Source organism: Perognathus longimembris, chromosome 8 (assembly GCF_023159225.1).
Source record: "Perognathus longimembris pacificus isolate PPM17 chromosome 8, ASM2315922v1, whole genome shotgun sequence".
NCBI classification, from domain to species: domain Eukaryota; kingdom Metazoa; phylum Chordata; class Mammalia; order Rodentia; family Heteromyidae; genus Perognathus; species Perognathus longimembris.
In genome coordinates, this window is record NC_063168.1 from 30,719,108 (window position 1) to 30,791,196 (window position 72,089).

Sequence of the window (72,089 nt, forward strand, 5' to 3'; positions counted from 1 at the left end):
TATGTATTTTGATGTTAACAAGAAGATATGTTGAAATTTGTTCAAATTCTTACAAAAAAGGAAACATTTGTAAAAAGCAGTTGCAAGTTACATTTTCTTACCAGAGAAGTCTCTAAAGCCTATGAAATTAAAAACCTTATTTAGCTTCTCATTTCTTCATGGCCAATAAATATATGTTGGGTGAATTGATATAATTGTATGCAAAAATTTCTAGGAATAATAACACATGAAAAAGTAATTTTCAAATAAATAACTATTCAAAATGAAGTAGTTTCTGAATACTTTGACTTCCTTTCAAATTCTGAAAAATCTCTTTGTATTCTATTCCTAAATTTGACCATAATTTGTGCCTGGGAATCAACTGTCCTTATACTGAAGCAAAGAATAGACAGAGACTATTTTAAGTATGCTGATGCTGCAGTCTCCTATAATAAGCTTGTGGTGATAGAACAATATGATGATCTCACAACACCGAAAGACACAGAATATTAATTTATTACTCCTAGGTTTATGTTCAAGTTTGAATGGAAAAGGCAATTATTTCTTTGTTGATTCAGTTATATATTTCAATCTTTATTCATCTAATTAGGTTTATGTTAGTCTTTTTAGTTCTGGATACTCGCAAAGTTTATCACAAAGACAAGCAATACAAATACCATGAAAATATAAGATTCAAAATTAATAATGATGTCTTCTGCATTGTTAATAGATTATTGATCAAGAATTAATAAAATGATAACTGTGAGTATATTAGTCTATTTGAGTGGAAACCATAGAGACTCAAGCCATTACTTGGGTAATAGTGCCATATTCTCTTGTCTTCCTAAAGAGAGAGCTCCATGTGACTATTAATGCATCATGTAATTCAGGTACTCAGGAGCTATTTTTCCCAGTATCTAAATGTGCATCTTTAATGAAGCTAAAATGAACTTGAGTTTCCCAGATGTCAGGAAAGACTCATTTGTTTTCCTGACAATGTGCCTCCCAACACACCAAACAGATGCATTCACATGCATTCTGTTCTAGTCCAGTTCAGCACTGTGGATCATGAATAAATCAATAAAATTGAAGAAGAAATCTGCATATTAATATTTTCAGAAATAAACATAATAATGATTCTTTTTGCATATAAGAGTCATATGAAAGATTATGAATACTTTGAATAGCATTTGGAAAATTTAGTAAAAAAAAATTCACGTAAGGAATTTCTTTGATGGGTAATGGTTGCTTACTCTTGTAATCCTAGCTACTCAGGAAGATCTGATGTCTTTCATTCAATGCCAGTCCAGGCAGATAAAATCCAAGAGAGTTCTATATCAAAGTAACCAGCAAAAATCTGGAAATGCTGTAGTTCAAGTGTAGAGAGACAACTTTTAGTGATACAACTGAGCAAGATTGTGAGACCCCCCTGACCTCATAGCCATTGAACTAAAGACACTCTACTGGCATAAAAAACAAATAGAAATTCTTTATGTTATTTAAAAAAAATTAAGGTCATCTAACAAGCATTAATTAATAATAAAACTAAGTCCATTAGCAAACTCAAAGCTTTAACATTTGATATGACTCACAAGTTGGTATTTAGAAATATTATTTACCACAAAATTCCATAGGATGAAACATTTCTCTAATATTTCCCTCAATGTGACACAAAATACTTATAGGAAACTAACCACTTACAAACAACCAGTGGTAAAGTAGAGATCCCTGTTATTGCTACAGTGCCAGCTTCCTTGCCATAATCTGTCTCAAGGCATGTAAGATGAAAACCAGGAAAAATCCTGATAATATTTTTTCAGTTGCTCTAAGTTTTTAGATTGTCTGCCTACTGGGTTTTCCAACTTAAAAGTGGCAAGATGAGTCTCATATCATCTGAAGGGATGAGTAGAGTGAACGCAATCCCTAGCCATAAGAGGAAAACCTACAGTGAGATGAATAATGTTCTACATAAAATACATTTTTAACTCTAGTTCTACTGTTTTCATAGTTGTTTAAAAACTGGATGTCCTAAGAGGGTAAATTTGGAACCACTTCATGTAAGACCCTTTTGGTTTTTAAGGAAATTTTATAGTCCTGTACTGGCCTTCATTGTCAGCCTCTAGAATACTCAAATCTCTCCCATGTTTGTTTCATCTGAGCTAAGCAAATATGATCTTGAGTATCATTCATTTTATACTAAATGCAAGATTGAGCTATCTCATTGAAAAGATACTTCATGTGGGTAAAACTATACTAAGTCAAGGTAGGCAACCTCTGTCTCTCTCTGTCTTTCTCTGTCTTTCTGTCTCTGTCTCTGTCTCACACACTCTCTCTCTCTCTCTCTCTCTCTCTCTCTCTCTCTCTCTCTCTGTTTGTGTGTGTGTGTGTGTGTGTGTAGGATCAATAAATATTTTAGGTTTCTCTGGGTTGGTATTTTCTTTTTTTAATTTTTATTATCAAACTGATGTACAGAGAGGTTACAGTTTCATAGTTAGGTATTGGATACATTTCTTGTACTGTTTATTACCTCATCCCTCATTCCCCCCTCCCCTCTCCCCCCTTCCCTTTCTCCCCCATGAGTTGTTCAGTTCATTTACATGGGTTGGTATTTTCTGTCAAAACTACTATTATCTGCCATTGTGCTATAGAAACAACTACGGGCAATAAATAAATGACAGGGTATGGTTATGTTACAATAAAAAATGTATTTACCAGAGCAAAATGGGGATGGATTTGGCCTTCAGGGAGTAGTTTTCTGAGAGTTAAATTGAGACTTCAGAGGTCTGTTGGTATTTTCTTGATCAGCTAATGGGATTTCAGGAAATCTTACCACTCAATCACAGGATGAATTCCTCTCCATTTTTTTCCTCCCTGGATTTCAGAGCATGAGCCCTGAGCCTGTAAAGTTTTCAGAATCTGTTTTGTACTAAGGTTCCAGAGCTGTCAGTTTTATATCTTCATTTGCTACTAGATCAGTCTATGTAAGTAAAGCAGAAGCAGAAGGTAACGTAAGGAGATTTCTTGTAGTTGAGGAACTGCACAACCTATCTGACATGTCTGAGTTAAAAATCCACACAATGTGATAATTGAGACAGATGGTTCTAGAAACACAATAAATGGTGAATTACTTGAGATGTTACTATGTCTGCAGCCACAAGGCTTCCATTTCCCTGATATTGCAATTTGATATCTAAAGGTGTCAGAATGATTCACAGACCACACCTTGGAAACTCTCACCTTAACATGAAATACTCATTCAAAACTAACTTTGCCAGAAACTACATCATATCCTTTGGAACTATATAAATATTTGGGACCATATGAATATTATCTTTATTAAGGATTCATATTTTCAAAGGTTATATCACTTAAAGGCCCTTGCCAGCCCTTTATGACTGTGTGTATCATGCTCATAAGAGCTCAAATTCTACTACAACAACATGCATACTTACTCACCAATACACCCAGAAATTAGGCTTTTTAATATTTTCAGTCAATAATAATTTCTTGATGATCAAGACTGAATAAAGGGAAAAGGCTCTCTAAGGGCCATATGACATACTTTTTTTTTGTTGCCAGTCCTGGGGTGTGGACTCAGGGCCTAAGCACTGTCCCTGGGCTTCTTTTTTTTTTTTTTTTTTTGGCCAGTCCTGGGCCTTGGACTCAGGGCATGAGCACTGTCCCTGGCTTCTTCCCGCTCAAGGCTAGCACTCTGCCACTTGAGCCACAGCGCCGCTTCTAGCCGTTTTCTGTATATGTGGTGCTGGGGAATCGAACCTAGGGCCTTGTGTATCCGAGGCAGGCACTCTTGCCACTAGGCTATAACCCCAGCCCCCTGGGCTTCTTTTTGCTCAAGGCTAGCACTCTACCTCTTGAGCCACAGCACCACTTCTGGCTTTTTCTATATATGTGGTGTGGAGGAATCGAACCCAAGGCTTCACTTAAGCAAGGCAAAGACTCTACCTCTAGGCCATATTCCCAGCCCCATATGACATACTTTTTTTTTCAATCATAAAGAAGTTTACTCAAGAGAGAAATTCAGCACAGATTATTGTAGAATATGAATCTTGCCATATTACAATGATATATACAGAAGACCTAAAATCAGAGCTACACAAGTAAGACAAGACAGCATATTGAATGTTGTTATATGTGTGCAAATGCTATATGTAAATTGAAGATAGACCATTTTGGTGACAAGAGACTACCGTGGGCTCCAGGAAGGAGCACACTCTAACAGATAAACTAAAAATCATATTTCTTCTACTAATGATAAGAATACCAATATTCAGTGATAAGGACCAAATGAAAAAATATATTCAAGAAAATGTTTAGAAGAATTGTTTAAAACTAGAATTCACGGTGAGCAGTAATGGATGTGCCCATGTGCTGCCAGCAATTGAAGTTTCAATTTGCATTCGTCACATTCTTGAGTTACTTAAACATTTTAGGCTCTTCAAGAGCTCTACATCTGACCACCAAACAGCTCTGAGGGGCTCCTCTCCTGCACTTTCTATTCTAGTTTTCCTCTGTGCATTGCACCCCTCTGTTTGTGCTACCAGAGAATGTGACATTGAGGCTGGGGTGTCAGAAATAAGTCTATACTGTCTCTAAGTTAAAAAAAAATTGTAGAACCTGTTGTGGGTACTTGCTGCAGATGAGAAAGGAGGGCTAATAAATTACACCATGGCAATACTGTCCCCCTATCAGTTATAAGGAAGGCATCAAAGGCTCACTTGTGACATGTAGGACAGTCTTTATGTGAGTCAGAATAATCCAAGTCCTGGTAAAACGTCAGCAGAGTTGGACATGAAATTTCATAAATTACTAAGTTTAATATTAATTTAAAACAGTGTTTTTTTGTTTATACATACTGAACTCCTTATAGCATTTCTGAGTATACAAGACTATCCAATATTTGACCTAATTAATGGTTCTAGTAAATGTTGAGGCCATGGACCAAAAGTACAGGCCTACTAAAGCAATCTTCTCAAGATGTATACCATATTCTCCCTTACAAAACTGGCTTTTATCCTTTTTACAGGGACTTGTAAGGCAACAAGTCAGTGATTTTTTTCCCCGTCCTATTACTGTCTTTGGAAATAGTTTAAAATGTACAGTTTTGATATAACATCTTTCTAAACAAAATGAAAAACCCCAAATCATTTAGTGTTTAAGTAGCTACTTAGAGGATCTGAAGGACAAGAAAGGAAAGGAGGACATATTATTGGCTTCAAACTACCAGTCTTTGAAAAAATGAGAAAATTCTCTCACCTGTGCCCATATGAACCAAGACCTAAGGAGTTTGTCCATTTTCCTCTGGGCTTCTCCATCCACACTTCCTTTCATGCTTCTTAAAGAAGGTGACAGGCAGGACTCTCCCATAAAGATTGCTCCTTCTCCTTCCTTCCTTCCTTCCTTCCTTCCTTCCTTCCTTCCTTCCTTCCTTCCTTCCTTTCTTCCTTCCTTTCTTCCTTCCTTCCTTTCTTTCTTTCTTTCTTTCTTTCTTTCTTCCTTCCTTCCTTTCTTTCTTTCCTTCTTTCTCTCTCTCCTTCGTTCCTTCGTTCTTTCGTTCCTTCGTTCCTTCCTTCCTTTTTCGATCAGTCCTGGGGCTTGAACTCATGGCTTAAGCACTGTCCCTGAGCTTCTTTTGCTGAAGACTAGCACACCTCTCCTTTTCTGTGTACGTAGTACTGAGGAATCAAACCCAGTGCTTCATGCATGCTAGGCAAGCACTCTACCACTAAGTCACAACCCCAGCTGCTCCTGCTTTCTTCTTTCAGCTTTACAACACCATGACTTCTCCCACTTGCATTAACTTCTCTTGGTTGATCGTGTTGAGGTTAATGTGGTTCTGATCATACTGTTCAACCCCTTTGATCTCTAGGACCGAACTTGGCTTTAGCTTGGTGTAGATCCCTCCATCTGACTTTCATGTATCAGAAAGGACAGTCAACATTCTGGTCCAGTCCCAGGCCAAGTTTGGATAAATTCTGCAACACTTAGTTGAAAATAAATCAGGATTTTAATTCCTACCATCTTTAAGAGGTTTAAAATAAATATATTTAAAGTGTTATAAACTACCACTTTATTGATCCATTATGCATCAATATGAAAATAATTATTCATAAGTCATGCAAATTTTATAATTTTTCCTATTTGATTTTGGAATCAATAACGGTGAAGATAAGGGATTGAAAAATCCTGTTTACTTTTAGCATATCAACATCCATGAGGCAAATATGTTAATTTACTATGTTCATTTGTATTTATTATATAGCACCATGTAAACATTTTATCTTACTGTATTATGAATATTATGTATTCTGAACATCTAAAATTGTAAAGCTATATTAGTAATTAGCTGTTTGATTGAATATATTATTTAATATAACTGGAAGTAATTAGGCATTGGAAGTACATGCTGTACAAACATGAACAACTTGTATACATGTTTTCTAAGTATTAAATCTCTCTATTTCTATAATATGACATAGGTGAAATATTAGAGATGGAATTTTACAAGTCTCTAGCTTGCCAAAATTTTTATAAATAAAAAAAAGAACTGCTTTTTAAAAAATTATTTCTAGGGCTGGGGATATGGCCTAGTGGCAAGAGTGCCTGCCTCATATACATGAGGCCCTGGGTTCGATTCCCAGCACCACATATACAGAAAATGGCCAGAAGTGGCGCTGTGGCTCAAGTGGCAGAGTGCTAGCCTTGAGCAAAAAGAAGCCAGGGACAATACTCAGGCCCGGAGTCCAAGCCCCAGGACTGGCAAAAAAAAAAAAAAAATATTTCTATATTTTTTATTGTCAGGGTAAAGTACAGATTGGTTAGAGTTACATAAATTAAGAAGAGAGTACATTTCTTTTTTTAAATTTTGATTGGCAAACTGATGTACAGAGAGGTTACAGTTGCATACATTAGGCATTGGATACATTTCTTGTACTGTTTGTTACCTCTTCCCTCATTCTCCCCTCCTCTCTCCCCCCTCCCCCTTTCCCTTTCCCCACCATGAGTAGTTCAGTTCATTTACACCAACCACTTTTGCAAGTATTGCTTTTGTAGTCATTTGTCCTTTTTTACCGTGTCTCTCGATTTTGGTATTCCCTTTCAGTTTCCTAGTTCTAATACCAGTAAACACGGTTTCCAATGTACTCAGATAAGATACAGAGATAGTGCAGGTACACCACAGGAAGGGGATACAAGAACATCATCAATAATAGAAGCTAGAGCTACACATAGCACATTGAAAGTAGTTACAATAGTGATATAACAATCGTTTCCATAACATGGAGTTCATTTCACTTAGCATCATCTTATGTGTTTATAAGGGTATAGCCATTGGGCCCTTGTGATCCTCTTCTGTGACTAGCCTAAACCTGTGCTAATTATTCCCTATGAGGGAGACCATAGAGTCCATGTTTCTTTGGGTCTGGCTCACTTCACTTAGTATAATTTTTTTCCAAGTCCTTCCATTTCCTTACAAATGGGGCACTGTCATTCTTTCTAATAGAGGCATAAAATTCCATTGTATATATGTACCACATTTTCCTGATCCATTCATCTACTGAGGGGCATCTGGGTTGGTTCCATATTCTAGCTATGACAAATTGTGCTGCGATGAACATTGTTGTGATGGTGGCTTTAGTGTGCTCTTGTTTGTGGTCTTTTGGGTAGATGCCCAAAAGTGGGGCTGCTGGGTCATAGGGGAGCCCTATGTTTAGCCTTCTGAGGACTCTCTATACCACTTTCCAGAGTGGCTGAACCAGTTTACATTCCCACCAACAATGCAGAGCAAAGGACATAGCTCACAAGATAAACAGAAAGCCCACAGATTGGGAAAAGATCTTTACCGGCCATACAACAGATAAAGGCCTCATATCTAAAATATATGCAAAACTAAAAAAAATTACATTTCTCCAAAACAAAACCACAAAGAACCAATACCCTTCTCAACAAGTGGGCTAAACACTTAAAAAGAGACTAAGAGACTTCTCTGATGATGAAATGAGAATGTCCAAGAGACTTATGAAAAAGTGCTCTACATCACTGGCCATAAAAGAAATGCAAATCAAAACAGCATTGAGATTCCATCTCACCCCAGTAAGAATGTCCTTTATCAAGAAAACTAACAATAACAAGTGTTGGAGGGGATGTGGCCAAAAGAGAGTACATTTCTTATCCAACTTGATACCCCTTCCCTCATTTTTCTCCCACCTTCCCTCCTCTCCCCGCAGCTGTACAGTTAGTTTACAACATATGATCTTGTAATATTGTTGTTGCATTGCTTTGCTCTTTACCCTTTGTTTCACCATTTTAATGTTCCCCTTGCCTTCCCTAATTCAGACAGACATATATAAAATATCCAAGGTACCAGAATCATATACAGTGACAACAGGGGCTAAAGCATAGGCAAAATGAACAAAGAAAAAAATAATTTCACATAGTATGTTGAAAATAATAACCTCAGTGATAAACCACTTGCTTCCATATTTTAGAGGTCATTTCTCTTAGTGTCATCTCTTGTGGTCATGTGTACATAGCTATTGAGCTATTGTGATCACCTGGTAGGACTATCCTAGACATGTAGTAATTATTACCAGTAGGGGAGACCATAGAGCTTATTTTTCTTTGGGTCTGACTCACTTCATTTAGCATGATTTTTTTTCTAAGTCTTTCCATTTTCTTATGAATGGATGTGATTTAAAATGTCCATACCTTCCTTTGGGGTAAGAGTAGAAATGTGAATACAAGCTTAAGACCTTGGAGGTGAAATATAGTTAGTTAAGTCCTCTTTTCACATCAATAGATACTCTTTGATGCTGAGGAAACTATTTTTCTTTCGAATTTTTGTAATTCCATCTTACCAACTAATGCCACAGTATCCTAAAACATTCAGATAAAAAATAGAGCTCAAATACCCATTTTTTAACTTCAATAAGAACATTCAACATGAGATATAGCATTTTAACCATTTTAAAATAATTATGTTACTGCTAAATGTAACATTTTTAGATTTATAGAACTTAATCATCCTATGTAACTGTAAAGTTGTACCACTTGAATAACTATTTCTCACTTCTTCCAGAATGAAGTAACACTATTTTTGCTATTTATATGTTTTGTTATCTTACCTATATGTGGACTTTTATAGTGTTTTTCCTCCTGTGATTGCCTATATCAATTTTATAATGTCCTCCATATTCATCCATGTTGCTGCATATTGTACACTTTCCTTGTTGTTTACTTAAAGCTGTGTTAAAATAAAATGCAAATGAACTAAAAAGATGAACTGTTATCTGAGACCTTTGTCTTTGCCAGTCTAGGAATTCTTTATAAGCATTGGCTATCTTAAATGATGTTTCACAATTTTGATATACATTTTCTTCACTTATCTTTAAGCAAATAACTCAGGTAAGAGGCACCCTGCATAAAAAGCAACTGGATAGAGAGACCTATAAAAGTATAATAGCCATTGAACCAACATTAAAAAATATGCTAGATTCTAGGCCTTCAAACTAACCAATAAATTTACACTAAAGGATTCATCTCATATTTCTGATCGTCAGTATTTTCTTCTGTTCTAAAACAGGGATTTATAATAAATGAGGGTAAATATATTTATCCTCAATATAAGAGATATAAGTGAATCACAGTTTCAACAAATCATAATACAATAATGTGTTTTCATTTACTATTCTGATTCCTGAAACTTTTGTTAAAGCTAAAGGTTGATTGAAAAGACAATAATAACTTGCATTAAAATTTGATTCATCTTTACAATTGGAAATTCCTTCAATGAATTCTTTCACTCTATGGGTATAAATCTCGGGTTTAAATACTCTTCTCAATACCAGTCATATATGTACCCAATGTATATTAACATATATGTATGATGTATATGTGTATATGAATTATACATATACATGTACCTGATGAAATTAAAATTTATGTAATAAACTAATGGAGTCTCAGCTATAACTTTGCTTACAGATCACCAAATTGAGGAATAAAGTGATAAACAGTTTGTGGAAGGTCACAATGGAAACTGGCAGTATAAATGTGACTGATATTTTTACAAACATCTCATTATAAACACCTAGTTCCTTACTAGTAGTGTGAAAGAAAAAAAAAAGGTCAGAGCATATGACATATCCATGTGATCATTGCAAACCATCTTTCAACAAGTATGTTCATGCTTAACCATGTGTTTAAATAAAAATAAAAAAACTCCATGGCTTCATTACTATCTCTCATGTATTGAAAATAACAGAGTGAAAGCTAAAATTTACACTTTTAGAATTCCTTATGTAATGTGAGTCTTAGAAAGAATAATGTAAAATTATAAATTAAGTTTCTACCTTTGGAAACTAGAAAAAGGCGAGTAGTTTAACATACCTCTTACAGAAAAAGACAATAAAAAATTAAAACAGATTCATAAAATTGTACAAAGAAAAGCACTGAGGAGAATCAATTCAACCAAAGCTGGTCTTTGAAAAGCTCCATCAAGCTGATAATCTTCTAGCTAAAGAAGAGACTTCAGTATTGCATCAAACATAGTTGTGCTGGTAGCTCTAGTGTAGCTTTGTTTGCAACATATTGAACAAATACCAAGGAGTAGAATTCCTAGGTCACAGGGAACCTCTATCAGTCTTTTAAGGAACCTCCATACTGCTTTCCAGAGTGGCTGAACAAGTTTACATTCCCACAAACAGTGTAACAGCATGGTCACTGCAGCATTATTTACCCTAGCCAAGATATGGAATCACAGCAGATGCCCCTTGGTGGACAAATGGATCAAGAAAAAGTGGTCTATATATGCAATGGAATTCTATGCCTCCATTAGAATGAAAGATATTGTACCATTCCTAAGGAAATAGAAAAAATTTGGAAAAAAAGTTATATTGTGTTCTGACTTAATTTCATTTTTCAAGCTTTTAAAGTTCTCTTCAAAGAGGTCTGTCACTTCTTTGGTTAAGGTTATTCCTAGGTATTTTATGTTTTTGGGGGCTATTGCAAAAGGAGTTGCTTTCCTGATTTCAGCCTCGGTCTTCGGGTTGTTAGCATAGAGAAAGGCCGTTGATTTTTGAAGGTTTATTTTATATCCTGCAACTTTGCCAAAGTTTTGTATCAGCTCTAGTAGCTTGGGGGTAGAGTCTATGGGATTCTTTAGGTATAGGATCATGTCATCTGCGAAGAGAGAAAGTTTAACTTCATCTTTTCCTATTTGGATCCCCTTTATATTCTCTTCTTGCCTAATTGCTCTGGCTAGGAATTCTAGTACTATGTTGAAGAGCAGGGGAGAGAGTGGACATCCCTGCCTTGTTCCTGATTTTAAAGGGAATGGCTTTAGTTTTTCACCATTTAGAGTTATGCTTGCTGTTGGTTTGTCATAAACTGCCTTGATCATATTCAAGGAAACCAGGCCCAAAGAAACATAGTCCGTGTTTCCCTCATTTGTGGTAATTAGAATTTGCCTATGAATCTATGAGTAAACACAATGGATGGTAAAATACAAAAAAAAATACTTGGACATGATGAATTAAACAGTACTCAAAACGTTCACTTAGTGAGACCAAAGGAGGATCCTCAAAGGAGAATCACAAAGGCTCAATAGGTATGTGCATATGGTCATATAAATGATATTCATCAAAATGAACTCCAATGAAAGAAAACAAGAGATTTTTTGTTATTTTGCTTTTTTTTTATTTGCTTTTTTTCCCTCCTCTGTCACTGTTTTTGATTTCTGTACATTTTGTCTTATATGTAAGTTTATCTGTTTGGGGGAAGGATAGAGGAGAAAAGAAATTGTGGGGAAAAGAATGAAAAAATACAAACAAATAACTAAATAAATAAGAGACCTCAATACTTTTCCATGGCCATTAAAATAATTATGAAAGGGCATTATAATAGCTCTGTATCTGCAAAGCTGATTACTTAGTGGAAATGAACCCATTATTCGAAAGAAGCAAATCACCGAAATTCAAGCAAAGAGACATAGATAAATCAAATTGACCTATCTACATTAAAGAAAATGAATCAACATTTTCCTTCTAATAAATAAAGCACTGAACTTAATTTCATTGGTAAAATAAAATTCAGAATATAGATATATACAGAATATTTCCAACCTCAGCATATCTAAAAACAAATTAGTGGGTTACATAAGAGAAAGAAGAAATGTCAGATCAATATCCTTCAGAGAAACTGGTGCACACACCCTCAAGAAAATATTATCATACCAAATTCAACATTGTATGTACAAAAATTACTTTGCATTATCAAGTGGGAATTACTTCACCTATCAAATGTTCATTTCACAATGGAAAACCAGTTAATATCTTCGGCCATACCAGAAAGATGAAGAGGTAAAATTGTATGACCATAACAATTGACAGAAATAACCTTTATTCTTAAAATTCATCTTGAAACATGTAATGAAAAATGTTTCTCCACTTCATAACTTGAAATAAATGCAGATTCAATTTTAGAATTATCAGAGCCACATATTTAAAATAATATTAAACAGAGACTTGGCTCACAATTTGAGTAATGATTGGCCCTACTAAACCTTTTTATTAAGCTTGTCAAATAAATAATATAACATGTTGTGAATGTATTGAAATTAAAAATTATCATGTAAGTAAAAGTATGTGTTAAAGGTTTTCATCATTACATAAACTATTCTTTCTTGAACACAATACTAAACTATGAAAATTAAAGTTTGAATTATTACCATTGCATATAGTAAGAAGAGAATATCTAAAATTGACTTTGACCATGCCTAATACTTCATGTTTTGGAGGGGATCATCGAAGCAAAGTGTCTATTACCTATCTTCAAGGCAACTTTGAGAGATATTTCCTAGCATGTACTCTAATGGCAAGAGCTAAGTCTGAGTATATATTTCAAGAAGTTTAATTAAAATCCATATAAGGATTTGTATACTTTTATTCTGAAAATTCCAAAATCAAGTCTTCTTAATATGTTTTATATCCAATGGCAAGAAATACTTTGAACTCTGAAACAACTGAATCTCACGGTCGTGGCTTATGCTTGCGATCATAGCTATTCAGAAAGCTGAGATCAGAGTAATATGGTTTAAAGCCAGCCCAATCAGGGAAGCCCATGAATAACCTCCAGTTAACTACAAAAAAGCTGAAAGTAGAGCTGTGGCTCAAGTGATGGAGTACTAGCCTTTAGCAAAAATACTCAAGAGAGGAGCCCAGGTCCAGAATTCAAGCTCTAGGACCAGCACAAAACAAACAATCAAGCAAATAAATAATTCAATTGCAAAGAAAATAGAGGGAAAAAAAGGATAGATGAAAATCCAGGGGGAAAAAGCAGAAATATCAGGTACAATGAATGGGGCAGAGAAACAGGAGGATGACAATGGGAAAGGGATCTTAAGAGAATGGGTTATTTTCATGTAACAATTGTCTGTACTTGATTTTCTTCTACACATTGTATTCTCGTATTTAATGTTCACTGAGTTAATAAAAAGCTTTACTGAATACATTTCAGAAGCTTTCATACATGCATAGTCTCCTTTACTTTATCACATTACAAAAGTGAACACCAGCAAGAAAATTCATCAACTGAATTTCCCCTTTTGAGATTGTGTTGTTTCTCTTCTTCCTTTATAACTAATTTTGTTGAAGAAAATTTTGACTTCTTGTCTTCCATGAACATTGCATTGTAATTTTTTCCTGATCAAAGCCCTTCTATCTAAATAGTAGTGTGGGGCTTTTAATGACAATTTCATGAACACTCCCAGTGTGAGAGTTTTTCCATTTTGATACAGCAATTTAAAGTGTTTGACACTGTTGATTAATTTTCTAGGGAATCCAATACATTGTTCTCTCCTGGTTTGCCTTCTACCTATCTCACAACTTTCCATGTTGCCTTCATTAGCTTTTTTATTCTCTTAAGATTGATAGATGTTTTCTACAAGATATCCATCCATCACTCTCTTTTTTTGTTCTCATATAATTTTTGAATAACCATATAATTCTATTTTTACATTCTATATCACCTCACTAGTGTATCAGTTAAATTCATTTAAAAATTAATTAATTACTGCCTTAGTAAAAATTTCCATTGTATATAATTTGTGAGTCTCTTGCCCCCACCAGCCTTACTGTTTGGGGATTATTGCAGCTTATTCTAACAGTTTTGTCTCAGAAGAAATACCTGCCATTCCACTGTATGTATACTCAACAGGTGCACAATCATCTATGTATTTAACTAAATCCATAACAAGAAATCTGTTCCAGACTTCTCTGTCTTAATTGAGCTCCAAATCCAATTAATAGAAAATAGTTTGGTTTTATCCCCTGGTAGGTCTCTGATCTATTTGCGTCTAAGTGCACAGTCAGTATCACTTCAGGCTGAAAGACTACATGTTAGACTGCCCACCAGTCCAGCTTGCATAAGTCAATGGTATGAGTCATCCATATTGCAATTTCATCATATCACAACCAACAGGATTTAATAAAGTTTCTAATGCCTACTGAATCAATTTTCATCTTTAAATGTTAAAACGCAGCTAATAAATAGTTTTAACCTGATATATACCTCTTTTTCTAAGTCCTTTACAAATCACCTTTGCATTAACTGTTTTCTCTTCTACTACTGGCATTCATCAAATTGGATATATTAATAAAAACTTATATTTTGGGCCATCATGATTATTCTTTTTATGCTACTGTATTTCCTAAGCCACACATTTTTTCCAAACCCTACTAATTGTCAAGGCTTCATTTCCTTTGTTTTAATAAACCCTTGTGAATACTGATGTAATACTCATTTCACCTGATTAAGGGGTTCCTAGTGAAAAGTTGATAGGTCATAGTGCCTCTTTGTTCAAAGTAACTACCTCAGGGTCAGGTGCATGTAGTTTTGCAGTTATTATGAATAAATGTTGACTGAGGCTTCACTTGTTTTTCTTGATATATTTATTCTATTAATAAAGCAAAAGTGGATAATGTAAACATTAGAGATGCAAGTAAACAAATAAAGGAACACAAATTTCAATTAGACCATTCAGTCCTATTTGATGCTATCACATGGTGCCTAGTCAGTCATTCATTTATGCAACACCAACATGAGAAAAAAGGTTGCTTGGGAAGCATATGTAAAAACTGCTTAATTTAGTAATGATGATCACATCACTGTAAATTACAAACTAGCACTTCTTTGTTAAGAGCAAAAATAGATCTTGAGATGAATTAACAATCTCATGACACATCTGGCAAATAAAATATGAAAATAAAGGCCCACAATGAAATTATTTGATCTTTGGCATTTGTACTCAGTCTCTCTCTTCTACTTCTACATTTATCTATATTGCTGTTCATCGAACCCCATTACCTGAGAACTTATATTCTAACATTTGAGAGAACAATAGCAATTTAAATTTTCAAAAATAAATTCTCATCTCAGCCAGCCTAGTCTTCCCTGACAGCTTTCTTTTAATCCTTAGCCAATTTTCCCTCTTGCTGACTCTTTTATTTTGGAATACTCAGAAGAGAAGAATGCTTGTTTAGTAGGAGAAAAATACAAACAGTTACTGAATAAGAGGTGAAGGACATGCTCATGGCACTTGAGACATCCTTGGGCATCAGGTACAGTCTCTCCCAGAGAAACTGCCCTTCTATCACTCCAGGTCCCTGGCCAGAGTTTGGAAGTTCAAAGGCTTTTCCTCAGCAAACCATTCAAGCACATATCCCTTCTAATTGATATGTGACATCTTTGAAAAAGACATTGCATTTCCAGAGCCTTGTTTTCAATGTATTAAATGAAAACCTGACTCCTTTCTCAGAGCCTTGGGAGCTCTCAGTTATGTTGCAGTCCTTGAGCATTTCCTAATTCATAAAGAGACCACTGTTCTTTTTGCTGTCCAGAAGATCTCCCCCTCTTAGATGTAGTTCATCCAATGCCTTATTACAAATTTCTCTTCATAAAGTTGAAGGCATTTGTTCTTTTACTTAAGAACAGTTTTTGGCCTATCTTTAAAGTAACGTTTTTCATGACTTTAGTTCACTACTTTCTAACTGATAGTTTGTAAAAACGAGACAGTTACTACAGTAGTGGTGACAAGGACTTTTCCTTTTTCTTTGTTATTCAGAAAACAACCTACTTTAGTCTGTCATAGTGAAGTTTTGGTAGTATTTTCATAAAGTACTCTGTCCTTTCATCCACGCCCCTTTCTGTTTCTTCAGTTAGTTTTTGTTGTTTTGTTTTATTTCAGGAAGCATTTTGCCTTTGTGCAAAGCTAGCCTTGGAACATGATCCTCCATCCACTTGACTCTCACATAGTTGATGTACTCAGCTTCTACCTTGCTATTTGAGATACGGAATTACTAACTGTTGCCCAGGCTGGACTCAAACCTTGATCTTAATCTTTGCTTCTCATGTAGCTGGGATTATAGCTGCACATTGTAAAGCTTATCATGGGAGATTATCTTGTGCCAGGACATTATTCTATACTACTCTTCTGTGTTTTTGTTTTTTCAATAATGGTATTTGAACTCATGGCTTTGTGCTTGCTAAGCAGAGGATCTACTACTTAAACTACTCTCCTCATTTTTGAGAAAAACAGGCCAAGATGCCACAGCAAATAGAAAATAAGAAGAATACTACTAGTGATAACAATGATGATATTATTAATAATTCACTTAGGCATTCTTGCATTCACAAGACTTATTTTGGACCACTTGCCACTTTTATCTGTGCTATTTTCTTTAAATCTCACAAAACCCAGAAGAGCTGGAATAAATACTTGCTTTCCAAGGAAAACGGAAGATAGGAAATAACAAACTGGGGAGTAGAAACAGTTGATAGTTGGTGCAAAGCTTCAAGTCTTGAGAACAACCTTTATTTTGCTGAACAGTATAAGCACATCCACGCAGTTTTAAGCCTAAAAAGATTTTATCAGTCACCTTGTCCCTCTCCTTCATTTTAGACAAAGGAAATTGAACTTTCAGTGTTAAGTGAGGCAGCCATGGTTACTCCACAGGTGTATTTCAAAGCAGGTTTTAAGTGTTAATCCCCCCACACACCATGACAGTGGAATGCATAGTGAAAAAATCTTTTTAACTATTTTCAAATTTCTCAAGATTCCCCTAATCCATTTATTTTTCATTAAATGACAACATTATATATTTGGATCATTAATCTACCAATGTGCTATTGTCTCAAAAAGTTACATAGATCAAGCAATTTTTGCGTTGGATCATATGAATATTATAAATGTTCAGTGATTTTTACCTTTGTTTTAATAACCTCAGGAAGATAATTGTTTGAATTATGAAACGTGTATAATTTTTACAAAAGGAAAATGCCCTGAAGGCATTTCATGCTATCTTCACATATATTCTGCCAAAACATATAAAACTAAACCTCATAGCCTAGGGCTATAGCAATGTAATTAGGCTTCTAAATTACAACAGAATATGTGAATTACTCTGGAAAGTGTTTTACAATACAGTTTGCCTATTATAATAATATTTCATAGTTATGTGTTGAAGAAGTTGAGTTATAATTAATTTTTCAGTTTTAGACAATAGCTTAGAGATGGGAGCAGTATGGAGATACCATGTTGAGATTTGAAGGGCCCACAAGACACAAAACCATGAGTTCATTTGCTCTTTAGATCTTATTTCTGTACTCACAGTCTCCAAAGCCCATTGGACACAAAATACAATGTCAGTTCCCAGAAGTATTGAAGTGAGCAGGTAGTTTAATGGTACTAAGATTCCTGAAATGGAGATGTGAGTCATTCTCACTGTGCTGAGGCTGGAGCTGGAATGAGACTCAGTTGCACCTGATGCATATAGTCTTTCCAGAGTGATAAAACAGATCCCACATACAAAACGTTCTCCATGCCTGTATAAGGATCAATCTGTGTGTTTATTGTAGCTGCTCATTCCTCAGACAATCTTACCCAAATTAGAGCTGGAAATGAGTTGGATCCTTGGAATTATGTCCTCTGAGAAGCTCTCCAGGAAAGTGTAAATTCATAGTCAAGTTTAATAATCACTGATTTCAACAGTTAGGTGACAGGGTGTGAGTAAGTATAAGACAAGTAGAGTATCATGTGTTAAATTGTATAAGGGACATTTTGAAGGAAAATCAAGATACCAGGGATGTTAGGAGACATATGCACTGGTAATCAACTTTGTCCTACAAAGGCTCAGTGACGCTCCAGCCTCAAGTTTGGGCAGGGGTCCAATCCCAAGAAACAAATAGCTGTCAGTGGTGGCCTTTCATTGGAGAAATGTTGGAATTCAGTCAGTATGGAGTTTAAAAATATAGTTAGAATTGTATTACACTAACTATATTTAAATGTATTAACAATTACAGTCATAAATTGGTGGTCTTTATTTTCTCAAAATTTGATTGACTCACAATCAAAATTAGAAACAGAAAATAATATTCTCTCCTGATTCCTTTCCAAAATGCAAGACAGAACAACACAAGAAAAAAATCAGTAATATTTAAATTATATATGAAAAGTTTGAATGATTATTTACTTTTCTGTAAAACAAAGAATGATGATCATGGGGATATTGTTTATATTATACCTTATAAATCATTCTGAAGAAGAATGCAAACAGTGATTTTAGAACTATCATTGTTTTCTTTTAGTACTTTACAGTGTATTTATGTCTATAATAATCACATAGACTGGTAAAAATAGAGATTATCCTCTAAGTCGCCTTGGAGCTCCCTATTAATGGGTCAAATTCATCTGTCTTGGCCATCATTTTTGTGTATTCAAATAACTCATCCCCATCTTGGAAAACTTCAGCCATTCTCAACTGAAGATCCACTGAAGAGGGAGTAACAATGAAGAAGAGAATCCCTGTAAGACTTCCCTCAGAAACACTGGTCTACTCTGCTCATGCAATTAGATGACAAAGGATGGAGGAGGATGAAGAGAGAAAGTAACTGGACATGGCAATATGCTAAACACTTGGGGAACATCTCTCAGCAGAATACAAATAGCTTCTGCCAAATATGGACAAAACTCTGTTTTGAAGTAGTACTTTAAAGCCACCTGTCAATCTGTGCTTTGAGAATATTGTAATTCATCCTTTTTCTGAACAACTTTCAACCTCCTTTTGTATGCAAGACAGTAGTCTAAGCATATCCATAAATAAAACTGCTTTTAAATTAATGTGTTTGCAATCCATGATGGCATGCTTTGTGTCACTTACTGTACCATCTCTGGCAAAGAAGTAATTGAGAAACAAAGTTATGTAATACACACATATTGTAAATATATATATATATATATATATATATATAATGCTAGAATTCATTCTGCACTCCCTCTTCTTTATCTCTTCACGAGACAGGTTGAAGATTGTGCAGAAAATTTTTTTCTATGAACATGTCAAATAATTGTTCGGTTTTGGATCAGATTAAAATAGAAATACTGTCTATTCTAAACAATAAAATGGCTCACTAAAATTAGTGGAAAACACTCTATTCTTATTGCAAAAAAGAGTTATGCTGATGATGGTTGCAGGTAGACTCTGATGAATGACAATGAAAGAGTTGGTAGCCTAGAGAACTGGATTAGAATGTGATTTCTACAATCACTAAATGTTTTGAAAGTAGAGATTGCACTGGGAATTAGATTGCAGAGTTCTTGTCCATTTTGTTAACATTCCTAAGTTAATGATTATTTTAATCACCTATTTTATAGTATAGGAAATACTTATGTGGATGTGTATATTCTGAAAGCTGACATGCTGTTTACTTCTCACATTTTCTGAAGTTTTCAGGTAGAAAGAACCCTTCCTCAGTGTTTGGAAGATGCGGCCCAGGAAAATATGGCCTTTCCTGTGAGAGAAGGGACATTGTAGTCCTTCTGATGAGCTCTAATATATACTTTGACAGTTATACTCATTTCTATTCTATCAGTGGTAATACAACTGAATAATCCACTTATGCAATTTTCCATCTTTCACGAAGATGGATGAGTTAGCTTAATGTATAAAGAATGATAAAATGAAATATAGAAGTCTAGATGGAACAGAACAACCAAAGTATCAAATGCAATTACCAACAGCTGTCAATCCCTGTCCATCATTTGCCATTCTGTTACTAATTCTCAGCATTGAAATTACATGTCATGAGATTAATGTAATTGAACACCTTTTCTTAAGTAAAGCATCAATAAAACCCGTATTCTTGGTAAAAAAATGAAACTGATAGTGCCTGTAATTTTCACATTTTCAAGATGGAGGAAAATGTATTCTTTTTGGGGGGAAAAAGACATCTTGCTAGTAACACTGTTCTTGAGAGTAATTTTCACTTTCACTTTCTTAGAGAAATATTTCAACATCTGTTCATATTAATGCATGATTTCAAGTTATATGTCATACTATTATTAATTTATTTGCTCTAATATGAGAGAAAGCCATGACAGACACATACACACACATATGTTTATGTGTGTATGTATGTATATATATATATATATGGATTCTTTGAAATGCCTGAATATTAAAAATGGCAACATATTTTAAGAACATTTTAAGTTTATTAATCCTGAAATTGGCACAAAACAGGTTTTGAGCTTGTAAAATTTATCATAAAAAAACACTGAAATATTTGAAAATAATGGTTATATTATTATTGTAACATGTGGTACATTTTATGGTATGATCTAAATCTGCACTGTGGCTATAATCTTGTAATAAAACAGCACAAAATTACTATTTGATTCCCAACACAAAATAACTAAGGGAAATACCGAGTTGTAGCCAAATAAATCAGTCACTAATAAGTGTAGAATTTGGAACAGTATAATCTGTTTCAATAAATAGTATGAGGACTGGGAGAAATATCAATCATTTTAACAAGAGTTAAGTTGACTGAATTGCCTGATATATTATTATAAACTCAGTATTCTAAAAACCTTTTGGGGGATAAATAACAAAGTATTTCAAATGTTTAAAAAGTTCACATGTTTTTATCCTTTTACTACTTTGAGCCATTATTTATACCATTTCATCCTTTAATGTCAGAAAATCATGAATGACACGCTGATCCAAGTTATACAAAATAAGCTCTTTAGTGTCTATTGCTTGAAATTTTTTATTTTTTTAGTTTTTAAAATATCCATTTTTCCCATTTGTTGACACTTATGGTTGGTAAATTATGTGACTTTTGTTAAGTAGCTATTTACAAATATCACTTGAGCCAGCATGGAGATAGTGTGAAAAAGCATTTGACAACAAAAATTCAAGCCCTGTGTCTGATTAACACTTGCCCCACTTATTTGAAAATAGCATACCACAGGCTGGTTAGTTCATACTGTGTTTTTCTCATCAAATGATGACTTTTCTAATCAAATTTCTGTTCTTGGGCTGGGAATTTGGACTAGGAGTAGAATGCTTGCCTCACATACATGAAGCCCTGGGTTTGATTCCTCCGTACCACATATATAGAGAAAGCCAGAAGTGGTGCACTGGTTCAAGGGGTAGAGTGATAGACTTGAGCAAAAAGAAGCAAGGGACAATGCTCAGGTCCTAAGTCCAAGCCTCAGGACTGGCAAAAAATATTTTTTAAAAAATCTCTCCTTTACAGGGTGAACTGTCTTTGCCAAGCAGTGATAAAAGGTCCATTTGGATGGCTATTTTAGGCAAAAACAATTCAATCTTACTTGATCACAAGAAATTTGAGGCCACAAGTTAACAGAAATAAAGAAGAAGAATTTTTTTATTTTCCTAATCTAATCATATATGATTCTATTTATCTAGGGTAAAAAAAAAAAAACAGAATAGATGGAAGTTTACAGGAAGGATTAAAAAATGATTTACAAGATATCATGCCTGTACCATATGAGGTAAACTTTCACATTTCTTATGAATCTGCATATTTTATCATTGCATCATAGTATTTGTACACTAAAATTAAATAAGCAAGAAGACACGGTCCATATAATCATAGAGGCAGAGATAGGGAGGATTGTGGTTTGAGGCTATTCTAGGCAAACAAGTTAGAAAGTCCATCTGAACTATGTAGGTATCGTGGTAATTGCCTATGATCCTGCTGTGCTAGAGAATATTAGGAAGGTCATGATCTTAGCTAGTATAGGATAAAATTGGGAGCCCATGCCTGAAAAGTAATTTTAGAAAAAAAAAAATGTGGCTTAGGTGGTCAGGAATTTGTTTACAAAGTACAAGGCCCTGAGTAAAAAACACAGCACTGACAAAAAATTCATTTGCTTCAGCATGATCAGTCCAGAAGGCTAGTTTCTTTCCTTTCTGTTACAGTAAAGGAATGCATAAAGGAGAGATTTCCTTTGAAAACAGATATTGCGGGGGAAAAAGAAGGCACATGCTTGACTTAAGTTAAAAGATTTTATTGCTGTAGTCATTTTTTAAATATAACATAAATGTATTTTCTCAATGTTCTGCTTCCACATTTACTTTCATAATTCAAATCTGGTGAATTATATAGTTTCTAGCTTAAGGCTCTTGTTTCAAGCAATGGATGAAATAGGTATATAGAACAAAAATAAAACTGCGCAACAATCACAATCTTCTTAATCATTCCTTTGTTTTGTCATTTATTTAAGAAATGAATAATATAGAAATTCTCTCACTTTGACTTGGATTTTCCATAGAAATTGAGATTCAGTCTTGCATGGGCATGCCTGGGAAATGGATAAGCCAATCTTTAAGTGAGTGGCTTACTTGAAAACGTATTTACTTTGGCAGAAGAGGAAAGAGGAAATTTGGGGATGCTGGCATCAAAAAACTGAGAATGGGATTGGGATGGTGCAGAGAAATGTACTGTTTCCCTTGTACCACATACCATAAATGGGGTCTGAGATCACAGAGCTGAAGGTACATTACAGATGCTCTTTTATCTAGAAAAATATATAAATGTGCCATTCAGATGTAGCCATGACTTCAGGGACAACTTGAAATCTTTATGTCTTGAGGGAACAGAAAATGGTACATGGCAAAGAAAAGGACATTTGTCTTTTAATCACCAATCAGAGATACAGGATGTAATGGCCAATGAGACTGGCCTGCATTAAGTGCTCAACACTTGCTTAACTTATTACCATCACTTTCCACTATCATCAGACATGAATATGGCCCATATACACAAAGGCATCTTTTGGGGACACCCACAAATGCTCAGTAGAAATTACAAACAATTTTAAGTGAGTAATTACAAACAATTTCAAGTGATATTCTATTACTACTGATTTGGTTTCACATATATCTGTAGAGTTTTGAAGTCCAGGAAAAATAGGTCTCATTTCATAGGATAATTTCAACATCAGAGACTGAGAATATAAAGGACATAGCTGAATTACATAAACTCAAGATGCCCATAAAGAAATAACTACCACATAATATGAGATACTAAAATAATTCAAAATAATGTGGGGCACAGAGGATCAATGCTGAATCCAGAGTCTAGAGAATAATTCAAAAAGATATAGAGAAGAAAATAGATGAAGCACAAAAAAGAAAAATAAATAAAACACATTCAATGTTATATTTATGACTTAGAAGAGATTAACTGTGCTTGGGACATAGGTTTTAATTGTTCGCTAAACTGTATATGGGAGACATCAAGTTATCAAAGGTGAGATTGAAGGTATTTAATTCACACAAACATGGGAGTGTATGAAGTAGTGGATTAATGAGGCTGAAACTGATTTCCTGCCCACTGAGTCACTCTTTTCACAAAGGCATATTCCTTCCCACTCAGTGTTTCTGCTGGAAAAAGTGCCTGTGATAAGAATTAATCCAGATTATCCAGTGGGTCACCCTCAGAACTCCTAGCCATTGGTGACTGGTGGAGGAGGGATTAAGAGAGAGGATCCTGACCTCATTTCAGCCCACACTGTCTTTCTCTAGATACCAGGTGATAGAAGATAGGATTAGATCCTCCCTATATACATAAAATTATGCTCTTTAAATCTAGGTGCCATTATACTAGAGATTATAAATACACAGTCTTCATCAATGAGGAATGTTATACATGATGAGAGAGTAACAAAAATAAGAAATGGATAATATACCATAATGACAGTGATTATCCTAGAAAGATTTGTGGTTGAGACCTAAATATCCTGTCCTCATTTCAAAAATATTCTGATAGCATTTCAGCGAGTTATTCTTTTGTTCAAGGTAATTTGAATTTAGTATCTTATATTTTCAAACAAAATAAAGTCATCCTGAACAATGAAAGTATATCATTTACACTTTTTTCAAGCACACAAACTTCTTTTTTATGGCCCTAGAATTAGAACTCATAGCATTGCACTTACTCAGTTTACGTACTATGTTGATGATCTACAACTTGAGCCATGTTTCCTGTGGGGCTTTTTGCTGGTTTCATAGGGGATAGAGTCTCTAGACTTCTCTGCCTAGGCTGATTTCCAGTCTTAATATTCCAGATCTCAGCCATATGAATAGTTAGATTACAGGCTTAGACCACCAGTACCCATATCAAGCATATAAATTTACACACACACACACACACACACACACACACACACACACACACACGCGCGCGCGATTTATGGTTCTTTTGGGCTTCATCCTTTCCAGCAGAAGTTGTTTAATTTCTACACCATGGTCATTCTAACTGTGAAGTAAGTTAGGCCCAGAAAGACAAAGGATGCTTGTTTTCCCTTCTATGTGGAAGCTATATTTAGCTGATAAAATTCTAAGTAAATATGTTGGGTCCTATGTATACGTAAACAAATATATTAAGTGAAATAGGGTATATTCATGGGAGAACTAACATAGTGCAGTGCAGGTCATTAGAATGTTAAGGTAAAGTTCAGCAAAATAAAATACTTGAAAAGTGGGTAAAGTAGAGCGGGGTCAGTAAATGAAGAGGTGAAGCAGGGAAAGGGAAGTCAAGAATCCAATGTATTTCCTACAAAATTAAGAAGAGAGAGGGAAGGTGTTGGTAGGGGAAGGTGAGTGGGAACGTTGAAAGGGGTGACATTGATCAGATATATAGTGTCTATAAACTGCTTTGTTAAATAGCAACTCCTTTGTACAAATACTTAAAGATAATAAATAAAATTTAGATTTCTAATAGCTTATTGCTGCTTGTAGAATTGAGAAAAAAGAAGGCATAGTGAAAAAAGCCACTCATCTTGAAGACATGCTATTGGCATCAGCATAACTAAGACAGATAAACTCTTGTGTGGATTATTAGCAGCTAAAATGAATTAGGGAGCAGTTTGTATATCAGAACTCCAAAAACCTTTCAAAGTGAGCATAGTCATTAGTTGATAATCATGAGAAAAAGAATGTAAGTGTTTGCAGCATAGGTCTCAAAAAATTCCAGTAACAATGACTGAAAAGAACACATTCTTAATGGATGAATGGAGGTATTTTTTTTCGTGTATTTTCTGCATAATGTTTATTTACTATTAATTTTTCAAATGTTAATATGGAGTGAGGAATTAAATTTCCTAAGAAGTCTGAAGGCTTTTCATTTACCTGCTCTTTGACATTGGTGTTCAGTTTCTTTGAGACAAAACAGAAACTGGACATTTAATATAGTTATTAGATGTTGCTTAGTCTAGTTCCTACTATACTTTACCATATGTGTGCTGTTCAATACTCACATTCAGCAAAGAAATATAATAATTCTGTATCTTGCTGACAGTAAAATGTGATAGTGTTCATTCATTCACTCTTGAAAATCACTGACCTTTGTTTAAGAAAACAATGATTTTATGTGAGAATATGGAAATGTACCTATAAAAATCTATAGTCTCTACCATAAAAGGGAAAATCGAAAGGTAGTAAAAGAGGAAAGAGTGTTTCTTCAGTATTGCTCACTCAGAAATTTATAGCTTAGAACATCCATTATGGATGGAGCCAGGAATCTCCATTTACATCCAACTGTATTTAGTCTACACTGACATAGCTAGCATTTTAAACCCAAAACTACCTTAGTTATAGAAGTTTTATATCAGTGCTATTTAGAATGATATGGATAGTACTATTTAGAATAATAACTACCCTAGATCCTCTGACGATTCTATGTAGAGCAATAAATATCTATGGAGAGAGATTTGTGTATGTATGGATGTCTTGTGTAATTACAGAATATGAATTCTTATTCAAGAGATCTGTTTTATTTGTGTATTGTAATAAAATGAGATTAATGTCACATGTAATTTTCATTAAAATGATAATGCATAGTATGCATTAAATATTTTCATTTATTAAATACAGAAAAAATGTATTTGAGTGTGCATCAAGTCTCTTAATACATTCTTTCAGGAACCAAGAATGTAACTTACTTGGAGTGGCATTACTGGCTTTTTGATGGAAGGAAAGTAATCACAAAACAGACACATCTTCACTGATGAAAGGGTTGTGACACCCAAAGAGTTCCTGTTTTCATTTATGATGTCACCAGTCTTAAGGGCTAATCCACAGTCTGGCTATAGATACTTTTTTCTATGATGTCACCAGTCTTAAAGGTTAGTACATAATTTTGCCATAAATACTTTTTTCATCTACCTTTTGTTATATTTCTTCGACTTTGTTTTTCTTTGAAGAAGTCTGCCATTAATTATTATTCACTTACATTGCCTTTCACTTCAATAAAAAATATCCTAAGAATATTAACTTTGAATTTCACCAAATGAGTTCTCAGAATTTTTCAAAGCACGTATAATAATTATATAATTTTCTTCCAACAATTCCAGTAATGTGAAATTGAAAATACTTTTTGACCTTGAAATGATGATACTTTTGAGTAATCAGGCTTTTCCATTGTGTATTAATTAATTGTAAAGCAGAAAGATATTCTAATTATAATAGTCTTATCTCAAGGATAATAATAAAGAGGTGATTTTGTGTAATTCTTTACAATTTTCCAAGCATCTTGGTCCCTATGAATAAGACCAGGTACACACTCAGGATGAAGCCACTTGTGCTCAAGCCTGGGAAACAGACTCAAAGGTAAGGTGTTTCCAATTGTGATACAGCAGATTAATGAGGCCTAATAGTGGATCAGTGGAGAGACATAGGGAAATATGAGAATGGAAGGAATTGAAGGATGTCAGATATGAAAACACTAACACAAATATTTAGTGTCAGGGCTGGGCATATGGCCTAGTGATAGAGTACTTGCCTGATACACATGAAGCCCTGGGTTCTATTCCTCAGCACCACACATATAGAAAAAGCCAGAAGTGGCACTGTGGCTCATGTAGTACTGTGTTACAGTGCTCATGCCCTGAGTTCAAGCCCCAAGACTGGTTTTATGGCTATATTGACTTGCAAATAACAGGACACATTTGCAAATTTAAAGTAGGGATAGATGAAGTTACAAACTTATATTTTATTATAATCTTATTTTTATAGCGATGGCTCTTTTGTCACAAGCAGAGAAAGAGTTCTTACATAATTTTTTCTGTCTAAATTGCAGATAAGTAAGGGTAAGTCTCTGGAAGTTACATAGTTACCTAAATGTCAAACTAAGTCAAAGAAAACATTTAATTTTTCTGTCAGGAATAAACACAGTTGCTTTATAAATCTGAATAATTTTGCTAAGCACCTTTAAAAAATTTCCTTTTCATATTTATGTATTTGGACTTGGACTTGGACTCCCTACATTTTATGACCCTCAGTGATCTCTTTTTTTGTTCACCTGCCAAATCTAAGTAATTTTTACCTAGTGTTCCAATGATAAAGATCATTTGTACCTTTACAAATTTACTAGACAACTCAGCAGTATTTCTTTTTTGTTTCAAATCTTTATTATCAAACTGATGTACAGAGAGGTTACAGTTTCATATGTTAGGCATTGGATACGTTTCTTGTACTGTTTGTTACCTTGTCCCTCATACCGCCCTCCCTCCTCCCCCTTTCCCTTTCCCCCCCAGTTTCCTTACACCAAACAGTTTTGCAATATTGCTTTTGTAGTTGTTTGTTTTTTTTTACCCTGTGTCTCTCAATTTTGGTATTCCATTTCAATTTCCTAGTTCTAATACCAGTATACACGGTTTCAAATATACTCAGATAAGATTACAGAGAGAGTGTAGGTACAACCACAGGAAGGTGATACAAGAACATCATCAATAATAGAAGCTACAGATACACATGGGACATTGAAAGTAGTTACAATTGTGATACAACAATTGTTTCCATAACATGGAGTTCATTTCACTTAGCATCATCTTATGTGTTCATAAGGGTATAGCTATTGGGCTCTTGTGATGCTCTGCTATGACTTGCCTAAACCTGTAGTAATTATTCCCAATAAGGGAGACCATAGAGTCCATGTTCCTTTGGGTCTGGCTCACTTAGTATAATTTTTTGCAAGACCTTCCATTTACGTACAAATGGGACAATGTAATTCTTTCTGATAGAGGCATAAAATTCCATTGTGTATATGTACCACATTTTCCTGATCCATTCGTCTACTGAGGGACATCTTTTCCTATTTGGATCCCCTTTATATTTTCTTCTTGCCTAATTGCTCTAGCTAGGAATTCTAGTACTATGTTGAAGAGCAGGGGAGAGAGTGGACACCCCTGCCTTGTTTGTGATTTTAAAGGGAATGGCTTTAGTTTTTCACCATTTAGAGTTATGCTTGCTGTTGGTTTGTCATAAACTGCCTTGATTATATTCAGGAATGTTCCCTGGAATCCCAGTTTTTCCAGGGCTTTTAGCATAAATGTGTGCTGGATTTTATCGAACGCTTTTTCCGCATCCAGAGATAAAACCATGTTGTTCTTGTCCTTGCTCCGGTTGATGTGGTGGATTACATTAATTGACTTACGTGTATTAAACCAACTTTGCATCCCTGGGATGAATCCAGTTTGATCGTGGTGTATGATTTTTTTTATGAACTGTTGAAGTCAATTGGCCAGAATTTTGTTCAGAATTTTTGTGTCTATGTTCATCAGGGAAATAGGTCTATAGTTCTCTTTCTGTGATGAGTCCCTGCCTGGTTTTGGGATGAGGGTTATACTGGCTTCATAGAATGAATCTGGTACTAAATGTTCTCTTTCAATTTAACTGAGGAGTTGGAGAAATATTGGTGTGAGTTCTGTTTTGAAGGCCTTGTAGAATTCTGCAGTGAATCCGTCTGGATCTGGGCTTTTCTGGGATTGGAGATCATTTATTGCCATTTCTATTACAATACTAGATATGGGTCTGTTTACAAGGTATAAATCTTCATGGTTAAGTTTGGGGATATGAATTTTTTCTAGGAAATCATCCATTTCTTCCAAGTTCTCGAATTTGTTTGCATAAAGGTTTGCAAAATAGTCCCTTATTATTTTCTTAATTTCAGTTATTTCTGGGTGATGTTACCTGTTTTATCTCTTATCTTGTTTATTTGAGTGTGCTGCCTTTGTTTTTTGGTCAGGTTTGCCAGGGGTCTGTCTATCTTGTTGATTTTTTCAAAGAACCAACTCTTTGTTGTGTTGATTCTTTCGATGGTTTTTTCATCTTTAATTAATTTAATTCTGATTTGACTTTAATTAATTGATTCCATCTATTGACTTGGGGTTTGGCTTGCTGTTCTCTCTCAAGGAAATTAAGGTGCTTCCTTAAATTGTTGAGTTGCTCTTTCTCCAGTTTCTTGATGTGTGTACTCAGAGATATAAATTTTCCTCTGAGTACTGCCTTTGCTGTGTCCCAAAGGAGCTGGTACTTTGTGTCCTCAACTTGGTTGAAGTCCATAAACATTTGAATTTCCGTTTTAATTTCTTCAATGGCCCACTGATGGTTCAGCAGTGTGTTGTTTAGTCTCCATGAAATGTAGGATTTTCTGTGGTGGCTGATTGAGTTGAGCTCTAATTTTATTACATTGTGGTCTGAGAGAATGCAGATAATGGTTTTGATACTTCTGAATTTGTACAGATTTTCTTTGTGTCCTAAGATGTGATCTATTTTGGAGAATGTTCCATGTGCTGCAGAGAAGAATGTGTATTCTGTTGTTGCTGAGTGGAATATTCTGTAGATGTTGGTTAAGTGTAGTTGGTCTATGCAATTATTTAGTTCTGTGGTTTCTTTGTTCAGTTTTTGGCATGTTGATCTGTCCAGAGGTGATAGTGGAGTATTAAAGTCCCCAACTATCAATGTGTTTGGGTCTAGGAGTGTTTTTAGAGTCAGTAGTGTTTGTTTGATGAAGTTGGGTGCTCCTGCATTTGGTGTGTAGATATTTAGAATGGTTATATCTTCCTGTTGGACAGATCCCATTACTAGTATGTTGTAACCTTCTTTGTCTCTTTTTACCTTTTTTAATTTGAAGTCAATTTTTTCTGATACTAGGATTGCGATTCCAGCCTGCTTATGGGGGCCATTTGCTTGATATATTTGATTCCAGCCTTTCACTTTTAGAAGATGTTTACTTTTGCTGGATAGATGTGTCTCTTGGAGGCAGCAGAAAGATGGATCTTGATTTTTGATCCAACTTATGAGCCTATGTCGTTTGATTGGAGAATCAAGTCCATTAATGTTGAGAGTTAGGATTGAGAGATGATCATTTGTTCCTTTCATTATCACTATCTTGTTTAAAGCTGTGTCTTCCCATTTCTTGATCTGATGTTTACTATTTAGGGTTCATTTCTCTGTCTGTATTGGGATCTTGATTATTTTCCCAGTATATTAAATCTTTGTGGATTTTCTGTAAATCTGGTTTGGTGGAGATATATTTTTTCAGTTTTTCCTTACTGTGGAAACTTTTATTTGACCTTTGGCTATGAATGAGAGTTTGGCTGGGTACAGAATTCTTGGTTGGTAGTTATTTTTATTTAGTGTTTGGTGTACTTCATTCCAGGCTCTCCTTGCTTTCATGGTCTCTGCTGAGAAGTCTGGGGTAATTCTGGTTGCTTTTCCTTTATATGTGATTGTTTTCCTCTCCCTAACAGCTTTAAGGATTATTTCCTTGGACTCTACTGATCCTGTTTTGATCACAATGTGTCAGTGGGATGTCCTATTCTGGTCTGGTCGGTTTGGGGTTCTAAATGCTTCTTGTATCTGTATAGGCCTTTCCTTCTGGATATTTGGGAAGTTCTCAGCTAATATTCTGTTAAACAGGTTGCCTATCCCATTAACTTCTTTGTCCAAGTTTTCCTCAATAACTATTATCCTTAAATTGGGCTTCCTGATCATCTTGAATCTCCTGTAGCTATCTGTTTTGTTGATTGGACTGGATTTATATTGATTTTTGATCTTTCTCCATAGAATCTAAAGGAATCTTCAGCTCCTGAAATTCAATCCTTTGCTTCAATTAGTCAGGACTGTAGGCTAGCTACTTGATTTCGAATCTCTTTTCCTTCTGACTGGTCTTCCCTGATGATTTCCATGTCATTTCTTAGGTCTTGTATGGACTTCTTTACTTCATTAACTTCATTACTTTGGTTTTGATTGTTGTCTCTCAAATCTTTAAGCTGGTTAGCTATCTTTTCATTTGACTCCTGAAGTTCATTTATCTTTCTATTTGTGCATGCCATAAAATTCTCCATTAATTTTTGCTTTGCCTCCTCATGCTCTAGAATAATTGACTGAAGAGATTCAAACTTTTCATTCATCATGTTTATCAGTAGACTTTGTAGAGCATTTTGGGGGATCTCTTCTATGTCATTGATTGAGTGCTCTGCTTCCCGCTTGTTTTGAGTGGGGGATAAGACTTCATTGTTTCCCATCTTTCTTGTGTTCCTTCTGCCCATTTGAATTGGGAATGCCAGTCTACCAGCACCTGTGAGCACCGTTTAAGGCCCAAAGCAGCCCTTACCAAGCACTGTTGTGTAAATCTTACTAGTTCACAATTATATACAGATATCTTGTATACCTGTCTATAAAATTAGATTTGGTATTCCTAAAGAATACAATTTCAATATAACAACTGATCCTGAGCCCTATATTCAGTAGGTACTTATTTACTGTTACAACCCTATAAGCAATTCTTGTTTTTATATTAAGTTCTTTTAGGACTGGCTTTCTCTATGAACCCCTTTGATTCACTCAGATTAAGCCGGGATACCCTCTATCCAATAACCAGGAGTCAATGGAAACTGGAGGTCCAGGCAGTAAGTCAGGAGGGTAAATTGGAGGTAGTAAAGAGAATAGAGTAAAACGTATTGGGGGGGGGGGTGATTTTGGTTTAGTTTCAGTGACGTGGAAATGTGGAGAAGAGTAGAATCAGTAGAAAGAACAAGGTTAAAATGATAGACAATGGACAGTTAGCAGAGAAGAGTGGAGGTGTTATACATAGGAACATAATTTTTAAAGAAAGAGAACGCAAAGAGAGAAATAAAGTAACAATAGTGGAAGACATGCACAAAACAGAGAAAAATTATTTTTTAAAAATAAATAAATAAAAAGGAAAAAAACAGAAAAGGAACAACTCAAACAAACAAAAGAGAAAAAAAACTTGATAAAACAAACAGATAAAAATGGAAAAAAAAACCAACGATGTTTCAGAAGTGAAAAAAAAATTTTTAAAGTTTAAAAACATTGAAAAGAAAAAAAAATGGAGTCCTCCTTGTTTGGGTGGTCTTTCCCCAGTCCCTGGTTTCCTTGTGATGGTCTGCAGTCTATTTTCCTGATTGGCTGGGTTTGACTTGATTTCAGTTTGCAGGGGGTGGTTCTGTTCTGACCCTTCTCCCCTGTTGGTGCAATCCTGGGTCTCTGTGGTTCACACAGCTTGCAGGGAGGCCTTGGGCGTCCTCTGCAGATGGGGACTTGAGCTGTCTCTGGAACCATAGCTCCTCTGTCTGCTGTGGGGCCGCTGCCTTTAACACCTGGCTTTGAATAGGCTGTGGACTCAGCAGGGCGGGGTGCCTGCTTGCCTGGGGGAAGCTCCTCCCTCCTGGGCTGGGCGGCCTCCTTGGCGGAGGTAGCTTGGAATGCAGCTCCGTTTTCGGCTGGGAATTGGGCTTCCTCTGTGACGGGACCGTTTAACTGTCTCAGGAACTGTTTGTTTCCCCTGTCTGGTGTTTCCGTGCCACTGGGAGCTGCTTGCTGCTTTCGCTTTAAATTTAGAAATTCTGGTGGGCAGGGCAGGCACCTCTGGCTAAGCCGAGGCCCAGGACATGCCTCCCGCCTGGGCAGGGGGCGTTCTCCTGGGCGGAGATGGCTCTCACTGGTCGGTCCCTCTTGCCCTTTTTAAAGATGGCTCCTTTGACCTCGCTTTCCCCAGGCCCACTTTAGTTCCAATCTGGTCTGACCCTATGCCAGAGGCAAAGATGGCGCTTTGCTCTGGTGGTGGGGGAAGGGCTGCCTTCCAGAAGTTGCTCTTTGGGCAGGAGTGAGAATATCCTTCGTGGGGTACTCACGCTTTCTCGGTGATTTCAGGTCGTCCATGCTCAGCCACTGTCTGGAGTATTTCTCCCTGGTCTATACTGCGTGTTTTAGCTGCTGTGCTGGGCGCTGTGCCAGCAACGGCACTGGCACAGCACCGGGACACCACCCGGAGCTCAAATCTGTGTTTTCAGATGAGCAAAGTCAATTTTTCCTTCCTGGCCAGAATCCCTGTACTGTTAAAACTTACTCTGGCTGTCTTTCTAGGAGTAAAAGTTTCTATGGAGTGAGAAAACTGCGATATTGGAGGGAGCTCAGCTAGGGATCTGCAGCTCCTCCCCCGTCTTTCTGGAAGTAAGTCAGCAGTATTTCATAAAGCTTGAGTATATAAGATGGTGGTATTGTTTAGTAAAATGGAAGACACAGATAGGGCTTGAAGTCAACACTCTTTTCTCAGGATTCTAAGTCACAGGTTATTAATCAATAATGCTTTTTAACTAACCCTTTTCTTCATAACCATGTATGACATTGGTCAAGAGTATTTCCCAATCACATCTGAGAGTCCAAATCTGCATCCCCTTTTTAAAAATACAAAATGTTTCTAATCCTATTTGCTTTAAAAATGACCACACTTAGAGAAATTTTCATTCAGAATATCATACCAGAAAAAGTAGTTAATTTTAACATACCATGTGAAATCATACCTTTTTTATTTCCTCTCCTATCCCCTCCCTGTGGTTTTACTCCAGCTATTACTGTAACTGATCTTAGTAACCCGGACACTGCATACATGTATTGGAACCAGGAAAGGGAAAGGGAACACCAAAATCAAGAATCAAAGAATAAAAAGACAAACCATTACAATAGTGGTACTTATAAAACCAATTTGTGTAAACCGATGGTATAGCTCATGGGAAGAGGGAGGGAAACAAGAAGGGAGAGACAAGGATAAATGAAATAGGAGGTGATGAGTTGGATAAAAAATGTACTTACCTTACATACGAAACTGTAATCGCTCTGTACTTCACTTTGACAATAAAGAAAACAAAAAAGAAAATGTGCTTTCAGATGGCATGAACCTACTTGCATATTTTGTAAATCTAGGAGTACTAAGCATTAAACAAATACCTATCTGTGAACAAACACAGCAATTCCCACTGTTGCCTAAGCGCCTTCTGTTTGTGAGCATTCTTTGAATTTAGATTCACCATATAGTTACCTGAACAACAATGAGTTATTTATAGGATTAATAAAATTTACATGCTGAAATGTTAATCTCCTTTTAAAGAAAGCAAACAACACAGAAATGATCATGAGAATTAAAATACTGTGATTAATATGGCATGTTTTCCTAGATCTGAGATGTATTATCAATTAAATAATTGCTTTGAGTATACAGTATGTTTAATACCTATGCACATTGATAATAATTTGTTTTCAAATTTAGAAATGTTTTAATGTTTTAAATATATATGTATACATATATGGCATATTTCTGTGTAGAATGAAAAGACAGTGAGTGTCTAGTAGTTTCTCTGTATTTATTTCAAAGTAAAGAAACAATGAGGCAGCATGACAAATATTGTTGCATTATGTCTTTTTATACACTCATAATCTTTTTTGCTCTGATTTTACACATCTGTATGGGTAGCAATGAGACAATATTCTGCCCTTTAAGACTGTTGGAGGGCTCCTACTTTGCTACAGGCTCTCTTTCTCTAACCAATATACCAAAATTAGGAAACATTACTTGGAGATTAAGGCCTAAGACAAAAGGCCAACACATTAAATTTGGTAGAACAGAAAAGCCAGGGAAGCCTGAGACACTGACGAAGTAGTGGAGTCACTGATCCTTTGTCAAGAAGATAAGGTCAGTATTCTTTTTTACAGGAAGATAAATTCCCACTTGTTTAAACCCCTGTCTGCCACAGTCCAAAACATTTCTAATAATACTTCATACTCTTTAAGTTAACCTGATGAGGAAACGGAAAGAAAAATAACATATTCATAGTTGCATAAGTAGTAAAGGGGAGATTTTACAAGATAAACTTGATAGTTAGGTACTATCTATTCCTCCTTTTCACCTGGCACCACCTTCAGAAAAAATGGAGCCTCTGTCAGTTTTTTAAACAGAGCCACAAAGCCATGTTCCCATCTGTAACAAACAGGCTCATATTTAAGCATCAAAGATTGTTATTTCCCTGTATGACTGGGGCAGACAGCTTCATTAGGAGCCCATGTAAACAGTAGAGGAGCTCTGACCACTCCCATTGCCATGCATGACAAAGCTATTCACTGAGCCAGAAGCTTTTTGACTTCTAACAGCTTTCTTGAGGTTGTAGTATTTTACCTCATTAAGATAACATTTCACACACTACAGTGTTTTTTGAGACTGGTTACAAAAATAATCTGTCAAAACTTTACCTCCCAAGTGACATCAAAGTTAAAGGAATTATTTTTAAACAATTTTTAATAAATTTATGTTCATGACATGTCCAGTCAGAAAAGCTTTGGAGTAGTGTATATATTTTTGAGACAGTGACAAACATGTAAGATTAATTCCCAACCACTATTAAAAAAAGCAGTGCAGAAAATGTTCTATTTGGACAAAGTTAGGGACTTCTATTTTTTATGACAGTTTTTGTTGAAGCTGACCGATTACCTATCCAAGTAGGAAAATGAAATCACTACTCAACTATCTTCCTGAAATTTTGATTTAAATCAAGCATTGACTATAACTGACAAGTCTGTAACATTGTGAGACGTATGTATGTAAGGAGAAATATTGCCTGTGAAATAAGTTTTTGAATTTTAGAGTGTGCTGTATGATTTTTCTGTAGGGATGTTTTTTTTTTTTCACTTCTGAAAAAAATTAAAAAGTCAGAGAGGAATAAGGAATAATTTTAAATTCAAACAGCTACCTAGTTCTGATTGAGTTAAGTTTACACATAATTGGAAGGCAGTGGGCTCCAAGGTAATGTATCTTTCTTTCTTCTTTCTTTCCCTTCACCTTTGAATTTGTGTTAACAAGGACTGTGAAAACAAATGCTCATTCTGTGAATTTCAGGCTACTGTTTTGAGTTTATACAGAGTCTCTCCATTTGATTCCAAACAGCATGATAATATTCTTTTCACATCTTATAGATACCTCACTGAAACAATACTGCTGGCTGAACCCACAGCAACAAATAAAGGATGATGGCTGAGTATCAAGATCCAAGGCTGCTGGAGGTTGTTGGAGGATGGATTCTGTTAGAGTAAAAGAGACCAAACTCTCCCCTTTGAAACAGCCAGGAGACATGCTCAAAAGTTGAGTTACACAGTAAAGCATTCAATTCCTAGCCACCCCCCTCAACCCTGGAAGTCTGTGGAAATGTCATTCAAGTGGACCAGAATGGCTATCTAGATTCAGGATCTGCACTGGTGATATCATGACCAAGTGAGAGCTAGTATAAATATAAAATATTAGTAGCAATTTGGTGATTACAGGTTAGAAAAAACTAGCCACAGAAGGATGAGCAATGGAAGTACAATGTAAACGCACACCTATAGACAGAGAAATCCCTTTTTAACATAAATTACTCTCAGTCTCAAAATCAAAAGCGTAGCCTATGAATTAAGCAACAGAATGAGCATAGGAGAGTAGGAAGATTTATAGGCGTCCTGGTTCACATTGGAAGCACTACAAGCAAATGGAAGGAAAATTATCAAGGAAAGGAAAGCAGGGAAGCATGTAAATGCTCATTCCTTTGAAATATAAATACATAAATAAAAAGTATTGAAGGCTGTGCCTGTAATCCCAGTACTGGGGAGATTGAGGTCGAAAGATATTGAGTTTGAGGTAAGCCTGGGATACAAAACAAGTTTATCATAAGTTTTGGAGATGTAGCAATACCCTGTCTAAAAACAAGAAGAAAAAACAAGAAAATATGCAAACAACTGTTGCATATATAATAAATATTTATAGATATAAATGGGTCCTAGGTAATGAAGGACTTGAGTCAAGGCCATATGCTGAGGATACTGGAATTGGAGCAGGAGGCTGCTCAGGACTGTAGCAGTGAAGCTGAATCAAATTGCCCTCATTCATGATACTCACAGAGGCATATCAGCAAGGTGTCAGCACAAGATAGCCTAAGAAAATCTGTGTTAAAAATGACTAAGTAAGGGTTGGGGATATGGCCTAGTGGCAAGAGTGCTTGCCTCGTATACATGAGGCCCTGGGTTCAATTCCCCAGCACCGCATATACAGAAAACGGCCAGAAGTGGCGCTGTGGCTCAAGTGGCAGAGTGCTAGCCTTGAGCAAAAAAGAAGCCAGGGACAGTGCTCAGGCCCTGAGTCCAAGCCCCAGGACTGCCCCCCCCCCCGAAAAAAATGACTAAATAAAAATATAAACCTTATGCAGACAAAAGAAAAGATTGTGGAATATACGCTTGTAAGGGTTGAACTGTATTGACACATGAAGTTGGTGCATACGTTTCCATAGAGATTTTTAGAAATCAAATTAAAAGGTCTTAAAGTAATTTATACATGGAATATCTAGGAAGACAAAGCAGATAAAACAATAAAAATTAAAAGCCGCGAGCTGGTGGCACACGCCTGTAATCCGACCTACTCAGCAGGCTGAGACCTGAGGATGGAGGTTTGACTCTTCAACTAATCACAGAAAAAGGCAAAAGTGGCACTGTGGCTCAAGTGGTAGAGTGCTAGCCTTGAGTAAAAGAAGATGAAGGACAGTGCCCAGCCCCAGAGTTCAAGCCCCAGGACAGGCCAAGAAAAAAATAAAATCAAACCCAGTGATGCTCCATCTGGAAGAAGATAGCTTTGAGAGAGATGAAAAGAATCCTTTAAAAGAAGAGAATATTGGAAAGGATAGCACTGATCAAGATGCATGGCACTCATAAACTGATACGTTGAATTGAAACTTTGCACAACTACTTATGGCTTATTTATTTTCTGCAATACAATTAAACTCATGGATAAATTTATGACTTTTATTATCTTTCTTAAAAAGACTCATCTTCATAAAAATGATTTAGTTTTTATTGTGTAAGTGTGAATTATTAATTGTACCAAAGCAGTATTAAATCAATTATGTGACTATATAAGTATCCATATGTTGCCTAATTTAGATGCTATTTAGTTAACCATAAGTCATCACAAGTATGAGGTAAGAAAGGGGCCATGTTGCTATAATGGAAGTATTATGATTATGTCTTGAAAGCTATTACATGTGAACTCTTGATACGTCATTAAATGTCAGAGCAGAAGCAGGCATTACAATCCTATTCGCTCAGGAGGCTGAGGTTTGAAAGGGCACGGTACAAGACCAGCCTAGATAGAGGTTTGACAGCAGCCTTCTCAATGGTGAGCTGGACATGATCTCTCTTGCCTGTTATTATAGCTACAATGGCAATCCTAGAATACACAGATTGCACCCAAATGTGCACAGAAGCTGGAAACAAGATCTTCTTTCAAATAAACAATTAACAAAATTATGGGTAGAATCATGGCTCAGTGATAATAGTGTCATGCTCACAAATGAGAAGCCCAATGTGTTTTCATCTTTGGTGGTCCTTCCACAATTATGTCTCTCGTATTCCCTGACAGAACATACATCACAGTTTTCTGTATCCTCAGGGCAAAAGAAAATACTACAGATTTATTTTCTTGGTTTAAATAAGCACGGATTTGGAGACTCATGGAACTGAACACAACCTTTCAAACCTTATGCAATCACAAAATAACACTAGTCACAGAAAGTTTCCTTAATGATCCAGAAAAGAAAGCTGTCAGCGTATATAATTTTGATGAGTTTCATGTATCATATCTATTTTCCAGCTTCCCAGAACAAAATTATTTAAGAAGATACAAGATGAAATAGAGCTACTTCTTTGAAGAATTACCAAGAGATTCCAGTTTTAAATGAATATATAAGAGAATGCAAAAATACTTTGAATGATATAAAGCAATAAAATTAACATAAAAGACAGGATGACTATAAGGCTACACTGATTCCTAAGTACAATCTTAATACCAAGCATCTTTGCTTGAAAATGTGGAAAACTTTCTGAATACTTATGACCAGAGTTGGGAGTTATGAGAAAAATACCATCGGCAATATTTATTATGGGAGCATGACCAATTAAATGAATGTAGTTTAAAAGTTCTGTGACAATCTTTTCAGATGGAGTAAAAAACAAAGGAGTATGCCATTATAGAAATCACATATATATTATATTATATACACACATATATAATTTATTTACATTTACATCCACATACATATATCATCTATATACATATATACATAAATGTATATATACACATAATTATATATACACACATATACATATACATGTGTAGAGATGTATATATACATATATATAATTTTATGCATAGAAGTGATTAGACTAAATTTCAACTTGTTTTTGGAGAGATAGTCTTTGCAAACTTAACTTGTCAATGTTCAAACGTTTTCTGCATATGCCAGGAAACTATGGGACACAAATGGATCCTGAGCCTGGCAATATATTCAATGGAAAGGATAGATGGGAGCTGGAGCTGAAGAACACAGTATTGCCAAATGATTCTATAGTATATGCAGAACCAGACTGTTTTTTTAGACAGCGTTCTTTAATTGTCTTATTCTATAGTCAGTACAATTTTGGCTAACTTGATTTGTCTTTCTGATTTGTTGTAACCAATTCAAGTGTTTACCAAGTTCAATCAATTCAGCTTCAAATATTTATGACACATTGATAGTTATTTCTAAAAATGAGCTATTACTTTCACCTCTCATTTTATTTATTTATTTTTATTTATTTATTGCTATAAATTTGAAGAGGAGTAGAAGTTGTTGATTATTAAGTAAGTGCTAATGTAGGTACTTAATAACTCAGTGTACACATGATGATTTGGCAGTTGTTTTTTTAAGCTGTAACTGTGTTTTTAATGACTGATAAAAACTAGTTGGATATCTATCACAGGAATAGTTGCTGTATAACATGTTGAGGGAAAAATTAGCTTTCAGTTTTGTAAATGAGAGAATTACATATGTCCTAAAATATTCATGTGATATAATTTTTTAAAAAACTCATTAAATGAATGATAAGATGCTAACTATTACCATACAAATTAGTCATTCCAGTCGATCAGAGCTCTCTTTGGTGAAGGAAGGGGAGGTGGATGTAGAAAAGGTGCTGTATCTCAGTCATCAATCAATATGATAACTGAAAGGATGGGAACAATGATCTGTCATAGTTCCTTTTTCTGTGATTTTACCATTTCCTGCTTTTCTGCTCATTATTCACCTAAATGACATGTATATGGGATGTTTAAGTTTTATTCCTCAATGTTACCTCAGTAAAGCCATTAAACATAACATAACTAAAACCATTTCCTAACTAATTTTATTCTGGTAGTTTACAAACATTTAAACCTGTAGTAGCTCAACAAATTGGTCAAATGATGCCCTCACAGAGAGGAAGTGAGGTCAGCTGTGAGTTCCTCAACCAGACTCCCTGGAGGAAGTGTGGTCAGCTGTATGAGTTCCTCAACCAGAATCCCTGGGACTGGAACCTGGCCACATATAACACTTAAGTCACCTTCTCATTAGGCAGTTTTTTTTTTTACTTCATTTTTTGGATGCTTTATTTATCATGATTCAGTCCTTGAGCTGAGGCTTTATCACCCATTGATGCTGAGATCCTAACATGATGATACAACATTGAGTTTCTGTCTCAGGCGACCTAAAATTTTAGGGCCTCCTGGCCCTAAAATGATTCTTCCTCAAGATCATGCTGCTCCCACTGCCAACATTCTCTACCATCTTCTTTCAGACAGTGCAGTTTATGATATTTCTATACTAAACTGAACTCATTTTTTATGAACTGTCTACTCTCTTCAGCATACTGTACTTGGCATTTATGCAGATTATTCTGATTCATCTTCACTCCTTCCTGTGTATGTTTAGAAGGTTACATCATTCATCCAATGAGATAGCAGAGGACATGGGTCATTTTGTCATCTGCCTATAATGTCTTCTTGGAAACGTAAGAATGAAGTTAATGTTAATGTGTGTGGTTCCTGCATGATGTAGATAGTATTGATTAAGTATTTCAGTACTGATTAAGTGCATGAATCTGATATACAAAAGCATATTAAACACATACACACACAAAATACAAGAGATATGATAAGAACAGTGGAAAGTATAGGTGGACACTATGGAATCTGTACAATGAAGCAATAACTCCTGGGGATTTTTGAAGTCAATGGAGTCTGATATTCACTATTCACAGATATGTATATTTCTTCAAAGAAAAAAAAAGAAAAAAAGACAGAGAATGATTTTCACAATCCCTTGTTACCCTTTCTGCTGAGTTTTACCCTTTGATTTTCCTTTTTCTTACTATCAGGAAAAAGTTCTAGTTTCTTTTAATCGATCTTGACTTATTGCCCCACTGTGGTTATGACTCATCTGGAACATTTTCAGACTGAACTGTAACAAGATTAATGAATCAATGTAATTAAAGCACTATCATAAAACATATTACTCAACAGTATACAAACTGCAACTACTGGCCCTATTATGTGTTCCTTTCCATTTACTAGCCAGGGAGTAGAGATAAGTCTCAAGTGAACAGTTTCAAAATACCTTGACAGAATCCCACTGTGTACTTTAGCAATTGGTACACAGTAATGGATTCTGTGACTTAATGCTGTACAGGGGCCAATTATAGGGCAATGAAATGTCCTTAAATTCAAGAAAGAAAACATAAAAGGAATAAAAAGCAGGAGGCGCTAATGATGAATCTGCACATGATAATGTATGGTACATAAACAGTTACTTTCAAGTTTATAAAATGGGTATATATTTAGACTAGGGTAAAACAGAACTACTCTATTTTTGAGTTTGGGAAGCACGAAAGGATATTTGAAGTTTTTCTATCCTTTCTTCATTTCAGAATTTAAAATTTGAATCACTGAAGCTGGGAGCACAGCATAAAAGATCTGCATAAATCTGGAACATCAAATTCTCTTCACCCAGTTAATACTGAATTTAGATTTGGCTCCTAAAGCACACCATTTAGAATGATCATACCTGCACCTATTTTCTGATTATTTCAGGATCTAAAAGAAGAACTCATTTAGAACAATTATAATGCAGTTTCCAAACTTTCTAAAAATTGCTTCAACTGGCCATTTTTAGATTTTTTTTATCACACCTCTAAGTTGTTACAGTTTAAAAGTGCACAAGGATTTTGTGACAGCCTTATGCACTATGAAAAGAACCAAATGGACAATGATAATAGCTTTTTTCAGTCAGGAAACTGTACAACAGATCATTTTCTCTATACTGAAGATAGACAGAAAAAAATATAACCTGTGTGTTTTGTGGGGGTTTTAGCCTCATTTAACTTGATGAATTGTCAAAAGCCCTAGACAATGGAGTAGTTGTAGAAAGACTGGAAAAATGTCACCATAGGTTTGCAATAATGACCCCATCTTAAAGCTGTGAGTTTGACAGGGAGCACGACTTAGATGTAACGACATGTTATATCCTCATAGGGAGCAAGTTCTTTAGAGATGTCCTTCTTGGTTGTAAAAATATCTCAGGGAAATAAAGTAATACCAATTATATTATCTTTTCCATAATACCCATGCTGACATTTCAGATTCCACATATTCAGCATTTCTGCATTAGAAAGGTTCATGCTTATGGTCTTGGTCTGAATGATTCTATCTGTGGCAGACATGGAGAGGAGAGATCACTTAGCAACCTGTACTTTTAGCATGGTTCAATGTCCTAAGGGACAGGGACAGCAGACTCTAAAGAATTGCACTTTGGTGGGAAGTAATGCCTAGGTGGTTATAAGTGGGAGGCACCAATTTGGTGTCCCCTCATTCTGCAGTTTGTGAAGATGAGAACAAACTAGATTTGATTATCTTGGATTTTGCTGGAAAGTGGCCAACTTGAAGATTAATAATGGAGTTACATTGGCCAGTCCTACATCTCCCCACAACAATAGCCATTTTTGCATTGTGATCAACTTCACAGGAACTTGATTATTTATATTTAATTTTCTTGAATTTCTTGTTTGCCTTTTCAAGTTAACCCATGCTTCTCCACTTTCACAATGGAAGGAAGTTTGATATAAGTATATTCTAGCTCTTATGGCCTGAGAATATCTTGGCTGAAGGAAATGTAATTTGCATCTTTAACACTATTCAGTGAGAAGCACCTTTACTGCATCAGAGAACAGTTTGAGACATTAAGACATAAGTTACTTCAAAACTTAACTCACAAAATAACCAAAGACAATAACCAGATTTTCCCAGTATTTTTGAGCTAACTACTGAATATTATATTGCCTTGTTCCTGACAGTATGGGTCTAGCCTCATCAAAATAATGGATTGTAGGGGTTGCTCCTAAGAAATCTACAACTGTGCCCTTGATATCTCCATTCAGAGAATAATTCTGTTCTATAGTCTAACTTGGGCTTATCCTGTATAGTTCTGAATCCTGTCTTGTTTTATGATCATCCTTATCCACAATAGTTGACAGGGGATCTATAATGACTAATATGTGCAATAAGGAGTTTAGATCTTAATTTGAGGAGTGTAATCTTCCTTACTCCTTTGCGAAACAGCCTTATCCAACATTTCTAAGCCATTGTGTTTCAATAGTTGGAGTTCAGTGGATCATATGTTCCTTTTCTTTGCATGAGCCATGTTCAGCTAGTCCTTCTTTGTGGACAAGAAGTAAGAATATTATCAATGTATTAACTTAAATCAGGCATCCTTATAAACCTCTCTTCTGTTTATGAAAGAAATGATAGATTTCACCAGAGAAAATAGCCATTTTTACATCTATAATGATAGTAATATCAGCCTTTCATAGTCAACAGTGGAATAGTACTTCCACATCAATCATTTAATGATTAAATCTCAGTAAAGAGATATATTTACAAATTTGTTTCCAATTATTTCTTATACCATTGCTTTGACAATTGCTTCTCCTAACATACCCACCTTGCCTCAGACTTCACTGCTTTATCTCAAATCCTTGACAAAATCTGTATTACGTGGACAATGGTTGCAGATCTACACAAATAATTTCTCCCTTTCTACTGCTTATCTGTGATAGCTGATTCTTGATATCAACTGGTTTGTTCTAGCCAAAGCTCTTTACACCATTCTGCATTCTTGCGTATTCCTTTGTAGCATTCTAGTTCTTAGCATTTTCGACATGGGATATGTTAATAACACTTGATTTATTTTCTTCCATGCAACTTGCAAAATGCATGCTGATAGTTACATTTTAAACTCAACATTGGGACGCCATTCATTTCTGGCCTTCAGCGTCACCCTTGTTGTTTTTTTTTTTTTTTTTTTTTTTTTTTTTTTTGCCAGTCCTGGAGCTTTAGACTCAGGGCCTGAGCACTGTCCCTGGCTTCTTTTTGCTCAAGGCTAGCACTCTGCCACTTGAGCCAAAGTGCCACTTCTGGCCATTTTCTGTATATGTGGTGCTGGGGAATTGAACCCAGGGCTTCATGCATATGAGACGAGCACTCTTGCACTAGGCCGTATCCCCAGCCCTCACCCTTGGTTCTTAAGTGATAAATGTGTTCCTCCTTGTTTCCAAATATGCATTGGGTTCTTTCCAAATACATGTGCATGTTTCCTTTTCTTTTTTATTTCTTCTCTTTTTCATTTCTTTATTTTCCAACTGATGTACAGAGGGGTTAGATTTTCATACATAAGGCAGTGATTATATTTCTTATCCAACTTATTAATAGTCTCTTAGAGTATATTTTTTACTAAGAACAAAGTTCTCCAGAAGTTGAGAAGAAATACAACTCGGGGTTTCTCCTATTGAAAATAAATAACTTAGTAGAACGATGTCTTCATCAGGAAAGTATAGTAGGTTCTTAATACTAACCTGAAGAGATTTTCTCTTTTCCTGCATTCAGATCTTTGTAAAATTATGAAGTCCTTGCATCAATATTCTTAGTCTATAGGTTTTTCTCTTTGCAGCCAATCATTTCTGATGTTATCCAATCTGAAACAATTACTCACTCCAATTATGACTCTTTCCTGTAACTACTGATGTTTCCATAGGAGCCCAATTATTTTACAGAAATCGCAGTTATTTTACAGAAATTGCAGTTATTTTACAGAAACCACTGTTTTACTCTTTTTCTTGAATCCCCAGGGCTTTATCTCATGGTACCCTTTTTTTTCCCCCCTGGGAAACCAGTACCCATTCTTTCTCTGCCCTCAGCAATCACTTATCATCTTGGTGATTCCATTTCCCACACCCTCCCAACACTAGCTTTTACTCATCATTTAATTCACTGCTAAAAAGAAGTAACTTTTCAGATTTACATTGGGACATCAAATCTAAACTCTCCCTCTCCCACAAGACTTCTGCCTCACCTTACCTTGTGCTGTTCATTTATTATCCCATCTTTTCCTTTATGATAGTGTAACACTATCTTGCTAGGCAGTTCTTCTACCACTTGAATTTTGCCACACCATTGTTGTTTTGGTTATTTTTTCACATACGGTGTCATTTATTAAGGCACAAACAAAATGCTTTCTCCTTCTCCCTCTCTCGTATCTAGTAGCAAAAGAGGTTGTCACCGGTTAATGGTGGTATATGGTTGATTTTTTTTAAACTGAGATTATTACTTTTCTAAAAGCAAGATTTCCAAGAAAATTCATTTTTGCAGATGATAAAAGAAAAGCAGCACAATAGTACTGATCATTATTGTCATTATTGTGCATTAGCAAAATCATTTTTCCTGAATGGCATTATGAGCAATAGAGGGTTAGAAGGTAAGGAAAATGTGTGGGCTGTTCAGTAAGAGTACATCCTTAGAGGTTCAGGGCACTAACAAGATGAAATTAAACCCCTTCCCCCCCCCCCCAAAAAAAAAGAACAAGCTATCTGCTATACTAGAGTTTCTTGAGTAATTCAATACCTCAAGATAACTGGAAGATTAGAAATGTCTGTGGTCAGACCATATAGAGTACAGAGTTAGAGCATTGACACTGGTCAATGGCAGGTGGCCAGAGGCCACTTAAGCATATAGAACTAGCTGACTTCAGTGAGCACTACATTCCGACACAATGGCAGAAGGAAGGGAAGTTGTGGAGACTGTGAAACTGAATAAAGATCTGGGAAAGAATAAACTGAACCAGATATTGTGTGCAGCCAAATACACAAATGCTGACTTCCCCTGTGTCCAGACTCACTATGGAAACTGGTAGATTATTATAGAACAGTTTGCTCCATTGGAGTTTAAAAGTTTGTTTTATGACTTTTCAGTTACCTTTTATTAGGGAGAGTTTGAGTTAAATAAAAATATTCAATTTCAATTGGAGAAATTTGAATGGGAACTTGAGAGAATTAGAGCTTTTCTTATAAGAAGTTAAGCGATATATTAATTTTTGCTCATACAAGGTGAAATGTGTGCACATTTGCAATTCTGCTATGCATAAGAAGATTAAGAAATACAGAAGAATGTGAGTCAAAAAAGATGTGAGGTACTTATTCTCCCCTGGGATTTATATAAAAATAAATAGTGAATATTTGTAGATACTATGCAAATTGTTATAGCAATTTTAAAAGATTGATCAGAAGGTAGTAGTCATGCATATAAAATTTGCTAAGATATATTATATTGGTTATATAATCATATTCCATTCCCAGGTGAAAAAATGTATTTGGAAGGTAAAGAAAGTCTACAATCAAAATCAGTTTTGTTTTGTTTTGTTTTTTTCCTGTAGAAAAGCCAAGGACAATCTGGTTTGAAGGTCTGAGAAAGATTTAAATAGCTATTATCTTGACAATTCAAATGTTCAAAAATAATGTAACTTTACCTAAAAGCTAGAATAACTGGCCTGATTGATTTTTTACCATTGATGAGGTTTGGGTTAAGTTTTTTGAATCAAGTTGCTGATACTATTCCCATGAACAAGTAACATCAACAATTAAAGAACAAAGTCAGTAACTACTGGAAATCCAATGCCCACCAGTTGTACATTTGGGTAACATCTGGATAGAAGACTAAGCACTTTTCTTTCTTGTTGAGGTGTGTTCGCCATGCAGTTCAAACTTACATCAGTAGTCAAACCATGCACATTAACTTAGTCAATTTTTTGCTTCTGCCTAGGACACAGTGAATTCCAAGTATGCTATTTCTATAAGGGTTTTCCAGGCCTGAAGAGCAAGGAGCCAGCAACACCTTTCCACTAGTTTATCACTTTCTTCTTGTAGGATTCACTGTTTCTGACTGGGTTAGCACTTTCTGTCTAACACTTTACTATTTTATGCACTATATCAGGTATCAAGCCACATTGGAGTCAGGAAGAAAGAGAGCAGAGAGAGACATAGAGAGAAAGACACACACACGCGTGTGCACACACACACATAGAGACAGAGAGAGATGAAAGGCAGCTAAACAAAGTTGCAGACATCTTGTCTCATTTCATTCACGCATTGTGAGCCCCAGAATTTTACTACAATTTGAAATTCAAAGGCAAATTCAGAGAGCACATAATTATGAGAACTGACACCACTGAAAAGTTTGTCAAAACTGGTTTGGCAATAAACTTTCGCATGTTTTCTGAACAACTGGAAAACTGACACCATTCATAGACAACTCCTGGGCCAACCCTACAAACTAAAATGTATGAATTATCCAATCAAACAGATTCTTTACTTGCAATTACTATATAAGTTCAGCACTGCAGCCTAGAAAAGAAATCCTCTTTTTTTTTTATTCTGTACTGAAGCATTCTTTCGTTTGTCAGGAAAGGTTTGTCCTGTCAGATTTTCCTTAGAACTTGAGCATTTATTCTGAAAGTCTGCTGGTGATTTGAATTTCAAAATATATTACAAACATGATTCATGAACTCTGACTCATCCCTCTAAAATGTTCTTAATTGCATAAACTACATCCTCCAAAGCATCCTACAGACACATTAAAGATTAATAAACACATTTAAAAGCACGAAGTGGTATGATTCTGTCATGCTTGAGGATAATACTGTAATTGATCCTTGGCTTTCTGTCTGCAATTCAAAATAAAGTTAGGATTCTGATAAACCTTGCATTTTAAGCAATAATACTTGAACACATCAGGTCTAACACTCTTGTGGCTACATTGTGATAATTGGTAGGTGTCTATGATCTTTCTATGTTCATATTCTTCTATAATTTTGTTTGATTCAAATTAATAAAATTGAACTTATAGTAAATAAGTATTTCTGTCAATAAATTCATGTCATGTATCACAAGGCAGATTTTCATTTCTTGGTAATGTAAGAGAGAAATTATAATTTCCATTGTCTCCTATTATGAACATATTGCTCTCTCCCTAGCGTTGTCTTCATTTAAAAGAGTATATTAAGTATTGCATCTTATTAAGTTAAAATTCTTTAGGGAAGGGCGCCTGTTTTTATTTAGAGTACTCATTGGCTTTGTGCTTTTAATTCACAAGTAAAAATTGTATACTGTTAGAATACACAGCATGATGTTTTATAAATAAATGCATTGTCAAGTGTCTAAATCAAACTGGTTATCATAATGTTTCACAAGTATGTTTGTGTGGAAAGATCACTTAAAATCTCCCTTAGCAATTTGCACATACACATTTTAGTCACTATGTCATCTGATAAATTTCTTTAAATTATTCTTCCTACCTAACTGAAATGTTGTGGCCATTAATTAATATTCCCTGGTTTTCACAACTTTCATTTTGGGGGCCATTTTATCCACTAGTTTTATTACTTTATGGCGTTTCCTGTTTATTTGATAGTTTGTATTTGATTTTGAAAAGAGAATATCTAATTTTTTAATGATTAGTTGATTTCACTTAGTATATGTTCTCAAGTTGCTCCATGCCTTTAAGTGGAAGAATTTATTTTCTTTAAAGCTGCATAAATTCCATGTGTGTGTGTGTGTGTGTGTGTGTGTGTGTGTGTGTGTGTGTGTATTTCCGTCCCCATTTATCTGTTGATAGGGAGATACCTTAGTTGATCTATGATCTATTTATTCCAAAGAATATTGCAATTAGTATCAAAGAACTTTCTTTCTAACTAATTTCTTTTAGAAAAGGACTTTTTAGTGTCATGCTGAAAGTCATGTCTGCCTTTTCATTTCCACCCATTACCTAGAATAGTATATGATACTTAAAGTAGTCCTTGAAGAACATTTGTGATTAAATAAATGGGTGAAAAGCAATATCATGCCATAAGCAATTTTCTAAGTTGAGAATGACTGTACATTGATGACAAAAAAGGAACCAGAACTTCACAATTAGCTTGGCACAATTGTATGAAAAGCAACTGTGGAAACCAAATGCTGAATATCATTTTTAGTGCTTCTCTAATGTTACAAATCCTCATAGGAACTGAATATATACAAGTCGAATTTTTGATTTAAGTTTTAAAATTATTTTTATTTTTGGAATAGAGAATAAAATTAAGCCAAATCTTCTATTATTATTAGAATCCCTCTCTTCCTTCCTTCATTCCTTCTTTCCTCCCTTCCTCCCTTCCTTTCTTCCTTCCTTCCTTGCTTTCACCCTTTTGCTTTCTCTCTCTTTCTTTCTTTCATCAGATAGGGATTTATGACTTTGACTTGGCTTCTGGATTAATAGGATTACTGGTATGTACCACCACACCTAATTTGTAGTTTTTAATCAGATACTAAGAATTACTTTGAGTAATTCTAATAAAAATATAATTATAGTAAAAATTTAATGCAAGTCATATAATTTAACATATATAAGAAGTTTTTAATTTTCAAATATCTACTTTTACAAATAAAATATGAAAAAATTAATTTTATTTATGCTAATACTTTCAAGCTTATCATTTCAAACCATAATCATATATAACATTACCAGTGAAATAATTTACATTCTTTGAGCCACTTTTTAATATGAAAATAGGATTTTCTTTGAAAACATATTTTTGGCACAGATTAAAAAATGTATGTTGGGGAATTGATTTTTTAACTCGTGTGTGTGTGTATTATTTATATGTACACACCCCAAGTTCTATAAGTCCTACCAAGAAAAGAAATACTCCTGTTTGCTCTTGTTTGATTGTACAATCCCTGTGAGCCTGAAGAGTTTTCTGCAGGAGAATAAGAATGGTGAACATCCATTGAGCAGGGAAAAAGGAGGTGGGGTAAAAAAACCTCAATGAACCCTAAGGTTCCATCATTAAGAGTCTGTGATATGTGTCCTGTATCACTGTCACCTTGACTTAATTGTGCAAAAAAAAAAAAAAAAGCAAGTCATTAATTTAGTGAAAGGCAGTCCTCTTGTTTCTTCAAAAAAACAAAACAAACAAAGCAAATCAACATTCATTCCATTGAACTGCTCCTTTTCTCCCCAAAGAGGAGCTAGAAATCCAGACAGCCCCTAGGAGGCTGCAAGTCCATTCTCTATCTATGGTCTGTGCTGGGTGAAAGCATCATGAAAAAACATCCAGGGAAAATTTTATACTCATCAATATTATAAACTTGAACAAATTAAACTAGGTTCTTCGGTCTATCAAATTAAGCAGAATGGAGCTAGATAAGGAAGATGTCATTGAAGTTAAAAATTTTATGATTATTTCACTGGTAAAAGTTTAAATTATGCAAGGTTTAGATTTTGTGTTTAATGTTCAGCCTGGTATTTCTAAAGGTAAGCAATATGTAAAAATAAAATTATTTTGTTTTTGTTCTGTACTAGGACTTGAACTCAGGGCCTCATATTCTTTTTTTTGGCCAGTCCTGAGCCTTGGACTCCGGGCCTGAGCAATGTCCCTGGCTTCTTCCCGCTCAAGGCTAGCACTCCGCCACTTGAGCCACAGCGCCGCTTCTGGCCGTTTTCTGTATATGTGGTGCTGGGGAATCGAACCTAGGGCCTCATGTATCCGAGGCAGGCACTCTTGCCACTAGGCTATATCCCCAGCCCCCGGCTTCATATTCTTGATTATCTTTTTTACTCAAGCTTGGTGTTCTGCTCTTTTGCTAGTGAGTTGGAAGTAAGCAGCATTTCAGTTTTCTTTTGTGAACTGACTTCAAGCCTTTTTATTTTATTTTTTTAATGAATAAGGGTAAACATGGAAGACAGGGTAAACTGCATCAAATTTATATTCCTCACTGTGAACAAACTAGGTGCCCTTCCCCAACAACTTCTCTGGGGCTGAGATATGGGAGTTGTCCAATGGAAACTAAGAAAACGAAGAAACTAAAATTTCCCATGTTACCTCCCATTGCCAAGCTGAGCTCAAAAATCATTGACAACATATGCCTGGCTGTCACCGGGTTTGAAGTCATGAATCCAACTTTGTGCATCAAAGTATGGGTTGCTTGACTTCTGCCTTTCACAGCTCCTGTAATATATATATTTTTATGGGAAAAGCAGCATTAGCTTAACTCAATGTTGCTGTGCAAACATACTACAAACAGATAGGAGAACTTGCTAGGGTAGTTTTGAGTCCTGCCATCCAAGAATTTTCCCCTGGAAATATTATTACAGATCATGTTGGTATATCTATCTCTTTTTTTTTTTTTAACTAAAAATGAACACAAAGCCATTTAACTGTTGACATGTCTTCAAATTAAAGTAGATATACTTTAAAGCTCAGGCCAGATTGCTGAATATAAATTTCACTTGTAGTTAAAGTTCAAAAGTAATTTTTCAGGTGAAAGCACCATAAACCCTTAGGATGAGAAATGGCTTTTCAAATCATCAGCTTGAAATGGCTTTTCCAATCATCAGCTTGAATCTCTAGAGAAAAAAACAAATGGTGACACAAAACATAAGTGGAGTAATACTCCAAGTCTTGTGAGTATGCAGCTATTTGTCAGAATTACGAGCTTTTAGAAATCTAGAACAACACAACACAGACAAAGTAAAAACATCAGATATAATTATTAGCTCAAGGAATGTTTCCCGCTTAAGATATATAATGTGGGATGGGGCAGAATGTGTGCAAATTCAAGCTCAAATTGGGCTATATTAGAAGTTTTCCAATAAAAAACCTTCTATAACACAAAATATATACAATATCTATTGGAAATTACCCCCACAGTACTGTGAATTCCATGCCTGTTTATTGAGCACATGTACTATTAATTCCAGGCACATATCAGCAAGGAAAAGATGAAATTCATAAGGTTTCTTCTAAATGTTGACAGAATTACACACAATGGAGCATATGAAGTGTATCATGAGTAAATTAATGATAGCATGAATGAGTTACTGACTTTTTCTAATATTTTCATCAGTTCTCTTCTCTTTCCTTTATTCTGGAAGCATTCCCACTGAACTAGATCACTATGCAAGAACTTCAATCACCCAATGTTTCTAGCAGAGAGAAGAAGAAGGAGGAGCAGGAGGAAGAGGAGGAGAAAGAGAGAGAATGAGAGAGAGAGAGAGAGACAGAGAGACAGAGAGAATGAGGGCAGTGGAGGTGGTGGCAGAGGTCAAGGCATGTGTGCATTGAGTCCAGATTTCTTCTATTTCTTCTGCTCCCAGCAGTGGCCACATAAAACAGATGCAGTGGTGTTCCTGTTTTGACAAAGGCACAACCAGAGACTGAGCTTACTCCTTTCCCTGAGGTCAAAGCCGTATAGAAAATATCTCTGTCTAGCCCATTCATCTGTGATAACCACTGGGAAGGAAAAACGACCTGGAACTATGTATTTCTGAACAAGCTTAGAGTTCAATAGAAGTTGTTAAAGCCAGACACGAGAGCACTTGTAGGACTACTACAAAATGATCCGGATACCAGTAGTAGTAGGAGGTTGCCAAGATACCACCACACAAATGCCTTGACAGCCCATACTGTAGAAGATAATATGGAGTCACAGTAGCCACTAAAATGGTATAGCTGCTGGAAATATTGCCAGAAGTTCACTGTCAACACCAAGCATGGTAATCATTACAATCTTCCCAGATTTGCATTCCCTCTTGGACAGAACTGAAATGAAACAAATAAAAGTGAGAAGATGAGATAAAATGAGGAGATTTAAACTGAAGGCTACTCAGTAAATGGAGACAAGAATATTCTCATTTTGAGTTCAGCACAGGCAAAAGAAAAGAAAAAAGATTAGCTAGGCCTTAACTCACAAATAAGTTGGCTTTTAATACTGTTATCTCACCTACTTAGGAGGCTGATTTAGGAAATATTTTTTGTCTGAGAATGGCTAGAGGGAGAATAAGAACACTTTAGTTTTGCAAAATTGCTAAAATAAGAATACCAAGTTCATGATTGTAAAGTGCTAGTTTCTGTCTTCAAACTCCAGTACTGATAAGGTATTTGGAAAACATATAAGCTCAATAAATCATATTAGCTACAATTTTATTTTAAACTGGTTGAATCTATGCTATCCTTAAAGTAAATCAGGTTAATCTGATTGGATAGGGTTTGCACTATTAACTTGGACAGATTTTGTCTTCTCTCCTGTAGGCTGTGGATTAGCAGAATGGATAGTGAAATTGTTTCAATACAGATGCATTTGAGAAAGCAAAATTGGAAGAACCAGAAAAAGTGCATGGTAGGTAAAAGGATAGGCCAAATATGAATATTTGTATGTTTAGAATACCAGACAATATGAGTTCATACACAGGAATTCTGTTTAATATTTAACATAGAGAGAACATAAAGGAGACAATCTCATTCTGAAATATAAATCATTTCTTGTCCTCTTTGTCCTAATGATGATAAAAGTAATACATGCTATTTGTATTTGACTATTTCTACTACCATTAACAACACAGAAAACCTTATACCCTTTCATAATCTCTTCATGTAAGCATTACTTTTAGGGACTATATAATAATGTTATGTAATAACTGATCAGAAAATTTTACTATATTTTGTCCTATATTACTCATTTCTTATAAAGAGACTTATTATCTGGAGAGCTTGTTTGTGTTTTGATCTTTGAACCTAGCCTATTACAGTTTCTAGTTGTTTAATAAAACTGTTACTGATGTTGTGATGACATTATAGTACACAGCAATCAAATGACAGAAGAATGTCCTAGATAATTGACTGGCACAGGGAGAATGTTTGGCTTTTCAGAAGTAGTATTGCCAGAGAGAAGAAGAAATTAATGGCCATAAAGAGCTCATCCACCTAGTCAAACATGAAGTGAAAAAGATGAGCCAGAAAGCACAACAAATACTTATAAATTTAAAATATTTCCAAAACTATCTACAGATTACAGAATCTAAAATATCAGAGGAATAGAAATAGCATGGTGAATGCTAGATAGGATAATCAGCTTTAATTTTTATAAGACAATGAAGGTGGTGAAAGGGAAGTCTAATGGATGAAATGATGAACCCAAAATCATTTTCCAGGTTTACAGGGTCAGCATAGATTTTTCCTGTGCCTTTAAAATGTTCCAAACATTCTTTTTTTTTTTTTTTTTTTTTTTAAATCTTTGTATCATCCAACCATTCTTAAATGTGAATCCAGTTGGGAAAGGTCCCAGGCGAACATCCCTTGTAGCTGGATGGCCTGGTTTCTCCCTCTCTGCCATGCTCTATCTGAAGAAAGGCAGCCCATTTTGCCCTGGAAAATGCAAAATAAACTTTCTTTTACACCGGCCCCCTGGTCAAAAATGACAAATGGAGGCCTTGAAGTGTTTCCTCTAGTCAGTCACATATTAGAATTACTCCTATTTGGGGGAAACTTCACATATTCACCTATTTCCTTGTTCCACATTTGCTGCATCTGCAGGACCTGATGAGAAAGCAAGGCCGATTGGAGATTTGAAACAATACTTTATCAACAGTTTTTTTGTTTGTTTGTTTGTTTACATAAAGGAGAGATAACCAGCAGATAAATGTGTAATAGCACTCTATCTCACTAGACTTAGAGCCATGCCTTATTTTGTGCATTTCATAGTAACAAATCATGAGGACTCTATGCTCCTTTTCAATTATTTAGTGTAAGTACCTGAGGTATTCCTCATTTCAAAGGCATGAGGGAAGAGAAACCAGACTAGGTGGCAGACATTTTGCTGTTTCTTTGATATCCATTAAGTGTAACTAAAAATATTCTCAAGGAAAAGAATAATCATAGATGAAGTCAAAGGGTGGAAGGGTGGAGAAATGTAATATGCTGTTGTAAGTAAAGAAGAAAATTTCACTAAGGCCTGTCCTGTTTTTGCTGGGTTAAGAAATGCATATATTCTCTCAAAGTTACATTTAAATTGAGTTGTTTTTTTTTTAACTGGTGCTTGTATTTTTGAATGCTCTAATAAAAATAATGCTATGGTAGAACCTCTCCGGTCAAACAGAAAGTATCTTCACTGACCTCCCTCATCAGCATCCATCTATATTCTTTTAAAATAATTATTGAAAAAGATATAAAATAATTTTGTCTTTTTAACATGTCACTAGTACTTATACCTCCTAATATCTTTAATAAATACAGTTAAAGAGAATATTTACGTAAGTTATCTTTTATCAAATTGTTCACAGAAGAAATTTGCACCAAGGTGGTGTTCTTCAGAACATAAAATGATTATGAATGACACAGACTAAATAAGTTACATAGACAAGTAATTCCTCTCCTCCTACTCCAATCAACACAACAGAGGATGGTCATTAAAATACCTAAAATCAGTCGATCAATCAATCAATCAATGCATGGGATATTATTAAAAAAACAACTTTCCAGAACATGGCAATTCTGTTCATCTCTGATATTTTGCAAGGTACAATTATTATCAAAATATTACATACTTGGAAATGTCTTTATTGAAAAACAAGTAATCTTGGGTTAAATGGATGAAATGAGAACAATGATATGCTATTTTTTGTAAATTCTTTTTCTGTATAACTGAAATAAATCAAAGCACCTGGACCACATATATTTATGTGTAGAAAAATTTGAGTTTAGATTCCTATTTATAAGTAAATTTCATAACCATTTTATGAAAGTATTATTTTGAAATCTAGCTTCCATTTCAAACATTTACTGGCTCTTATATGATAGATTTTCTAAAGAAATCTGTTCTGTTTTCTTCCCTAACATGTACATTTCACTTTGTAGCATTCTCTGTTCTTGACTGCTTTTGATATGTATTTTAATCTTTGCTCTTTTTCTGACTTGTAAGAAAGTGTCAAAAGAAGAGGATAGGTGTGAAACATACATTGATACCAGAAGGACTCCTGAGGTCTCTTTTATCTGTTGTTGGAAGAGGCTTTCTATTTACATCTTTTCAGAGAACAAACAAAATAGCAGCCTTATCACATCAGGGTTTGCAGGATCTCTCTTGCTTCTTTGTTCTGTGTAGAATACCTCCTTTGGCTATGGACACTGGCTTGATAAAGTTGTCTTCACAGCCTAAGGCAGAACCAACCCCTACTTGTTTTTATGCTAATATCCTCACTGTCACCAATTGCTAGGGGTCTTGATTACAAAATATCTTCATTTCCCTTTTCTTGGATTACATTCTGAATTGATAATAGCTCAGAGGTAAGACTGAACACTAACTTTTACCTGAAAATCTTCTGACTAAAAATAGAAGAATGCAAATTTTAGCATCCTTGAAAAGATTACTGTTCCCTATCTAGAAAGTCTAATTTACATTTAAGAAATGATATACCTATTGCAATCCTTTTTTCTTTGATAAACATCAGTTCTTAAGACCTTGTACTTTTTTTTGCAATATTTTAATTTTTAAAGTGGTTGATATTAAATGTTAAAATATAATTTCTTTAACAATGTTAAATGTGGCTTATTTTCACTTAGTCCACTGGCTTAGAATCTAAAGGGGTAGGGAGAAGTACATTTAGTCACACACACACACACACACACACACACACTCACAGTGAATTTACAACTTCAATCTCAAATATTACATCTTGGAAGTCTCCATCTGCTGTTCATTTTATAGTACTATGTAAAATAGTTAATGAATAAAGATGGAAACTCAATTTTCAGACTGTTATATAAAGTCTGAATATAACTTCCCTAACAAGAAGATCTTATTGAGTTTTCAAAATGAGATTTATTCAAGAATATACTTTCAGATACTAAACTTCTACCTTTTCTACAATTTAAAATGACAAAGTAAATTGAGACAGTTTGCTCATCATTTTTGTCATTATTAAATCCTCAAAGAATTCTCCGTTTATACTGTGAAGTATTTAACCTTACTGCTTCTACAATCAGAACATGAAAGATTTGAAACCCAACTAGATTTTTTTCCTAAGTCATCTTGGTAAGATTATACACCTCTTCAATTTGAGTTACAATATCATCAACTAAAACTTTAAATCTTACTGAAAGAACTGTTATCAGGAGGCAGTGTGTAAACAAATTGTAATCTTTAGTAAAATGCCAGGCACCTGGTAATTATTTGTAATGGTTAGTGATATTACTAAATGAGTAAAGTTATTTCAGTTGCAGAAAAGAACTATTTATTTTATTTGATATATTTAAAGCTAATGTTGCATAAACTTACAAAAGCAGTGCTGGCTTGGATAATAGATAGTTCAGGGTAAGCCCTGGAAGAGTGACAGGAGAAGATATAGCTGGGCAAGGCTGAGGAATGATAGAAAATGCTACTGAGATAAGAAAAGGAAAATCTTAGGACCACAATTTGCATAAATGTGATCTATGTTTTATACCAATAAAAGATTGGTAAGTACGTTTCCTAGGCCACTTGTGACACATAGAAAATGTTCAATAAACATAACTTTAAGGGGATTCTAAGGCCGCATAGTAAATTCCCTTGTTTTGGGAACGAAACAACTTACTGGGAAAGAAGGATGTACTAATGTCGAAAGTTTATGTTTGCAAAGAATATTAGCATAAAACATTATGTGTGCAAAACTCATTTGGTCTGAAAAGGTAAACTTTTCTCCAACCTCTCCATCTAGCAAAAGACTTTCATGTAAAAAAGAGCTTCAGAGTGAAAATGAAATTTAGAACCTAGTAGTTCTAAGACTATTGACTGTGTTATGTTTATAACTCCCTACCCAAAAATAAAGAAAAGTCTAGTTCAGACATACTATGAATAGATATTAGGGCCAAAACAACAGCACCAACTATTGTATAGTTGGTGGAGCCCTTAGTGTTTGAGGGTGTAGTAACTGATTGAAATTTGGGGACAGAGGTAGTTCAGAATAGAAGGATACCTATATGCCGAGTTATTTAGGCTTCTGAAGCACCCAGAGCAAAACTTTGAGATTCAAATGCCAGTGTCACAGGCAGAACCACATGATAATATGAGCAAAACATTTGAGCAGTGAGGAAATTATTTACTATTGAGTAAGGAGTTCTGAGAATATACATATTTATGATTTCAGTAAGATTATGGACCAGTTATTGACTCCTATTGCTTAACTTTTTAGATGGGATTCCATTCTTGTTATTGTGCGATTGAGTCATCATTATATGTTGAGAGCATAAATGAGTAATCTGCTTTTTGTTTTAACTCCTGGGTTCCTATGGCACTAAGAATACATTGAAGGAAGAGAAAGCAAGAAATTGTATCTCTACCTAGAATTGCTATACATGATAAGATTGGGGATTTAACATGATTGTATTAAGATAACTGTAATATGAGAGGTTGTGATTATATTGCATAGGTGAGAGAGAAAAGGCAGAACTTGATAATGTCATATTAATGATCCACAATAAATCACACTAATATCACCTGTATGCAGTGCGAATCATTTTATATTGATTCAGATAACATTATGATCTAAAGGATTTCAGCACAGAATTTGTGAGCAGGGACAAAAAGTGTTATAACTCTGGGACTGTTTTCTATTGCTAAATAAAAAAAGAGGCCATGTTTTGCACCTAGGGAAAAAAATGACATATAAGAAGATTCCTCAATTATTCCAGCTTTGTCAACCAAGCCAGCTTTAAACAAAATTCAGCTGAAGATAACTTCCATGGTTCTTCTCTTATCCCAGTGAGATAAGCATGAAAACTACTTTCTTCCAGTCATCTTAATCAAAAAGAACCTTGTTTTGCTACTGTTTTTAGGCATCTAAGTTTGGAGAGGCAAAAGATCTAATTGTATAAGACATCTACTAAAGTGTAAAGTTTTAAAAACACACAACCAAGCAGATGATTTTAATATATGTACATATTATGTGCATATTTAAATTTTTTACCACAGTATTTTTATGATTTTACCACACAGCTAAATGTTTTGATAGAACTTGGTAATGAAATTTATTGTTCTAAAAATTAAAATTCTGAAGGCCATTTACTTTTTTTATATAAAATAAAGAGGTAGATGCAAAACATGATTTAAAATATTATTTGCTTGTCTGCAATAATATTATTTTACAGGAAACCAATAAGTTTAGAAACATAGGTATATACAAGTATTGCAAATATAGCCTTAATATCTACATATGAAGTGAAAATAATGAATATGTATAAATAATATGTGTGAATATATCAGAATATGTATGAAATCAGATATTTAGAAATTGTATTTTGAAAGAATATATTTAAAAGGAATGTGTACAATGTACACAGGAAAACCTCCATCCCAAGTTACAATTCTGAAAGGATTGAGCTGCTTGCAGGTGTTCTAACACCTGCAAGTACACGGCTCACTGTGACACTGTCATCCTCACAATTTCCTCATCTTTCACCTTCCAGTGTAAGTCTTTCCTTTCTCCTCCTCTACAATATTTATGCACCATTTTTCATGCTAGAGGTGAAGAGATTCTCCTAACTCAGACAATGTAAGGTCATCTTTTTATTCTGTGGTCCTTCATACCAAAGGAGAAGCTTTGTTATAGTAATGTTCCATTTTTAATGGGAAAGAGATCATTTAATGTGAGATTTGCCTTATTAACAAAAAAAGGTCACAACGTTGGAGGTGATGAACTGAATATAAAAAGGAAATAATAAGTTCTTTTAAAAATAGCTACGAGTTAGGCTGAATAGTCACAGCATGAATATATTAATTTTTAGTAAAGGCATGCATCAGTGATTTAAAGGTTTTAAACCATTAAAGTGTCCCTAATCTCAGTAGCCAGGTGGCTGAAATCTAATGGATGGGTCTCATGGGAAAAACCACTTACTAATCCAGTATAAAAGTATTTTAATAGTTTAACAAATAGCATGACTGTATCAACTACTGGGGCATCAGCTCAGAGTGCACAATGTATCTACTGAAGAGCTTCTAAATGATTATAGTTAGTTGTGATTTTCTATGGGGTGATTTCATCTAGTTTATTCTTATTGACTATTTTTCTTTTAAAAGAGCATGTAATGGAAATACTAAAAAATTTAAGGCATTTGAAATATAATGTGCATTGCAATCATTTTACATATTTATACCTTTTATCCATGTCAAAGCTAATATAGATACATATGTATTTTCAATATCCAAAAATACACATTAACCAGTCCATTTGATAAGACTTATACTGCTAATACTGAAACATTGATAATGCTCAAAGGCCAAATAAAAATATCAATAAAATCAGCAAAGGAATGTTTTATTTACTGTACCATTTACTTTCTTGAAGTTGTGGTCTCCAATTTTTTAACAAGAAATACAAATTTGCACATAGGTGACAATATTGAAGCTCAATTTTTCACTTCACATTGACTTGACCTCGGAGGAGGTTTTTGCACTAAAATGCATAAACTATGATTTTCTGTGCTATCTCTATTAGCCTTTACATTGAAATAAAGAATTTCTGCTTGGAACGAGAGCTGTGAATGTGACCTAATGGTAGAGTCCTTGCCTAACATACAGAAAGTCCTGGATTTGATTCCTCAGCATCATATATAGAGAAAAAGCCAGAAGTGGCACTGTGGCTCAAGTAGTAGAATGCTGGCCTTCAGGAAAAAGAAGCCAGGGACAGTGTTCACACCCTGAGTTCAAGACCCAGGACTGGGAGAAAAAAAAAGAAGATGCAAAAAGCTTGGAATGCAACTGAGAAAAGGAATGTCAAAGTGTTTCAAGCCAAAATTCCAAAGCAATATTGGGAAAACCCAAAGACAGTGGCAAGTGGTACATGATTCATGGAGAAAGGAAGGTGTTCAATTATATAGAAGTAAAACACCCGGAGTCAAAAGTGAGATTGGAAATCAAGTGTCAGAAAGCTCTTAAAGTATTAATAAGAAAATTTCCAGGAAAAAATATGTTAACTATAGACCAAGTTTCTGCCCACTCCAACACTCTAATAAAAGACTTCTGTGAAAGCCCAAGGGAATATAAAGATAGGAAAGGGTATTATCCATGAAACAAAACCCTCAATGATTTTTGCCTGGAAACTATTTTTTAAGAGATAAGATTGAAAGAAGATAGGAAGACCTCTGCTATCACCTCACCCATTCAATACTTTCCACCAGGGGCTGGGAATATGGCCTAGTGATAAAGTGTTTGCCTCATACACATGAATCTCTGGGTTCGATTCCTCAGCACCACATATATAGAAAAAATCTGGAAGTGGTGCTGTGGCTCAAGAGGTAGAGTGTTAGCCTTGAGCAAAAAGAAGCCAGGGACAGTGCTCAGGCCCTGAATCAATGCCCCAGGACTGGCAACAAAAACAAAAATCAATACTTTCCACCAAAATATGGGAGGTATTTTCTTAAAACAAATGGACAAAAATGGGGTGAATATTGGTTAAAAGAAAACAGACCAGTAAAGAAATAACAGCAACTGGGTACTGGAGAGCACCTGTTGTCCTAGCTAATCAAGAGGCTGAGATGCAGACAGAAAGCAGTTTGAGTTTGGCTACAGAGTCTGTCAGACTTCATCTCCAAATTAATCATCAAAAACCAGGGCTGGAGTCATAGATGAAATTGTCATGCCAGCCGTGTAACTAAGCAGAACAAGTGGGAGGTGCTCAAACTCCAGTATAGGCAACATAAAACTAGAAAAAGGAAAACAAAAAGTACAATGAAAATAATCGTACTGAAAACAGTAAAAAGGAGAAAACAAGAGGGAACTAAGTTATACATAAGCTATAAAAAAATGAGTACTCTATAGAAGAATATATAAAGAGCACAAATTTGATAATATTGAGTATTTGCTGGTGAATATCAGAGATGAAAACTTGAACACAGAACACAGAAATTTAATGTTTTGATTAAAGTTTTGTAGATTTAATCCTCAATTCTTCCTTTCAGGATATATTTGTGTCCTTGTCATTGCACAGTTTTACATGTCATTGCTTATGGTAACCATACAATGTTTTCAGAGAGTAACATATCACTGTCACATTTATAATTTTATTTTATGTGCATATGTATATGACATGTCTAGAAATTTACTGTATTTATATGAACTGCAATCAAGATACATTTATCTCCCTAAAAACATTTTCTGAACATTGTTGTGCTGGTGGCTTTAGTGTGTTCATGTTTGTGGTCTTTGGGTAGATGCCCAAAAGTGGGGCTGCTGGGTCTTAGGGGAGCTCTATGTTTAGCCATCTGAGGAATCTCCATACTGCTTGCCAGAGTGGCTGAACCAGTTTACATTCCCACCAACAATGAAATATGGTTCCCTTTTGGGCACACCCCCTCCAACATTTGTCATTGTTAGTTTTCTTGATATAGGACATTCTTACTGGGTTAAGATGGAATCTCAATGTTGTTTTGATTTGCATTTCTTTTATGGCCAGTGATGTAGAGCACTTTTTCATATGTCTCTTGGCCATTCTCATTTCCTCATCAGAAAAGTCTCTTTTTAAGTCTTTAGCCCACTTTTTGATGGGGCTATTGGTTCTTTGCAGTTTTGTTTTGGAGGAATGTATTTTTTTTAAGTTCTGCATATATTTTAGATATGAGGCCTTTGTTCGTTGTATGGCCGGAAAGATCTTTTCCTAATCTGTGGGCTTTCTGTTTATCTTGTGAGGTATGTCCTTTGCCCTGCAGAAGCTCTGCAGTTTGATGCAGTCCCATTTGTCCATCCTTTCTTTGATTTGTCGCATTTCTGGGTCTTTGTTCAGGAAGTTCCGTCCTGTGCCAAGGAGCCCAAGTGTTTCTCCTACTCCCTCCTTTAGTGTTTTCATGGTATCTGTTTTTAATTTTGAGGTCTTCGATACATTTGGAATTGATTTCGGTGCAGGGTGATAAATAAGGATCTAGTTTTGTCATAGCTAGAATTTGGAACCAACCCAGATGCCCCTTGGTAGATGAATGGATCAGGAAAATGTGGTACATATACACAATGGAATTTTATGCCTCTATCAGAAAGAATGGCATTGCCCCATTTCTAAGGATATGGCAGGACTTGGAAAAAATTATATTAAGGGAAGTGAGCCAGACCCAAAAAAACATGGACTCTATGGTCTCCCTCATAGGGAATAATTAGCACAGGTTTAGACTAGTCACAGCAGAGGATCACAAGAGCCTAATGGTAATACCCTTATGAATACAAAAGATGATGCTAAGTGAAATGAACTCCATGTTATGGAAACGACTGTTATATCACTGTTGTAATTACTTTCCAACATGTGATGTGAAACTGTAGCTTCCATTATTGATGATCCTCTTCTATGCCCTTCCTGTGGTCGTACCTTCACTATCTCTGTATCTTATCTGAGTACATTGGAAACCGTGTATACAGGTATTAGAACTGGGAAACTGTAAGGGAATACCAAAATCGAGAGACAGAGGGTAAAAAAGACAAACGATTACAAAAGCAACACCTGCAAAACTGTTTAGTGTAAATCTACTGAACAACTCATGGGTCGAAAGGGAAAGGGGATTGAGAGAGGGGGAAATGAGGGAGGAGGTAACAAACAGTATAAGAAATGTATCCAATTACTAACGTATGAAACTGTATCTTTTCTGTATATCAGTTTGACAATAAAAAAAAATTCTGAGTACTTGTATTACCTCTCTGTAAATCATGCCAGTATAGCAGTTGTAGTCCTAACATGATTGTCAATTCCTCCTTTTTCTTTCCTCCATGACTCAAATATTAAGAGAGTAAAAATACTTTAACCCATGTCACAAATCTGATCTCTTTTGACATCTCTATAAGACTTTTGATAAGGGGCTGGGAATTTGGCCTAGTGGAAAGATATGGGGGTGGGAATATGGCCTAGTGGCAAGAGTGCTTGCCTCATAAACATGAAGCCCTGGGTTCAATTCCCCAGCACCACATTCAGAAATGGCCAGAAGCGGTGCTGTGGCTCAAGTAGCAAAGTGCTAGCCTTGAGCAAAAGGAAGGCAGGGACAGTGCTCAAGCCCAGACTCCAAGGCCCAGGACTCCCCCCCCCCCCAAAAAAAAAAAAAAGAGTCCTGATACAACCTCTATTACCTTTGCCCTAGAATATTGCTTTTGGCTCCTCAGCAACCTCTTTCCTTCTACCCTTATATTACAGTGGGTTTTTTTTTCTCCCTCATAGAGGAAGCATGGAAACTTTTAGACTAAGTCAGATAGAAGTAGTATCTGGTCTTCCAATGTTTTATATAGTTTCAACTCTAGGTTAGTGAAATACAGCTTCCTTAATATTTGCTTTGGATGAATGTTGTTATTACAATTGTTGATCATCTATTAGGAATGCTGTACCTAAAACCTTTAACACTGAGGGCCTTCACACCAGCCATAAATTTCCTCTGGAGCAGTTCCTCAGATTGTCACATGACAACATTTTCAATTACTTCACTCATCATATATCACCACAGAAGGAAGGTTAGCATAATAAACTTTTATATAAGTTTGTACACCAAACCCTGTCTTCTTTTTCTGTTTTCTTTCTAACATTTGCCATTGGAATAAATGTACATAGTTTATTGTTAATTGTCTTTCTCTTTGCACCTGATTGGAAATTCAATGAAAATACACATTTAATATTATTCACTTTACCATATGTCAGAGCCCAAACTGGTACTAAATAAGGAATTTCAAAATGTTTTTGAAGGAATAAATAAATAATTGAACAAACAAAAATGTCTGAATTACTATTTTAATCCATTTTCTTGGAAGTGTTCTGCTTTGAGAAACTGATCCTTAATGTAAATTTTAAAGCTTGTATATCTGAGAATTGTTATTTATATGTTCTAATGGATTACATTAGAAACTTCTTAAGTCTTGTTAATTTTATTTTTAAATCTCTGTTTTACAATGCAGCATGTAATTTTTCAAAAATAATAAGTTTAGCATCATTATTTGGAAATCAGCAATAGTAAAACAGATCATTAAATGTGTTGAGTTTATTTCATTCTGTGTTATAGTGGTCTGTTAAATGGATTCATTGTACTAAGAATGAATTGTATACCTATGCTTCATTTTCTCTTAATGACTAGAATGAGAAAGCATAGTACATAGACAACAAAGAAGAAAGCCCTAGTGACACAACACAACTCATGGTTACAGCATTTTCACATTAAAAAATGAATGAAAAACTCAATCAGAAATAAATATCTCATGGAGAATGGCTTTAAACTTCAGCTACAAACAATTATAATATCTAGGAACCAATATCAGTTGTAATCTATTCAATATTTAAAGGTCATATTTTCTAAATAAGATCATTGTCACACACATTTATTATTTTAAGTAGGCTCTCTCAAGGAAGCATTGAGTTTGTATTTATGAAGACATTTATTGCATCATAAATGCCAACTCAAGATTATAAAAAATATCTTTATTAAAGTCTTAGAGCCATAAAAGATATTTCCCATTAGTAGTATAATTAGCTCATAATTATGTAAGCAATAAATGCATAGTTTTTTAATTCCTATAATATTAATATTGAATACAATATTGGCCATTGAGCTATAAATAATATTGAAAAATTGAATCACAATTTTCCTACGTAGTGGATTGTGTTTTATTGAATGGAGAAATACTAGCAAATCAGAAAATTTTATGACATCTTCCACAACATATCCACAGATTCTTTAAGGGTGTCTTTTTATTTTTATATTTTTACTATTATTGTAGAGGTGATATACAGAGGGGTTATAATTAAGTGAATCAGATAATGAGTAATGAGTGCAGTTCATTTTGAATCCCGTGTCTTTTATCTCTTTCCCAGTTTTTCCCTCCCATCCCCCACACAACATACCCAGTTTTCTTTTCACACATTGTCTAGTGAGTATCATTGTTGTATTTCTTCACCCTTGTTCCACCTTTTATGTGCCCTCCTGGACCCTCCCAAACACAAACAATTTAACAAGCCACCAAAACAGAAATTAAAACCAAAACCAACAGCAATGGCAACTAAAACTGTCTTATTTCCTTTCCTTGTAGAGAATTTCATGACATATTATTTTATATGATCATCTGTACATAGTTTTCGGACCTTTGTCTACCACTTCTACGCATATCTTCCTTTGGACACAGTATGTTAATGACTAAAGTCCTATGTATTTTTTCATGTCCCTATGTGTATACATATATATATATTTACATATATTTATTATATGTAAATATATTAATCATTCATGTGTTTACTTGTACATTTGTAGGTACTTTCTAATTACCACAAATGAAGGAAACCATGCAGCCTATGTTTCTTTGGGTTTGGCTTGCTTCACTTAATACAATTTTTTTTTCTCCAAATCTTTCCAATTTCTTACAAATGGTATGACATTATATTGTTCTTTCTAATGGATGAGTAGAATTACATTGCTCTTATATACAACATTTTCTTGACCCATCCATCCACTGAGGAACATTTAGCCTGATTCCATATCTTGGCTATGATAAACAATGCTGTAATCAACATGGTTGTGGCTGGTGATTGACTGTGGCCTCGTTTGTGACTCATTTGGATAGATAGCCAAGAGTGGAATTTCTGGGTTATAAAGAAGTTCTATGTTTAGTCTTTTAATGAACCCCCCATATTGCTTTCCAGAGCGGTTGAACATTTCTCTCCAGTGTAATAAAGTTCATTTTGGTCACATCCCCCCAGAATTGAATATGGTTAAGTTTTCCGGGTAATCCCTATTCTAATATTGAAGTGAAATGTGAATGTTGTTTTGATTTGTATTTCTTTTATGGCCAGAGATATTCAAAATTTCTTCATGTATCTATTAGCCATTCTTTTTTCTTCCATGAAAAGTGTCTAAATTCTCAGATCATTTATTGATTGGATTGTTGAGTTTTTGAGGTTTTATCTTTTTAAAGTGGTAATTATTGAGTTCAAGTATATTTTAGATATAAGGCCCTTCATATGAATAACTAGTAGGTGAATAATTCTTCATATTTGGAGGAGGGGGTGATAACAGCTAAACCTGTAAAATTTATCATTAGAGTTACCCTTTTCATTTTTGCTTTAGCTTATTTCTAAAATTAATAGAGGTAATTATTTTCAAAATAAATATTTTTGTCTCTCTAAATTAAAATAACTTATTAAGGGAAATAACACATCGATAAACCATTTGTGAGAGAATAGAGGTTTTATTTGTACTGTTAATAATGATGAATAATAACAGCTGAAAATCCAGCTTTGAAAAGGTTGAGGCAGGAAGATCATTAGTTGGAGGCCAAACAGGGTTTCATCAAAAGATCTGATCACAAATGAAGAAATTAAATTAAGACAGTGTTGGCTAGATAATAGCAGAAGAACTACTAAAGAAATGGAATGCTTGTGCACAATTAACTCAACATTTCCTTATGTCTCAATCAGAAGTGGATTTAAGACATTATTATTAATAGTTAAAGTTTTGATAATTGGTGAACCTTTATTTATTTATTTATTATTGTCAAACTGATATACAGAGTGGTTACAGTTTCATATTTAGGCACTGGATACATTTCTTGTACTGTTTGTTACCTCCTCCCTCATTCCCCCCTCCTCACACCCCTTTCCTTTTCCCCCCCCATGAGTTGTTCAGTATATTTACACTAAACAGTTTTGCAAGTATTGCTTTTGTAATCGTTTGTCTTTTTTACCCTCTGTCTCTCTATTTTGGTATTCCCTTACAGTTTCCTAGTTCTAATACCTGTATACACAGTTTCCAATGTACTCAGATAAGATACAGAGATAGTGAAGGTACCACCACAGGAAGGGCACTGAAGAGGATCATCAATAATAGTAGCTATGGTTTCACATCGCATGTTGAAAGTAATTACAACTGTGATATAACAGTCGTTTCCATAACATGGAGTACATTTCACTTAGCATCATCTTTTGTGTTCATAAGGGTATAGCTATTGGGCTCTTGTGATCCTCTGCTGTGACTAGCCTAAAACTGTGCTAATTATTCCTTATGAGGGAGACCATAGATTTGAAACATAGAAGGCATATGCCTTCTTTATTAGTCTAATGGACTAATAAAAGATAAACATCCTTGTAACCAGTACGCAGATCTTAAAACAGAATTTTCAATTTTGTAGAAGTCTTGTGCAAAGATCTCACGTCCATCTCAAAATTTTCCTCTCACTTGTGTAGGAAAATCACTATCCTGTGAATTATTTTTCTTGTTTTTATTTCAAATTATATGTCTCCAGATGCAATAGTTAAGTTTTGCTCGTTTTTTTTTTTTGTTCTGCTTTTAAGTTTGTTCATTCTGTAGATTGTCCTGCATGATTTGTTTTTCTGTTAGTATTTCTGTGTAGAAGAACCATGAGGAAGTCCATTTCTAATTCTGTGCATTTTTTAATTCATAGTAATTGTGCAACAGTTTTTCATTGTCATAGTTTCTACTCTCTAAAAAAGAAGGTGGGTCCAGAGGTTTTATCTGTTGATAAAAACTCATTTTTTTCAAATGAGGATGTATATTATTTATTAACAACCATTGATGTTTACTATTCCTCTGGTGTTTACTATTTCTATTATTTCTTTGAAATAATGATGGTATTTTACTTCAAGCAACGATTATCTTTTATGATTAATATGTTTTATTCTACAGAGAAACTAAATTTCATCCATAATTTGTTTACCAGTGTAAAAATCATAGAGAAAATAGAGGCAGCATAAGGTCAAGTTTATTAACTACTATTTAATATTTTGCAAGAAAATAAACCAATTCTTTCTTGAGTATTTTTAGCCATATAGAAGTTTGATATAATTATTGTTGGACTATTCAGCTTACAATTGTGCAAGTCAATAAATTTCCTCTTATATTATATGTATTCTACTTTCTTGAGTCATCTAGAGAACTCTCACTAAGGCACCTGCCATACTCCAAATGTGATTAAATAGGATTTTTAAAATAACAAGCTTCTTTTTAAATTTTGAAATCATAGTAAGGGCACATGTAATGACAAAAGTAATACAGACTAATTGATTTTACTATTTACCCAGTTTTGTCCAATGGCAATGTCTTTGAAGACAACAGACTACCTATACTCTGAGCACTGATTAAGTCAAGACAGAAAACATGGAGCATGGACAAAGGTTCATATATCTGTTTTATAGCCACAGCTATTTTCCTCAACCACTGCTTCCCCTGGTCTTTCCAATTATCAGAATATAACTGTTCACCAGTTTAAAATGAAATTATACAATATTCTTTTTGAATTGACTCTTCATTCAGTGTAATTATCCAAACATCTGGGTTTCTGCATGCATCAATGATGCTCTGTACTTTTAAATAATATTGCATGTTAAAAAGTAGCACTGCTAGTTCAAGAATTCTCCAGTTGAAGAACATCCAAATAGATTCCAGATTTGGGTAATTATAAATGAAGTCTTTAACTTTAAAAAATGTTGACCATCTATTAAATGTGTCCAAGGTAGTCTTGAAGCACCAAAGTGTATTTTTATTTATTTATTATTTTTGGCCAGTCCTGGGCCTTGGACTCAGGGCCTGAGCACTGTCCCTGGCTTCTTTTTGCTCAAGGCTAGCACTCTGCCACTTGAGCCACAGCGCCACTTCTGGCCGTTTTCTGTATATGTGGTGCTGGGGAATTGAACGCAGGGCCTCATGTATATGAGGCAAGCACTCTTGCCACTAGGCCATATCCCCAGCCCCCAAAGTGTATTTTTAAATTAAATTTCATAGCATTCAAAGTTGTAATGGGGATCAGATCTTCAAATTCCCTGGTTTTGTGATGAAAAGATGATTTTAAAAGATTTTACCTTTTTTGTTAGATAATTGCAAATGTACATACATTTGATGCAAAGAACCAAATATGATTTGCCCAATAAATTTTGATTCTAAAGATAAGGATATGAGGATAATTATGGGTATTATATGAGCATGTATCTTCATTAACTTGGGACATGTAGTCCAAGTGAATTTTATACTTTCTTTCTTTCTTTTTTTTTTTTTTTTGCCAGTCCTGTGGCTTGGACTCAGGGCCTGAGCACTGTCCCTGGCTTCTTTTTGCTCAAGGCTAGCACTCTGCCACTTAAGCCACAGCACCACTTTTGGCCATTTTCTGTATATGTGGTGCTGGGGAATTGAACCCAGGGCTTCATGTATGGGAGGCAAGCACTGTTACCACTAGGCCATATCCCCAGCCCCGAATTTTATACTTTCTGTTGTATGATAGCTTGCTTATTCTCCATGGCTGTGTAAGCATGAGATGACAATAGGATCACCTCTGTCATTGTGATAGACATTCTTGTTACCAGCTAGTACTGAATCTCTGCCTAAGTACTCAGTGTTAGTTAATACAACTTTGATGGGAATATTGAAGTTCCTTGTTCCCTGTTATGATCTCAGGAGATGGAAATTTGTTCTGCTCACAGAGCTATACTGCGGTGGGCGATTTAGTGTCTTTTAAAAATTTATTAGTATTATTCCTCTGATATCTGGATGGAAAAGAGCAATGGGGTAAATATTTTCTGCCTTGTGAGAATGTCCCTTATCCAGAGATAAAACACATTTGTTGGGGATTATTATCACATTCATGTTGACATTTTCATATCACAGACCTTTTAATTTTCCATTCTTGGATGTATCAATCAATTAATCAAGACAATACCCAAACAACAACAATAACAACAGCAAAAAAACTCTGGGGGAAAAAAAAAGCACAATTAAAGGAAAACAAGAACAAAAAAAAAGAAAAACAAAACTAAATCAAATAAAATCAGCAACAACATGAATTCATTACTATGTTCTTCCTTAAACTCCAAGATATCTGTCTACCTTTTATCTCCATACTACATATCTTCTTGTATTCATACATTCTGAATATTTTAGTTGTAATCTGTATAAAGGATAAGGGCAAAATAGTTTGATTCCATCTTCACAGATGTGACAGATTCATATTTTACTGTTTAACTGAATCATATTTGATGGATTTTAGCTAATTGTGATCTTTATGTTTCAGTTTTAATCATTAGAATTTGTATTGAGTAGTTTGGGTCATGGAATTAACTATTTGCTAGATTTAGGGTTCACTTAGTCAAGTGAATAGTAGTGATGTTTCTATGTTCACCACAGGATCAATTTTGGTTACCTAATGTTTATTCACTAGTAGATTATTCAGAAAGTCTTCATGGAAAGAAAATTTTCTCAACTATTACATATTAATTGCCATTGAGTATAATCGTGCTATTTGCATATTGAAGTAGAAATTCTTTATTTGAATTATTTATTTTAAACTATGTTAATGGGATAAATGCTTTTTAATTAATAATCAACTGGTAGTAACCAATTTTTTTCTGAATCATTACTTATTTAATGTCAAAATTATGTACAGAGGGGTTACCGTTTCATACGTAAGACAGTGGGTGTATTTCTTGTACAATTTGTTACCTTCTCCCTCATTTCTCCCCCTCCCCCACCTCCTTTTCCTCTCCCCACATAAGTTGTTTAGTTGGTTTACAGCAAATGGTTATGTAAGGATTGCTTTTGGAGTCATTCGTCTGTTTATCCTTTGTCTCTTGACTTTGATAATCCCTTTCCCTTTCCTAGTTCTAATATC